The sequence below is a fragment of the Perognathus longimembris genome, chromosome 5 (assembly GCF_023159225.1).
Source record: "Perognathus longimembris pacificus isolate PPM17 chromosome 5, ASM2315922v1, whole genome shotgun sequence".
Taxonomy (NCBI): Eukaryota; Metazoa; Chordata; class Mammalia; order Rodentia; family Heteromyidae; genus Perognathus; species Perognathus longimembris.
Window position 1 is genome coordinate 2,536,581 of NC_063165.1, and position 68,996 is coordinate 2,605,576.

The 68,996-nt window shown below is 61.8% G+C and overlaps 1 protein-coding gene across 2 annotated transcripts; it reads right to left on the reverse strand.

The window, feature by feature from the left end:
- Positions 1–9,040: 9,040 nt before the first annotated feature.
- Abcg1 (ATP binding cassette subfamily G member 1) lies at positions 9,041–47,172 on the reverse strand. Of its 2 annotated transcripts, none has more exons than XM_048346197.1 (15): positions 47,059–47,172; positions 40,526–40,769; positions 22,561–22,678; positions 20,849–20,981; positions 19,483–19,533; positions 16,429–16,574; positions 15,528–15,651; positions 15,183–15,297; positions 14,425–14,573; positions 14,193–14,294; positions 13,631–13,799; positions 12,729–12,829; positions 12,456–12,614; positions 11,166–11,284; positions 9,041–9,508 (listed from the first exon to the last, which is right to left on the reverse strand). In XM_048346197.1, exons 1-15 carry the CDS (start codon positions 47,098–47,100, stop codon positions 9,280–9,282), a joined length of 2,001 nt encoding a protein of 666 aa, XP_048202154.1. In that variant the 5' UTR covers positions 47,101–47,172; the 3' UTR covers positions 9,041–9,279. The 2 variants fall into 2 exon arrangements, with proteins under 2 accessions (XP_048202154.1, XP_048202153.1); XM_048346196.1 differs by having other exon boundaries at positions 14,389–14,573.
- Positions 47,173–68,996: the final 21,824 nt, after the last annotated feature.

Genomic DNA, 68,996 nt, shown 5'->3' on the forward strand with positions numbered 1-68,996 from the left:
ACGTCAGCCGCTTTCCGGGGGCTCAGGGGCGCACACGGGCACAGGGGAGCGAGCGCACGCGGCCGCTCGGGCCGGGCTGACGCCGGCTGGGCTTCCTTTGAGCAGCTGCGAGCCAGTGTCAAGTCCCAGCCAAGGAGCGGGTGGACTGCGGCTACCCCCGGGTCACCAAGGAGCAGTGCAACAGCCGGGGCTGCTGCTTCGACTCCAGCATCCGGGACGTGCCGTGGTGCTTCAAGCCCCTGCAGGAGACAGGTGAGGGCGCAGAGCGGGCGGCACGGCCCCCGCCCCTGTGCAGGGACAGCGGGGGCCGGGCCGGGCCGGGGAAGCCCCTGGGGAGGGGGGGGCAGCGGGTGGCGGTGGGCGAGGTAGCAGCTTGCCAGCTGTCGGGGCTGTGGGGCCCGCCCGGCCTCCTCCCAGGCCGGGCAACGTGCCAGCGTGCCGTCCCAGAGGGAAACGCCCGTCCGAGGAATATTCTAGAAGCAGCAGCCGGGTGGGTCTTTTAATCCAGAGAACGAGGAGGAGGCTGGGCTCCAGCAGCTCTGGGGGGGGGGGGCGGGGCCAGGCCATGGAGGAAGGGGGCCACTGCCGGTCACCGTCCGTCCGCACAGCTCTGGGGGCCACCCCTCGGCTGCTGAGTGGGCTTCAGCCACCGCCCATCTCCCGGCCCCCCTGCCTCAGCCCCCAGCCCACCTGGGGTGGGGTGGGGTTTGGGGTGGCGGTCCCAGGCGGTGGGGGGGGACACTGCATTTCCCTGCAGAGCTGGAGAAGCAAGCGGCGTGGGGCGGGCTGGCCTGGAGGAGCCGGGCCGGCGGCTGACACCGGCGGGCGACCCCTGTGCTTCCTCCCCAGAATGCACGTTCTGAAGCGGCGCCGGCTGCAGCCCCGGGGGGCCGGGCCCCCTCGCCTCTGCACTCCCCCCTGCTGAAAGCTCGGGAATAAAGACCCCTCCAGCATGAGGACGCCTCCCTGCGGGGACCCGTGGCCTCTCGTGATTTCTGTCACCCGGCTCTCGGCGCGGGGAGAGTGGAGGGATGTGTGGGAGGGTCGAGGGTCACGGGGGCCCTGGAAAAGGGGTCCCCAGCTCCCACTGGCCAAAGTCCCTACACATGTGTGGGTTTGGTTGTCGGGCCAGGTGCCCACCCTCAGGACTAACAAGGACCCCCATCCCCCGAGCCCCCCTGGGCCGCTATGCCCTGCGCTCTCACAGGAAGGTTTGGGGTGCTGCTCCCCAGGCCTGTGCAGGCTGGCTAAGTTTTCCTGTCTTCTCATGGGCCACACCCACTACCTTAGGCCACACCTACCACCTTCAGGCCACACCCACCACCCTGAAGCCACACCCACTGCCCTAAGGCCACACCCTCCATCCCAAGGCCACACCCACCATCTTAAAGCCACACCTACCATCCCCAAGGCCACGCCCACCACTCCACCGTGACTGCTCCGCTCTTTGCAGGAAGTGGCTAGTGATGGTGAAGGTGGGTTGGTTTGTTTCTTCCCCCCCCCTTGAACAGACTTGTTTTTGTTTATTATTATTTCATGCCCATTCCGGGGCTTGAACTTAGAGCCTCGGCGTCGTCCATTAGCTCTTTCACTCACGGCTGGCGCGTCACCGCTTGAGCCACGCCACCACTTCCAGATGTGTGCGGGTGGATTAGAGGAAGGAGTTTCCCGGACTTTCCTTCCCGGTGACCTTCAACTGTGATCCTCAGCCCTCAGCCCGGCAGCTCGTCTTACCCGCGAGGGGGCGTCCCTGTCGGGATGCTCGCGTCTCAGGACCCGGGGCCTGGGGTGCTCTTTCCCTCTGCACCGCCTGCCCCGCCTCCGAGGGGCCCTGAGGCACAGCCCAGACACCAGCCTCCCCCCCCCCCACCAGCTCCATCTCCCCCTCCCCCCACAGCAGCTCCATCTCCCCCCCCCCCACAGAGAGGCCCCATCTCACTAGCCCACACCTGGCCCTTCCATAGATAGGACAGGGCCCCACGAAGGTTCTAGAAGCTTAACCGTGCCCTCTCGCGGACTGCTGACTTGACTCTGCAACCCTAAGGGGAAAGTAAGAGCTGGACAGACGTGCCGCATGAGGCTACGTTGGAGGGGGCCCCTCACAGGGGGCACTTTGGGGTGCTTCTGGCCTCTCTCTGGTGCCCAAGGGCGGTGGTGGGTCCAAGGTGTGTGTGATAGCAGTCACAGCCCGCAGGGAGGTGGGGGTGTCCCTGGCAGAGTCCCCCCAAACGCTGGCGTGGGGCAGGAGGGAGAGGGGTGGGGACGGGAGCCCCCTTCACCTCCCTGATGGACGGACAGAACACCGGCCATGTCCAGAGACACGGGCGCGCAGCGCCCTCTGCTGGCTGCCCCGAGTGACTGCCGCCCCGCACCCGCCACGGCCGCGGCTCCTCCCCCGCGTCCTTCCCTCCACCCTAACACCCGGCGGCGGCACTGCCCGCCGGCCGTCTGCATCCAACCGGGCCAATCTCCGTGAACGGCCCCGTCCCCCCCCCCACCGAGGGCCGGCCTGCTCCTGCCCACGCCTGCCGCCCGAGGGCACCGCGGGGCCACCTCATCCTTTCCTGCTGGGCCTCCCCCCCCCCCCCCAAGTGGCTGGGGCCGTCCCCGCACCAGGGGACCAGGCGGCGCGGGCCTGGCCGTGCCCTGCCCTCCCCGCCCTCCCCGCCCTCCCCCCGCCCTCCCCCGGCTCCCCCGGGTGTCACGATCCTGGTCAGCGTGGCCCAGCACCGAGTGCCGAGCCGCAGGGCGGGGGCTCTGGCCGCCCAAGGACCTCAGAGACGGCAGCACACAGTCCCACTCTGCGCGACATGTTGGGGGGGGGTCCTGTCACAGGGCCGGGTCCCCCGGGCCACGGCCCCACGAGTGAGCTGTCCCGTCGGCGGCCGCGGCTTCCGTGTCTTCTTCCTGGGGAGCCGACGTGGTGGAGCGACGGAGCCCCAGGAGCCGGGCAGTCGGGGTGTGGGGCGTGGGGCGTGGGGTGTGCGGTGTGGGGTGTGCGTCCACCCCACGGGCGCTGCGGCCTCGGCCTCGCTGCCTCGCAGCCTCCCCACAGGGCACGCGGGGCTGGTCCCGCCTGAGAGGGCCCCGGAAGGTGCCGGTCCTCCCCGGCCTCGTAGCTATGGCTCAAGGGGACCCCACATTCCGCTGGGTCACCCCAGGGCCCTGCCCACACCCGAAGAGGGAGCTGCTCCTCAAAGGAGAACACACACAGATACACACACACACACACACACATGCATGCAATACACATACATGCACAGATACACACATCTACACAAGGACTCAGCACACACAGACACACACACATGCATGCAATACACATACATACACACTTATACCACACAAGCCCACCACACACACACGCATGCAATACACATACATGCACAGATACACACATCTACACAATGACAGCACACACAGACACACACGTACATACATACAGACATATACACACATACACAGATATACCATACAGACTCACCATAAACACACACATGCATGCATCCACATACAGATACACACATCTGCACAATGACTCAACACACACACATACAGACAGACATACACATACACAGATATACCACACAGACCACACACACATACACACACACACACACACATACACCAGCCTCATCCTCCCAGCAGGTCTGATAGCTGAGTGGTTAGAAACAAATAAAGGAGAAATAGAAATCTGAAAATAATGATGCTTTATTCTATTTACGTCCTATTTGCATAAATGCCATCTAGTTTCAGAGAACAAGCTAAAAAATCCACTGAGATGGTTACAGAAACATACAGGCAGACCCGTGGTCTGTAAGGTTGTTTGAAAACTCCCTCGATCCCCCGATCGGGTCCAACAGAATGGAGCAGCTAAGGGAACAGGAGCTGGAAGAGTTCTGCTATTTTAGAACACACACATACACACACACACACACACACACACACACACACACACAACACACACCACGTGTATACAAGCTAGTTGTCTCTCCTAGGGCGAAACTCCCACCGCCTGCAGCAATAGTATTTTCTGGCTAGGGCAGTTCAGCTAGATCTGTATAGAGGGGTTGAGACGGCACGGTAAGCACAGACACGCAAGGACACGCTGGATAAGCACACGCATCCTTGCGCGGTTTACACAGTTGCTCTGGAAGGCGACAGGTGGCGACTCGCGGACGGATGGGAGTGTGAGAATTCTCCAGGTGCGGCAGCGGCTGGCCTGGCACTAGTCTGTGTCAGGGACACACTAGCACAGGTCGCTCAGAAACGCTCACGTTCCCTTGAATCGAGGCCCCACCCCTCTGCCCCAAGGAAGCCTGGGTAAGGACCCAACAGGCCGCTGGAGCGTTTTCAGCACAGCCGCACCAAGCACCATCTGAATCCTGGGGCACCCTGGGTCTCGGGGCAGAGCCGAGGCTCCGGACCCCCACACACCACGACTCCCTTCGGCTGTGCCCCAGGGTGGCTGCAGGTGAAGGGTGAAGGGTCATCTGAGCATCCGCTGCGAGGGCTTTCATGTGACCGCCATCCGGGGGGGGGTGGGCCTCATGGGGAACCCAAGGGGAACTAAGAACTGGCCCCCGGTTCCTGGCTCTGCTGGTGCTCCCGGCCTGAGCTCAGCGTCCTTACCCAGCTCTGCCTCCATGGTGGTCCGGGGCCGCGCGGGCTACACAGACCAGATGTTACGACTCCGAGAGGAGAACACGGACGCCGCCCCTCGCGGTGGCCTCGGTCAACTCCGGGGCGAGGTGCTTATCATTTCCTCTTGGCTTCATTCAGCGCGCGCGTGCGCACGCGCACACACACACACACACACACACACACACACACACGAGGCAGCCGTGGAGACAGACCTCGGCCGCAGGGATTAACCGCCCTGCGGGTTTGCTGTCCCCCAGTCGCCCTGGCCGCACAGACGAGCCGGGACTGCAGGTGGTTCCCGCCAAGGCGGGGCAGCCCGGAGCCTGGGGAGCACCCCGAGAGCAGCCACCTCCGTGCTCACAGGCACATCCCAGAGCCCGGTGGCGGCCAGCCGCGGCCCCGCACGAGCCGCCAACAAGACAGGCACCCCACGTCTGTGCTCCCCTTCCCGACAACGGTCCCGGGGAGTTGTGAATCCGGGGCTCTGCTCCGGTCACGGGCAGGCGGGGGCGGAGGCGGAGCGCCGGGTGATCCTGGGGACCACTCCTGCCCACCCCACCTCCTTCCGTCGTATCGCTGCGGCCGGCCCGCGTGATTGGTTGTCACTGCGGCTCTCTGCGGTGCCGCGTGGGTCCCATCGCTGTTCCTCCCCTGCGGGTTCAGCCGCCTCCTCGGGGGCCCAGACTCCAGGGCGGGTGGGGCCCGGCTGGTCCCGGCTTCTGGGCGCGTGGGATGGGGGCTGGCTCGGGGGACGGGTGATCCACAGCGGCGGGGCGGAGGGAGGCGACAGGCGCACGGGGAACGAGTCCCCGCCGGGGCACCTGCTCGCCGGGCCCGCCCGCCATCCTTCCTTCCAGGCCACGGGGACGGGGGGCGGGGGGGGGGGCTGCCGGGGTGAGCCTTCTGCGGCCGGGCCACGCAGGGAGGGACAGAGCCTGCGGGAAAGCCCGGCCCTCGGAAAGTGTCGCGTGGCGGCAGCATGGTGCGGGGCGGCCCCTGGCATCACCCTGCGCGGGTCCGGCGTGTGTCCGCCGGGTGGGGAGCTCCCACGGAGGCCGCCCGCCGCCCGGAGCCCGGGCCTCCCGCGGGGGGGGCGGGGGGGGACGGGACGGGGGATGGGAACCGCCGCGACTCAGAAAGGAGGACACCGGACACAGGCGACGAGGTTTATATAAAATACTTTATCAGCGGTCTTTATTTCTTAAAAGTATCTAACGTCTCACACACACACGCACGCGCACGCACACGCACACACGCGGGCCCCGCCGGGCAGGGTTCACGTTGCGTTTGACCAAAGGCCCCCGTCCCGATTTCTACCGTCTGCACCACAGGCACAAAATGAAAGAACATTCTCTGGCCTTCTTGGAGAGAAGGGCAAGGGAGGTGGACGCTGGTAGGCGTAACACCGTGAGGAGTAACACCGCGGACACGCACGCCCGGGGCAGGCTTGCACACGGGTGGACACGCGTACGTGTCTGGCGATTCGCACACCCACGCACGGACGGACGCGCACTGTGCCCGGAGCCGCACGCGTGTCTCCAGGAGGCTCACGGCCAGCAAGGGCTCCACCGCCCTTCCCCACCGACACGGGGGTGAGACCCTCCCCCACCCCGGCCCGCCAGCACCCCCACCACAGGCGCTGAGCAGCCGGCCAGTGGGGGCAGGAAAAAGGAACGGGACAGCTGCCAAAGTAGCACTGCACTCCACACCTGCCAAGGAATTTTCTAGAACGTGCGTGCGTGCGTGCGTGTGCGTGGGGGGGCATGTCAAAGCGCAAGGACTCGGAATGTGGACCGTGGTCCCCTGGTGCCCTGCTCCAGCCCCGCCCCTGGACGGTGGTCGAGCCCCGCCCACCCCAGAGCTGTCTGTAAGGTCGGGGGGCGGGGAGGGCAGCACCAGCAGTGTCTCCTGGGCTGCCCCTTCCCCGGAGGAACCACGGGCCAACTTCAATCCCCCACGGCTGCGAGGGGGCAGGAGAGGGGGGCAGGAGAAGCTTGGGGGGGGGGACAAAGGAGCTCTCTCCTGCCCCCTTCCTTTCAGAGGCTTTCAGAGGTCCCCTTCGCTAACGCTGGAGACTGCGCGGCCTTCATCCCCGCACAATCCTTCCTGCCTTCCTTCCTTCCTCCCTCTTTCCTTCCTTCCTTCCTCCTTCCTGCCTTCCCTCCCTCCCTCCTTCCTTCCTTCCTTCCCTCCTGCCTTCCTTTCTTCCCTCCTTTCCTTCCTCCCTCTCTCCCTCCCTCCCTCCCTCCCTCCCTCCCTTCCTTCCTCGGAGGGGACAGGAGCGTCTCACCACGGGAAGGTCCCTACGAGGAGCCGGGTTGGAAGGGCTGGATGGGGTTGAGCCCCGGGGAGGGGTGCGTCCTCGGGGGCACTGAGTAAGGCATTTTAACACATCCCAGAGTGGGAAAGCAGGGGGAGGACTTGGAGGTGCGGGTCAGGGGTCCCACGCCCACCCGGCCGGGGAGAGGCGGAGAGGCACCGGGCGGTGTGAGCTGGGGAGCCGGGCCCGGGACACAGCCTCCTCCAGCAGAACCACGGCTCTTCCCTAGCCCACCGGAACGGGCAAGCCACACCGCGGGGGGGGGGGGGGGGCGGGGACCCCAGCCTCCACCCCCATCTGCTTTGGGGTGGAGCCCTGGGTCACCTTGCCTGCCTCCCGGCCCCACTCTGCTCCCTCGCTCCTTTGTGGAAGGGTGGCTACCATCCACTCGGAAACGGGCCCGGGACAGAGCTCCAGGGGGCCGCGTGCTCTCAGGAACCAGACTTGACACCTGGAAGCATCGCTGGGTTGGTTTGCTTTTCTGAAGTTGCTGGGGAACAGCCCTGGCTCCCGGGGGTCAGGGGGAGTATCTCTGGAGTAGGGATGGCGGCCCCACACCGCCCGGGCCTGGTCCATCCCGGCTTGCGAGTCCACCCTGGTCAGGGCCGTGAACTACGACCCCAGCCCCTGCCTGGAAACGTGGGAGGTTCAGTGCTGAGCCCACACGCCCGCCCGGAGGCCGGATCACTGGATCACTGGATCACTGGATCACCGGATCACTGGATCACTGGATCACTGGATCACCGGATCACCGGGTCACCGGGTCACCGGATCACTGGCCGCTTATCTTCTCTTCGCAACCCCACAGCTGACAGCCGGCCCTGAGCAGCCTGCCCCGGTGCCTGACGCCTCACGCTGTGTCTTGAAGTTAAACAGAGACGGTTTTAGAAAGGCTACGTCCGTCCCTGGTTAAAAACTGAGTCTAGGGCTGGGAATGTGGCCGAGTGGTAGAGCGCTCGCCTAGCATGCACGAAGCCCTGGGTTCCATTCCTCAGCACCACATGCACGGAAAAAGCCAGACGTGGCGCTGTGGCTCAAGCGGTAGAGTGCTAGCCTTGAACAAAAAGAAGCCAGGGACAGTGCTCAGGCCCTGAGTACAAGCCCCAGGACTGGCAAAAAAAAAAAAAAATCTGAATCTAGAAGGCCAACCGCACGTTTGTATAGAGTGAGCAAACCTAACAGTACTTCTTAATGTGTATTTCAATTGTGGTTACTAAAAAAGCATCTGGAAATGAACAAAATAAGAAAGGACGCCCTAAGCATTTTCAAACCACGCCCCCGTAGGAGGAAGATTCAAGATTCTTCTCTTGCTCGGGACCACCACCGAGAACGCTCAGGACAGCACCCCGAGCGAGAGCCACCGCGCGCGCGACCTACTGCCGCTGTTACAGATGAGGAAACGGGGGCTCGGAGAGGCCAACTGACCTCCCACGAGCAATGCACACGGGCACCAGAGGCCTCGATTCGGGGACAACGGGGGTGCTCTGGCCGGGGGCGGCATCTCCCTAAAGGACATCCATGGGCTGCCCCCCTCCCGGCCCCGGGGGCCCCCCGCGCTCGCTCGGAGGGAGCCGAGGTGGGAGGCTGGAGGGAACGCGTCCCCAGGGCTGATCTACACATCCCGAGTGCGACGAAGGGGGTCGGGAAGCTGGGAAGGGGTGATCTTGCTTAAAGTAAAGAAGCACATGGGAAAGAAAGGCCTTGAGAGCGCCGGCCACTTTCCTCCCGGGACTCCTTCAACCCACGCTGAGCACGGGCGTCTCTCCGCCCAGAGCCGGCCCCAGCCTGCCCCCTGGTGGCTGGCTGGACCGCCCCCCTCCTCTCCGGACCCTGCAACCTCCTCAACCACCACTGAAAAGATGGAGCGTTGAAAAACCAGTGAGATTGATCGACTTTGGCTCGGGAAGTGACCGCGTCGGAAAAGAGGCGGGACTCAGAGGCAATCGCGAGGAGCAGGGTCACCGCGAGGCCTCCCCACGCCGGGGCCTCCACGCCGGGCCCGGGCCTTCCTCCCTAGCCCCCGTCCACGCGGGACGGCGGGGCCCGGCGCCGGGCAGCCCCCCTCCCCCGTCACCAGTGTGAGATTCTGCCCCAGTGGCAGTCTTTTGAGTTCTGCGTGTGAAAAACAAAACAAGAGGAAACAGAACGCGATCCCAGTGGTCCTACGTCTTCCTAGTTGAAGCTAGAAAAGGTAAAGGAAGAAGCCCCGGCCGGCCGGTCCCACGCCGCGCGGCCTCGGGCCTGGCGGTCTCCGAGTCCCCGGCGCTGTCCCGCGGCCGCCATGTCTGCCTTGCCTCCTGGCGGCTCCGGGGGTTTTACCTCTCGGCCCGGATCTTGTACCTCAGGACGAAGTAGGCGATGAGGCGCAGGGAGATGAAGAAGATGCCCAGCACGACGAAGTCCAGGTAGAGCTTGGCGTTCTCCACGTCCAGCTCGCGCAGGATGGCCTCCGACTTCTGGAAGTGACACGTCTCGTCGATGTCACAGTGCAGGTCTTCTCGGTCCAGGCCGTAGATGGAGAGGATGACGCCCTCGAAGCCGTACCTGGGCGACAAGCACGGGCGTGAGCGGACGGCCTGGCGCACCGCCGCAGCGGGACCGGCCATGCCACGGGCCATGCCGCTGCCCACCGGCCACCGGCCACGCCGCCGGCCACGCCACCGACCACCAGCCACGCCGCCGGCCACCGGCCACCGGCCACGCCACCGGCCACCGCCCACGCTGCCGACCACCGGCCCAGCCCGGAGGTGCTCATTCGGCGAGGGCACGGTCCCTCTCGCCCCGTCTCGCCCCAGCCCGGCCCGGGCAGCACGCAAGCCCTGATCCTCAGACGAAAGCCGCGGCTCTCCGGTTTCCCGTCGCCGGCGGGCACTGTGATTGTGGAAACTCGGCACAAAGCCTTCGTGCCCGTCTTATTTTCCTCCACAGTGCACCTGGGTCTGAAGGGACGTTCTAGAAAAGCAGCACTAGTTGGGGAGTGTGTGTCACGTGGAAGGGCTGAGGTTGGGACAAAGGTGGTGGGTAAAGCTCTGGAGATGGGCACAGCGTACAGGAACGCCACGGTGCGGGCCACTGGGCCGCCCGGCGGGGGAGCGTCGCCGGAGCCGGCCTCCCCGCTACTGGGTGTGGGGGGCCACTGGGGTGTTGACCTGCTACGCTTAAAACGCTATTTATCCAAACTAATTCCAGGGAGTGGAATTGGTTGATATTGTTGTTGTGGGTGGTGGTGGTTTGTTCTTGCTTTGGGATTTCGTTTTCCTCTAGGGGGACAAGAGGGGGGTAAAGAAGGGGAGGGAGGGACAAACGCCGTCGTGCTATTTAGTATACGCCAGGTGGAACACGACCTGTGTGACCTTGTGGTCAGGAGTGGGAACGGAGCTGGGGAAAGCAAAGGAGGAGGCGGCTGTCCAAGAGAGAAAGGGACTCATGACCTGGCTTATGAAATTGCCACCCTCCCCCTCCCCATACAACACCTTAGTGATAACAACGTAATTATAGTTTCAAAAGACCCGTTTTCCACTGCATTCTTGGGTTTTGCAATCAGGACCTGGTGCAAAGTGCTCTTTATATAAAATATAGACAGACAGACAGACCACCCCCCCACACACACACCCACACACACCCACACACACACACACACACACACACTACCACCACCACCACCACCAAGGCAGTTCTCAGAAACACCCAGAATGCGAGGGTGCGTGAGGGGGCAGGTCACACTAAACTAGGAAAATCATGAACGATTGGTACCATCGGGGCCAGGAGCCACACTTAGTAGACAGCCAAAACCCGGCTTCCGTGACTACCTGTTCCCTAGCCTGGGTCCCTGCTGTCAGCCCTAAGTTCCTGAGGCCCCCCCAACTCCCCCTGCCTGACTCAAGAGATGGTGTGGACCCCGCCTCCCCCTCACCTGACGTAGGAGATGCAGGAAGCCCCCTCCCCACACGCTACCCGATGTAGGACCCCCCCGCCTCCCCCCTACCTGACGTAGGAGATGCAGGAAGCCCCCTCCCCACACGCTACCTGATGTACGACCCCCCGCCTCCCCCCCACCTGACGTAGGAGATGCAGGAAGCCCCCTCCCCACACGCTACCTGATGTAGGACCCCCCACCGCCTCCCCCCCCCCGACGTAGGAGATGCAGGAAGCCCCCTCCCCACACGCTACCTGATGTAGGACCCCCCCGCCTCCCCCCTACCTGACGTAGGAGATGTAGGACATCCACTGCAAGTAGGCTGGGATGGTGTCAAAGCTGACGAAGAAGCCCGAGAAGAGCAGGACGGGGATGGCTGTCACGGGACCCACAAACGTCGCCACCTGGGGACGGGACAGACACACACCGAGCTCCCAAGGGAGTCCCCCACCGACTCCCAAGGGCCCCCAAGGAGGCGGCAGCTGGAAAGAGCGTGGGCGCCGGGCGCCTCCTAGGGGCACCGACAGCTCCTCTCAGCTCCCGGGGGGGCGGGGGGCGGGGGGGGGCTGAGCGAGCCGGGCCAGCGGGCAGGTGGGCCGCACCCCCGCCGGCCTGGGGGTGGGGCACTCGGCCCTCCCAGCCAGCCCCCAGCTCTGTCAGCACCCCCAGGGGGACCTGGGAACAGATCGCCACGCGTGACGCCCGGGCTGCGATGGGGGGGAGGGGGGGACCCCGTGTGTGGCGTGTGCACGGTGTTGTCCGTGTGTGTGGCACGGAGGTGACTGTTTGGTGGTGCGTGTGCTGTGTGTGTGTGCCACACGTACGTGGCGTGTGCGTGTCTTCCATGCCACGTATGATACGCGCACTCTGCGGATGCGTGCGTGGCTGCGTCTGGATTGTATTCCCGTGCGGTCTGTGTGCGTGGTGTGTGCAGTGTGTGGTGTGTGTGTGTGCGTGCGCGTGTCCGGAGTGTGTGCAATACACGTGGGTGGAGCGTGCCTGATGGGTGGCGTGTGCTGTGCGGGGAGGTAGTGTGTTTTCTGTGTGTGCGTGCGCGTGCGCGTGTGCCCAGGTGAAGCGTTGAACCCCTAAAGCCTCAGCCTTCTGGGAGAGAGAGGGGCGGGGGGGGGGAGAAGAGAGAGGGCGGGAAGGAGGGGAGGAGGGGAGAGGGAGGGAGGTCTGGGGGCGGAGGGGCTGGGACGCCCCCCCCCCGGGGAGGAACGGGCCTGACCCCTTCACAAGGCTGCCGGCACTGCGGGGCTGGGGCCAGGTGTGGGGGAACTGGGGGGCTGGCAGAAGGGTGGGGCCGGCGGGCCGGGCCGGCGAGTTCCGGCAACTTCTCCGGAGCACCCCGTTCCCCGCTGGGGCGGCCCCTAGGCCCCCCGACCGTCCCCCGGGGGGGCTCCGCGGGGGGTCCCAGGTGCTCGTGGCACCCCGCATGGGGCCGGGAGTCCTAAGGTTTGGGGTCCGCCGGGGAACCGGGCTCCCGGTGGAGGGCGGGCATGGACCTGGCAGAGGCGAGGTTTGGGGGCCGGGGCGGGGTGGCGCTGAGCCCCACGGCCGCCAGCCCCGTACCTGCAGCGACGTGGAGGCGGCCCCGATCAGCAGCCCCAGGGACTGGGCCACGAGCGACGTCATGGTGCCCAGCGCGGCGAACAGCGTGAAGCGCACGGCGTCGGAGGGCTGCGACGTCATCCAGTACACGATGCTGCAGTACGCCACCGGGAACATGATCTGCGCAGCGGAGCCCCGTCACCGGCCTGCCCGGGGCCCGGGGCGGGGGGGGGGGGGGGGCAGGGCGGCGCCCTCCCCCCGCCCCGCCCCCCACGACATCACCGGCACGCGCACCTGGAAGGGGACGTCGGCCATGGTCTTGGCGAGGTAGTAGGCCTTCAGGCTGTACCAGTAATTCAGGTGTTCTCGCAGGAAGACGCCCATCTCCAGGGGGACTGGGGCACAAATGGGGGGGCGGGGGATAATAAAGGAAAAGAAACGTCAGGTGGTCACCGCAAGAGGATCCAACGCTCCAACCTGCGACCAGGGCCGAGCCGCCGGCGGTCCGCCAGCCCGGGGCTCACAGGACACCGGGTTTCCTTTGTTTTAAGATGGTGTCGGGAAATCCCAGTGGCCTCTGCAACCCAAGGCGTGGCCGTGTGGAGAACCGGGGGGGGGGGGGCGGGGAGGAAGCACACACGCCGCCTCCTCCCTCATCCCCCCCCCCCCCGGGGCTGGCTCTGGTCCTGCTGGGTCCCCTGGCTGGGTCCCCGGTCGGGAGGAGGTGTTTACACAGAGTCCCCCAGGGCAACAGCCTCGTACCCAGCACCCAGCAGCATGGGGCGGGGGGGGGGGGCAGGGCGTGGTTACGCGCAGACTCGGGGCGAGCTCGCCCGCGCCACGGCCGTCCCCCACCACCGCCGTGCTGACGCGGGACGGGCTGAGGGACTCTGACAGGGACCCGTGCAGCTAGCTGTCCCCCCTCGCCCTCCACGAGAGAGTCCATCTTGCGGCTTAAACACGGCGTGTTCTTATCCCACGGTACACGTCAGCAAACCTGCTTCACTCGAAAAATCGACCTGCCTGTGAGCCCTGGCTACCCGGGAGGCGCACGGGGGAGGCTGGCACCTGGAGGCCGGTGGGCCGGAGAAGGGCGGGAAGGCTCCCGACACCCCTGGCCCGGCGGGCGGGCCCTCAGTCCCCGTGGTTGGGTGGGAATCCCGGCCCAGGGGGCGGCGCTGGGTCCCCCCACTCACAGGTCAGCACGGTGGGCATGAGGGCGGCAAACATGAGGAACAGCATGGAGAAGAAGAGGAAGCCGGAGTTGCTCAAGACCTTCTTGGCTTCGTTCCCGATGCCCAGGTAGAGCAGGCCGATGAGGAGCCCGATCCCGATGTGCGAGGTGATCCGCAGGTGCGTCAGGACCTGGGGGGGGGGCGGGGGCGGGGGCGGAGAGGCTCCTGACCCAGTGCTGGGGGCGGGAGAGCAGGAGGCCAAGGCCTCGGCGAGCGCCACACCCCGATTCCTGTCGTGGGGGCCCTCGGTCTATCGCCCCCTTCCCCGGAGGAACCAGCCCCGGCCTGCGCGTGCATCTGGGCCCGGAGATGACAGAACAGATGGGACTACGGCCCTCCCCACCCCCCCCACCCCCCCACCCCACCCCAGCGCAAGCGAGACCCCCGCCGGCCGCCACGGAGACTGGCGTGGACGCTGACGTCTCGGGACCGCTTGTTACGGCAGCTTAGCAGCGAGCGCGGACTCGTGCAGACACAGGCAGGAGGAAGAGCGCGAGCCCCCCCTCTCCCCCCCCCCACTCACCGAGTCCCTCATGATGCTGAGGAAGGTCCTTTTGAAGAGGATGCAGAACTGGGTGAGGCAGCTGGCCGAGAAGCTGTGGCAGCCCTCCATGGAGGCCGAGTCCTGCGCACACGGCGGGAGGGCGGGTGAGGCCCCCGCCGGGCCGCACGGAGCCTCCCGGGGGGGGGGGTGTGGCCGGGGGGGGGGTCCGCATTACCTTTCTCAACCCCTTCAATCGTTTTGTCTGCTTTACCTCTTCAGAGGGCCGGTGCCAGAGGAAAGGGTTCACCTCGGCGTCGCCCCCGAGGCCCCGCTTGCGGTCGGCGTCGCACAGGCCCTCCCGCACGGCCCTCACCAGCCGGCCGTTCTGGTCTCCGTACTCCCCGGACGCCACCTCCATCACTGCGGAGGGGGGCGCGCGGGCCGGGCTCAGCCGGGAGACGCCCTGCGCCGGGGGCCCCGGCCCGCACCCCTCGAGCCCACGGCCCTCCCGGGCCCGCAGACCCCTGCCCGCCTCCCGAGGGCTGCGCGGTCTTCGCCGCCCTTTCTCCTGGGTCCTCACCTCCTGTCCCCTACCCCGCAGCGCCTGCCGCGTGAGGAAGGGGGCACCTCTGAACCGGAACCTTCCGTGGCAGCGCAGTATGCCCTCCAGGGGGCGCCCTCCCCCACCGGTGACCTTCAGAGGGTTGGCGCCCCCCCATCTCTCTCTCTACCTCTCTCCCCCCCCCCCCCCGGCTGCACCCGAGACCTCCCGTGGGAGGCGGGGAGGAGGGTCTTCGTGAGGAACGAGTCGTCCGTCTTGGATGGAGGCCGAACCATCCCACATCAGTGGCCAGGCGAGACTCGGGCAGAACCTGACCACCAGACACGTCTACCTGGGCGTATCCTCCCCGGGTCTCCCCGAGTTCTAACACAGGACCGCGCCCGGGCTAGGTGGACTCTTCTAGCAACTCCCTCCTCAGGCGCTGGGCCGACCAGGCGGCCGCCCGAGCGAGCAAGGTGTCTACTCACCGAAGTCGGCCGGGTTGTGGTAGGTGGGGCAGTTAAGCCCTAAATCCCTCAAATAGGGCACGAGGTTCGAGGTCTTCCCGCGGTACACACACTGTCCTTGACTTAGGACGTAAAGCTGGCAACGGGAAGGGGGGAAAAAAATGACATCAACCCCAACCGTCCCCGGCAAAGCAACGGGAACCCCCAGACACCCCAGGATCTGGGAGAAGGCACGAGTGTCTAGGGTCTGGCGTTACCAGGCTAGCCCCAGCCTGCTGGGGGTCTGGGGTAGGTATGGAGCCTAGGTTGGGGAGTCTGGGGTGGAGGTCCTAGATGGGGGTTAGGAGGGGTCTAGAACCCACCCACCTGGTCAAAGAGCTCAAAGAGCTTGGCGCTGGGCTGGTGGATGGTGCACACGATGGACCGGCCCCCCTGGGCCAGGCCTTTCATCAGGGACACTACCTGGAAGCAGGAGGCGCTGTCCAGGCCGCTGGAAGTGAAGAACACCTTGAGACCGTGAAGGCGGCCGGGCTGAGCCACCGCCCCGGGGCCTGGTCCGTCCCGGGGCTCACGGCCGGCCGCGAGAGAGCTCGGTGCTCGAGCCGCTGTTCCCTCCTCCAGGACAGGCCCCGCCCGGAGGCTCCACAACCCCCCGGGCAGGCGGCCAGACCTTCCGAGGGACCAGCCAGGCCTGGCGGTCTGCGTGGGGGCAAGGAATGAGCCATCGGCCCCAGCGGGACCCCCGTCCCGAGGGTCCGTTCCCAAAGCTACGGGTGCGTTTCCCAGGACGCCGTGTCCTGGGGTCCTGCGGACCCTGCCAGCGTCCCGGCAGCCCTGGGACCTCTGCCTCCTCCCTCTCCTGAGCATCGCCGCCCTCCTCCCGACATGAAGAGCCGGCGGCTCTGCTGACTCGTTCCAGAACACCTCCACAGACACCAGGTAAGCGCCGCCCACCACGGACAGCACCCCTGGCCCTCGGGGAGCTGTGTCGCAGGGAGCCCACGGGTGGGGCATCCCGGGTGAGAGGGGGACTGAGAGGGAGGTGTTACCCCGAAACACATCCCCACGCACAAGGCGCACCCCACAGCCGAGGCACACCCGTCTCTGAGTCTGGGGAAGAGAGGCGTCAGCCCGTCTCTCAAGAGCACGGGGCACCCGCACAGCCCTCCGAGGCCGCACCGGGGCCACCGTGAGGACCCCCTCCCCGGCCCCTCCCCGGCCCCTCCCCAGCCCCTCCCCAGCCTCGGCCCACACCGTCCCGGTTTACCTGGTGGGCTCGTCAAAGAACATGACGGGGGGGTTGTTGACCAGCTCCAGGGCGATGGCCAGGCGCTTCCGCTGGCCACCAGACAGGCTGCCGGTGCGCGTGTTGGCGCAGGACAGCAAGCCCAGGGCCGTGAGGATCTCCTTGACCTGGGGGACAGCGGAACGAGTGCCCTGAGCCGCCGCCCTCCCGAGCCCACCGCCGTCGGGGCCCGTCTGCGGAGCCCACGCGCCTCTCGGGCCACGCGGACACGGGGGCTGTCTCCGAGGCCGCCGCGGCCCGGGAGCCACACCCCGCGGGCGGCCTCCCTCCCGGCTCCTCTCGCCTCGAAGCCCAGCCCAGCGCCTGCCCAGAGGCCTCCAGCGCCCGGCCCCGGCCCCCGGGAAGCCAGCCGAGCGCCGACGCCTAAGCAGCCCCCCGCCCAGCCCACGCTCCTCCACGCCGCCCGGGGTCCACTCGGGGCGCGGGCGGTCAGCAGGCTGGGGGCCCGTGTCTGCGGAGTGACCGGGTCTGGCCCAGTGTCTTCCCGGGAGCTGGAGGCTGGAGCAGCTGCTGCTCCCCTGGGAGGGGACCTGCCACCTTGGTACCCCCCACAGAATCCGTCCCCGCCCCCGGCTGGGGAGCCCTGTGGCGGGGAGCCCCCGGGGGCCACGGCCAGGGGGTGGGGCCTCGGGCCGGCAGCTTCCCTGGGGAGATGAGGTCATCCCAAAGGAGGCGGCCCCCCCGGGGAAGGGAATTTCCACTCTGGACTTCTGAATTACGTGTGCGTGGTCAGTACAAAGCGCACGGCCCGGGACAGAAAGAACCGGGACGGCGCGGCGCGGCGTGGGGCGGCAGGGCCTTGGGTTCCAGTCCGGCTCTGCCTCTCCTCGCTGATCTATTTACTCAGCCTCCACCATCTCCCTCCCTCTGGAGCACCCTGACGCTGGGGGCGGGGGGGGGGGCGTCCCCAGAGAGCTTCCGAGGAGGAGAGACCGCGGCGCCCGGAAGAGTTTCTGGCCATTTCTCCCCGCACACAGTATCGACTGCTTTCCCCCCCCCCCCCCCCCGCCCACGCGGAGGTTCCAGGGCCTTCCAGAACAGTCGGCTGGCACCGCAGGATGACTGGATTCGCTTTGGGGGAATCCCATACGCACGGCGCACCCCCTTCTCCCTACCCTTCCTGGAAACGGGGAGGCGGGGGATGGAGGTCACTGTGGACGCCCAGACGCCTCCGCCACGCCTGGCCCGCGGTCCCCGAGGGTGTCTGCCGTGCGGGGTGGTTTTGTTTTGAAAGCGGGCACCAAGAACAAACAATGGACACACACACACACACACAGACACACACACACACACACACACACACACTTTTTTCCTAAGCAAGCAAACAAACAAAAAAAATCCCCATGGCTGCTTCTCTCCAACGCACGTCCTCCCGGGGCCGCGTTGGCCACAGGCTGGCCCAGAGTGACCTCCCCCCCCCCCTTGGAAAACAAGGCAGGCTGTGAACAACACATTCCACTACCTGCTAGAACATTCCGTTCCCTGGTGCTTCCAGGAAGTATAAAATACTTCCACCGGGGCACGAGGGGCTGGCGGGAAGCGAGCCGGGGTGGAGAATCAGCTGTGGGTTGTCCTGCCGTCATCCTGTTCTGGGTTCTCGAGGGGCAGGAGGGGGAGGTGGCAGCCAGGCTCGGCCGGGACAAGAGGGTCTATGCGCGCAGGGCCTCCGCCAGGCGCACAGACGGGGCGGGCCACCGTCACCGCCTTAGCCCTCCAGAGCTGTCTCACCGCGATGCCCGGCTCAGCGGCCAGCGAGCGGGCGAAGGGCACAGGGGCCCTTCCCGCAGCGTCCTGGGGGTCGCGCCTCGCCTGGAGTCCCCCCCGTGGCCTGGCCGTGGCTTCTCCTAGAGTCCCTTCCGCCCTCCAGGACGCGCCATCCACCGCCCAGCAGGCGGGGCGGGTCTCCGGGCTGTCCCGGAGGCCGTGGCTACGCGTCCTCGTGAACCGCTGGACGGGCCCGCAGACGGAGCGGCGGGAGACCAGGGCTGCGTTGGCCACGGGCGTCGGTCTGCTCAGAGGGCTCTCGGCCGCCCCGGCCCCCGGGGAAGGCCGGCCGTGGGGCACCGGTGCCGGGAAATGGTTCCCGGGTCCCTTCCCGCACTCACGCCTGCCCGGAGCGACGGCTGGGAAGACGGGGTCGGCGGACCGCGGGGAGGCCACGGGGCCTCGTGTCCGGGGGGCGCAGAAGCTCAGGGCCCGGGGTGCGGAAGCCCGGTTTCCTGGTGGGCTCTGGGGCCGAGGCTGGAGGAGGCCCCTCTCCTCCGGCCTGCGAGCCCCTCAAGCCCCCTTGGGAGGGCGCGGCCAGCCGGGACCCTCCCATCTCACCCCAAACCACCCGGAGACCCACGGCGACTCCGGGCCGCCCCAGCCCGCCCCGCTCCCTCCGCTGCCGGACCGGGACTCGGAAGGGGCGGGAGGAGACGCGGATTGTGCTGCCTAAGCCAGGCTTCGCCCGGGGGACCCCCCCCCAGCACGGTGGGAGGGCCGGGGGACCCCCCCCCACGAGCACGGTGGGATTACTGCGGCCGCCCTCCTGTACCCCCAGGTTCTCTGGAGGCGTAAGGAGTGGCAGCTAGGAGGAGGACATCGCCCGCAGGCTGGAAACTTGTTTACTTTCTTCCTTTCCTTTCTTTTTGCAAAAAAAAAAGCTGGTTAATAACGAGAGCCAGGCTTCTTCTCATGAAGTACGTGGGCCGCCGGCCGTTATTTTTAAACCAATGACTAAATCGTCACTATCTGTGTTTTATGAAAAGCAGGCTGAAGCATTTTAGATACGGAAGGAGGCAGGGCCCTTGGGGTCCCCTTGAAGCCGCCCTGCGCCAACCACTGGGGCTCAGGTCCTCGACGGCCAGGTCTAAGAGTCCCCACGGTGGCCCCATGTCGACACCGCTGAGCCCTTCCCCCTGCACCGCACCCCGATGCGGAGGCGAGAGCCCCTCAACCTGCGCGCTCTGCAGAGCCCCCCCTCCCCCCGCCGCCCACGGGGCTGTGTCCCGCCCTGCACAACCCACTCACCATCTCCCTCCGGCCCTCGTCCTTCTCCTGCAGCTTCAGGTGGGCAGACACCTGCGGGGACAAGGACAACGGTGTGACGGCGGCGGCGGCGGCGGCGGGCCTCCGAGCAGGGCCCGGCCCCCCAGCAGCGCCGAGGACGCCCGAGGGCGGCTCTGAGAAGGAATCCCTGAGCCCGTCGTGGCTCCGCTCCGCCAGGGCCCGTGTCCTGGGCCCCCGTGAGCCTCCGTCTCCTCGCCGGCCGGATGGCCAGGTCCATCCTGCCACGGCCTCGGCCAGGGACGTGGAGGACGGGGTTAGAGGAGAGCGCGGGAACCGGGTCTGGGGCCAGCAGAGCCCCCCGTCTGCTGCGAGTCACATCGCACGCTGGCTGACATGTGACCAGAAACCGGCGGCTTGTGTATCATTGCTACGGGAGGGAAAGTCAGGCGTGGCGGGTTCAAGGCCAGCGCATCTCCGAGAAGCATCATGAAACGCCCCGAAGCAGAGTCTGACCCACTTGAGTCTGACATCGTGAAAGCAGGTGAACCCCGTAGCCGGATCTGGGGGGGACGCGGCGACGCCCACCAAGAGGAAGCAGCGAGCGGTGGAGCAGGAAGACCAGGGTGACTTCACGTCCTACTGCGACTTCCAGAGAGCCCGACAGGCAGGTGCAAGCGGGGACGTGCAGAGGCGGACCCGACGGAGCTAACCCTCACGGCGGGCTGGCCCCGAGTCCTCCCAGCTCCCAGCACGCCCCTCCCAGGCCGGCTCGGCAAGCAGCGTTCCCGGCACACAGCGTCCGGGGAGAAGCAAGCGGCACTGGGGCCGGGTGTTCAAGTCTCCCTTGTGCGTCTCTCTGGTGTGCTAGGGACTGAGCTCGGGGCCTCACACTCCTGCCCGGGTCGTGCTCTCAGCCCTTTTCCGGGAGCCCTGACCCTGCCGCCTCCCGTGGCACGCCTGGGACGGCAGGCGTGTCCCAGTGCGCCTCGCGTGGGTACCCCCGGGCCACTTTGGAGGCTCAAGAGGAAAGGCACGGTGTCTGAGTGCGCCCCGGGTTTGATCCACGCGAGGACTTGCCCCGAGAAGCCGTGGGGAGAGTGGAAGGGGCAGTGACAGGGTCCTGAGGCCCGTGGGCTCCGCCCCTGCCCCCCCCCGCCCGCCCTCTGGGGGCGGCTCTCCAGCTGGCCCTGCGTGGGCCGGGCGAACACCGCACCCGGGCCCCGTGAGCGCCCAGCCATCGCTGACCCCGCGCCCGCGGCCCAGAGGAGCCGCACGGGGCCCCTGAGCCCCAGGCAGGGTGCCGGCGGAGGACGGGGAGGGCGCCCCGCGGCGTGTGGAGACAGGAAGGGAGGGCGGGGCGGGGCGGGAGGGGGGAGGGGCGGCTCACCATCATGGCCTCCTGCACGGTGAGGTGCGGCAGGAGCATGTCGTCCTGCATGATGTAGCAGGACACCTTCCGGAAGCAGCGCAGGTCGCGGGGCAGGCCGTTGATGAGGACGGCCCCCTTCATGCCGGTCTCCCTGCAAGCCCAAGGACGGGGGGGGGGTCAGCAGGCCGCCTCCTCCCGCACCCCGCCTCCGGGGCGTGGCGGACCCCCCTCTCGGCTCTCCTCAGCAGATTCGCCCGCCGTGTGGAGCACCGAGGGGCGGGGGACAGCGCCGGGGGGCACAAAGCCACGGCGCTGAGAAAATGGCTGCCTTTCCTTTGCCACTCCACAGAGATGCGGGGTGCTTGCTGGCGGGAGTCGCACCCAGGCTTGGTAAGATGGCACCGATCTGTGCACCACAGATGCCAAAGACACCGGGCATCGCCGCGTGCTAAGGGGGGGCGGGGGGAAGCAAGGCCCACGTCGCCACCTTGGGAGGTGTCCGGCCGGGGCCACTGCTCCCTGCTGTCTGTCCGTGGCGCCTGCCCCCCGGGGGCCTGGCTCCCCACTCCCCTCGGGACCCATCCACACCGCCCCGCCTCCCACGGGTGCCGAGAAGCTGGCGCTGACTTTTCGATGCGGTCGTACCCAGCGGGAACTCGTCATGAGTGAGAATTTTTATATTTCTAATTTCCAGTATTAAGGAGTTATTCAGAAGCTCCGGGGAAGGGGAAGATGGGGGCTTTTCTGTTTTGCTTTGTTTTTTACACAAACGAAACTTACTGTCGTGGTCATTCTCATTATGCCTGTTACTACAGTGGTCACCCTTGTTCACAGGGGACAAGTCAATCCTGGGACTGGGTGTAGTACCCAGTACTCTGTATGAGCTAGGTCTTTTCCTCTATTGTAATGCACAGTGGCGGCACCGTTCCGTTCACAGATTAAGCAGGATAAGAGAGGAACAACAAGAATAGTGAAACAGAATGATCACAATATGCTGCGTACTGTGATCAAGTTGCCAGTGTCCGCAACCTCGCACCTGGGGGTCATCGCTAAGGAAGGTCAGGGTCGTTTGCACTCAGCAGTGTCTCACTGCTGTCCCGAGTCTGGCAGTGCAGATGGCCATAAAGTGACCACGGCAGACAGAGCACACGGCGTGGATCCGGTGGACAAGGGGTGATTCCCCTTCCGGGGGGCAACGCGGATGGTGCCGGAGTTCACCACACTCTCAGAAAACTGAGCTATTACAAACTTGCCATTTTTTTTTCCATTTCTGGTAATTCCCATTTAATTTTTTTGACCACGGTTGACTATGGGCAACACACTACAGTGTGTAAAATAAGGGAGTCATATTCGTGTTAATATCTGCTAACGTGGCTGGGTGGGTGCCGGGGGTGCGGGCCCGTAATCTTCACTAGTCAGTAGGCTGAGATCTGAGGATCACGGTTTGAAGCCAGCCTGGACAGCCAAGTTGGTGAGACTTTCCTCTCCAATTAACCACCAAAAAGCCAGAAATGGAGTTGTGGCTCAAGTGGCAGAGCGCTGAGGGACAGCACCCAGGCCCTGAGTTCAAGACCCAGAGTGTGTGTGTGTGTGTGTGTGTGTGTGTGTGTGTGTTAAAGTCATCAAATGGAACCTATGAAAACTCAAAGGAGCCAGGAAGCATTTTCCCACCTATAATAAATGGACGACACTCCAGACTTCTCAACAACTTACTGGTGGGGCTTGCTCACCTGTACCCGGCCAGGATGTTCATGAGCGTGGACTTCCCGGCCCCCGAGGGCCCCATGATGGCCACCAGCTCGCCGCTGTTGAATTTCCCCGAGATGCCTTTCAGAAGGGTCTTGTAGCCTGCGGGAAGCAGATCGCATCCGTGTCCGTCCCGCGGCCCACCCCGCGCGATCCTCTCCCCACCCCGCACGGAATGCGCCGGTACACACACACGCTTGACTCAGGGCCGGCACCAGACGCATCGCTTCTCTTTAAAGTGTACATCGCTGTACTTTAAAGTGCGGCGTCCCGAGCTACCAAGCAGACCCGGGCCCTGCGTCCCGTCCGGGCCCTTGTCTGGTTCCTTGGCAGCACCGGACAGGTTTATAATGGCGATAATTATAGTGCACGCTCGCTGCTTCGGAGTTCACAACGGTCTGCGAGGGTCCGCCATCCCGACTTCAGAATCGGGGCGCCCTGGGGTGGCGCGGAGCCCGGCTGAGCACAGCGCCCCCTGCTGGGCCGGTCCCCGCCCACGCCTGAATTCGGCGGCGCGGTTCACGTTTCATTTACAAGTTATTTACTTCTGCTTTATATATTTCCATGAATTATTGATGCGGGATTCATGTGTCCAGAGTCACTTCATAATTAATCGATACATTATTAATTCCTTAATTAATAATTGAAAGTCGGCCACCCATGCAATCACATCAAATGGCTTTAGAATTGCTGCCAAGTCTCTCCTCTGGAAGCGCCACAAAAGAGGGGGGAGAAAACCTACATCTCTCAACCAAAGCCACATGAGTGTATTTTGAAGTGGACTGTTTAAATGTGCTATGAAAGATAAGCCGGAGCAGCGGGACTCAGATAAGAGACTTCCAGCTGAGCAACAGGGGGAGGGGCGTGGGGAGGGGGTGCTGGGTGAGATTGGGCCCTTCCCGGCCCTCGCTGGCGGGACCGGGACCGGCACCGCTTCAGCCCTGGCACAAAATGCCTGAGGGCAACTTGTGAGAACGGGGCCCCTGGGGACCTGGCCTCCTTGGCCCCCGTCCCCGACTCCTCCTGGGGCTCTGCTGCCTGCCAGAATCCAGGCCCCAGGGAGCCTTCTCCCTGCTGTCCTCCCATCTTTCACAGACAGGACACCAGAACGTTCCAACCTGTCACCAGGTGCCACCTTAATTTGGACGGGGAGAGTCCCCGAGGCCTTGTTTAGGCGAGGCAGAGAGGAAGGGAAGGGAAGGCCAGGAAGCCCTGGTCCCTGCCACTCTGACTCATTAAGAAGAGAAGCTGTCACCCCCGGGGAAGACACAGAGTCATCCCAGTGGGGATGCAGAAACAAATGCAGGGTGCAGAAGAGCAGCTCAGAGCTGCACCGGACCCGGCTCCGCCCGCAGCGCTGCTCCGCACCCAAGAAGCATGGGTGGGCCAAGGGGGAACTGTCCGGGCCGGGCCCACGGCCCCGAGAACCGGCTGCACGCCGCGGAGGGACGCTTGGAAGAGCTGGGGAGGGCAGAGAGCCTGGAAAAGCCCCAGCCCTCGGTCCCGCAGCTTCCCCAGAGGGGGGCTCTGTGGCTGGGGGCTGAGCCGCTGGGGGAGAGGCCCCCAGAGACTCTCCGTGACATCACCCAGGGAGCCGGCGCGACATACCAGGCAGCCTCTCGTTACCGCGGGAGGCCTGCTCACACGCACGCGAGCCGAGGTTACTCGCAAGCAAATCTCCCTTTGGGCTGTTTCCTTCCAGAGTTCGGAACTAGTCCCAGCTGGACCCTGTGGGCCGGAGGACCAGATGGCAAGTGTCTGTGACGGCCACTGGCGAGTGGAGCCCCCGCGAGCTGCCCCATCGCTTCCCGCTCTCCTGCGTGGTTCCCCTGGCCCTCGGCCCCCACGGCTTCTCTGGCTGGGATGGCGTGGGCCCATGGCGGTACAAAGACCACCGAGGCAGGGCACTGATTGCCATCTGTCAGACCTGGGAGGGGCAGATTCAGTCTTTTTTTTTTTTTTTTTTGCCAGTCCTGGGCCTTGGACTCAGGGCCTGAGCACTGTCCCTGGCTTCTTCCCGCTCAAGGCTAGCACTCTGCCGCTTGAGCCACAGCACCGCTTCTGGCGGTTTTCTGTATATGTGGTGCTGGGGAATCGAACCTAGGGCCTCGTGTATCCGAGGCAGGCACTCTTGCCACTAGGCCATATCCCCAGCCCAGATTCAGTCTTTAAAATAGCCAGGCCAGAGCCCAGACAGAGACCAAGGCAGAACTTGGAACCCAGAGTCCAAAGAGTGCAGGCCAGAACTCAGAAGCCCCAAAACTCAGATCAGAAACCGTAACCATAGACCTAAAACCCAGAACCCAGAACCCAGAACCAGGACCAGAAATTGGAACCAGGAATCCAGATCCAGGCAGTCAAGTAATCATTCAGAACCTACGTTCCAGTCAGAGACCAGAATACCAAACTCACAATCAAAGGAGATTCGAAACCAGAACCCGGACCAAAACCACAGCCCCGAACCCCGATCACAAGACAGAGAGAACTGAGATGAAAAGCCTCAGAGCAGAGTCCCGGGGAGAAAGGGACAGATAAGGGTGGGATGGGGGGCGGAGGGCTGGCTGGGTAGGGCCGGGGGGGCACCCTCGAGGATCTGGACACTGCTTGCCCTCTCTGTCACGCCCCTTCCCCCCTTCCTTGGATAACCCCGACATCAGTGCCAATCACTGTGTTCTATGTGAGCACCACCTGCAAAGAAGAAACCAGGTAGCTTAACACCGTTATAAGCGACCCAGATTCTTCACCAATTAAGAGCAAAGCCAGTACGGAACCAGTAGGCTCCATTGCCCTCCCTCCCGGCTCTGACCATTCCACCCTGGCCCCGTGCAGATGCTCAGGCCTGGGTGGATGGGGGGTCTAACGGCCATTTAATCACACGCAGGAGCACACGGAGGCTGGGGGGGTTCTTAGCGATGCCTTGGGGGGGAGGGGAGTCCCTCCCAGGCCACTAGCAACTCAGAAAGCCATGCACCTCTGAGTGGCAGTGATGGCGAGGAAGAAGAGACAGGAGAACGAGCCTGTTTCCCCTCCACGCGGGCCGGGCCGTTCTGAGGACCCCATCTGAGCACAGGCCCCTGACACGGCTCACGCGCACGCTCGCGTTTACATCCTGGCTGAGTGTTGCTCCACGGAGCCGCGAGAAGGGCTAGCTCTGTGAGTCTGTGACCAGGACTGGCTGGCTTCATCACTACGCCCCGTGTGCCGGACACCAAGCCTGGCTATGTGGGTACTAAATAGGTCTAATGGAGCAGAACGGGTTTGCTACACGAGCAAACTCAGAGTGACAGCCACCATATTGGTTGTCACCTCTCATTTCTCCTAGCAAGACAGACCCCCACTAGGGAACCGGCCAGCATGTGCTAGAGGAACACGAAGGATCCAGAAGCCCCTTCAGATCCAGCTGCCTATGCTGTCACTGGGGTTCAAACTTAGCCCAGGTGAACGGCGAAAAGACCGCCAGTCAATCGTTAGGTGACAGTGGTTGGCGGATCTCGTACATTATTCCAGTGCCAGTGACTTTCTGATGCATGGCATAGATGCAGGAAAGATCTGGACTGCCACATCCGTGTCCCCAGCCCTGGGGCAGCAGTGGGAATATGCTGGCATCTGATCGCTGAAGAGGTGGATATTCTGGGGTCTTAAGTAGACCCCAGCACGGCTGATTTTTCACACAGACAGGTGCATTTTCCCCTAAAATGGGGGGGGGGGGAGGCAAAAAGATTGTTTCCTTCCTTGGAAAGCAACACAGCATCCTTTTGTCCGTGGGGGGAAAAAAATGAGAGGACTTCCTTTTTAGACAGGAAGTTGTTCCCTGAGATTCCCTTAAGCCCCTGCTTGCTGGCCCGGGACCCCTGGCAGGCCCGGCTACGCCACTCACTCCACAGCAGCTCCAGGGTGAGCTGTCATCCGCCAGAACACGTTTCCGGAAGCCACTGGAGGTGGAACGCGTCTCCGCACCCCGTTTCCAAGCCACCTCGCTGCACTTTCCATCTCTGCCAACACTACAAAGACCCGGGGGCAAGTGATGGTACAGCTTCTCGTTTTGTGCTGCGAGTCACAGAGCTCCGGGAGGGCACGATGACAACTCTGCTCGCAGCGCTCCCCCTTACCGTCCCGACAGAACACAAGGGCCCAAAGAAAGCTAATGGCCGCCCAAGGCCACACAGCAGGTCAGCAGAGGAGCCAAGATTCCGGCCATGTCAGCCCCCCACCAGCGGCTCTAACACCCAAAGAGGTCAGCGCCTCCGCCAGCCCAGACAGAGCCGTTCCTGGGCCCAGCAGCCAAATCCTCCCTGGCTCCCCCTGCCCATCAAATCCACACAAGCAGATCAAGCCAGCACCAGGTGACCAAGGGACGAGGGCAGGTGTGCTGCTGTTGGCATCGGTGGAGAACCCGCCGAGCCCCCGAGACCACCCCGGGTGCCCACGGAGGCAGCGTGAGCAACTCCCTCGCGCAGGCGTGCTCCCGGCGGCTGGTTGTGGAGAAGCGCGGGGCAGGTGGCCGCAGAGCTTTGTTTCTTCAGCTGCACAGCAGAAAGCCGGGCGGGGACCGGTGAGGGCGGGCTTCTGAGAAGCAGGCCTTTGTCTGGGATTGTGCAAACGTCAAATGCCTCCCCGACAGCTCAGGACGCCGGCCTGGGGGGCCAGGGGGTTAAATGGGCCATAAACATAATTGTGAGGGCACAAGAGGGCCCTGACCACGGGTGACCCCGCGACCGTGCCCGGAGGCTCCGGGTGGAGGTGACCCCCCTCGGCCTTCGTCCTCAGCGGCCTGCAGAGGCGGCCCGTCTGGAACGGCCTCTCCCGAGCCTGCCCGCGGGGGGCGTCGGCACCCGCGTTCCCCTGCGTGGGGAGGAGGCGGGGGTGGAGTCGCCGAGGCTCCCTCTGTGGACCCGCCACCGTCTCCCGTGGGAGGCGGCCACCGTTCCCGGCCCGCCACATCCGTGAGCTCCGCTCGCTCTCGACGGAAACCAAACCTGCCCGCCAGGCCCGTGCGCGTGGGGACCTGGGGGCACTTGGGGGGGCCTGAAACACGGCCACGACGCCCGCTGCCCAGGGGGGCTGTGGGTGGGGGAAGACGCGGGGGGAGGAAAGGGGGGGCGCATTGGCTTTCTGGGTCCATTTTCAGCTTGAGGGATCCCGTGTTTTCTTCCTGCTGACAGACACTTCCGGGCCTGGGCTCCCCGCAGTGTATGGGGTGCAGGTGTACACTGGAACTACACGGAGACACGGGGACCCTCCCTGCTTCTCTGGTCATCTCCCGTGGGACGGGGTGGTAGCGGAGAGGGCCCCAACCCCACCTCACCCCCCCCCCACCGGCAGCAAGGTTTCGGGGGTCGGCGAGCTCTGAGCATCTTCGGAGCCGCGAAGGAACCAAAGAGAAAATCACTTGGCAGGAATCGGGGATCCCGGGAGAGGAGAGCGCGTGACCCACGGAACTCTGGGAGGAGAGCGCGTGAGCCTCAGCCTCGTCCTAGTTTTCCACGGGCCGGGCCGGGGCTCGCAGGCGGCTGCCCCCGCGGACCGCCTCCCCTCCCAGAGCCGTCTCTGCGGGCAGCCTCCTCTCTGGCCTGTCCGGGGTGTCAGCCCCGGCCCTCCCTGCCCCTCCGGTCCCCACGGAGGCTCACCGGTGGGGACCCGGCACACCTTGCAGGGGGCTCCGGCCCGGCTGATCCTCACTGGACACACCCGTGCCCGGACAGACAAGGACCCGGCTCTAGTTGATGAAAGCCAGGACTGCCGCTCTAGGAAGGTCGACCACGGCATTCGCGACCCCAAACCTCAACTCGGGAAGAAAGAGGGGACACAGACAGAAATCCCACCTGTGCGCGCGAGGATGGGCCGCTTTGGTGAGCCCCGGAGCGCACGCCTTTACCGCTCTCCCTGCACATTTGCACGAAGACTCCTCGGGTGGAAAAGGGCGGTCGGCCGCTCTGCTCATCCACAAGAGGGCAGAGAGCCCCTCCCTGCGGTGTGGACCACGCCTTGGAAACACGGCCACGTCAGGTGGGGGACCGCCACTTGAAGGCTATCATCCCGTTTCCAACCACCCACGGTGTCCTCACGGTGGGAGGAGACGAAGGGTGCACAGGCCAGCCCACGTCCCGGGCCCCCTCGATGTTTGGAGACAGACATTGTAAGGACACCACGGTGGCTCTGCGTTTACCTTGAGCACAAGCACCACTCTGGGGCGTGGCTCGCGGTGGCGGGGGTTCTGCCTGGCCCGTCCGTCCCCGGGAATCCATGGTGATTATGAGCACACACACACACACACACACACACACACCCCGGGCTCTCTCTAGACAGGGCCCATTGCCCCCTTTCAGGACCAACCCCGCACGCCTCCGCCCGAGACTCCGCCCCATTACCCCTGCTCGACATTCTCTCAAGCAGAAAGTGAGACCCCATCTCAGGAATAGTGCGAAAGAGTGCGGGGGGCACGGCTCACGGATAGAAGGCCTACTTAGCAAGCTGAGGCCCTGAGTTCAAGGCCCAGTACCACCACAGAAATAAATACATATAAATGGGAAAGGGTAAGACACACACACTTCCAGAACTTTGCTTTAAATAAAATGCAGTAGGACTCGTGTCTCAGAACGAGGTGGCTCATTCGGGGCTCTCTGTAGCAGCCAGCACCCCCTGGGGGCTCTAGCAGAAACCCTGTAGGATGAAGAGCTCCTCTGGATTCTCAACTCCCCACAGAAACACACCTGGGGGTTTCCCTCTTCCGACCATGGCGCGTCTGCTGCGGTCTCGGGGAGAGAAGGGTTTCCACTTGCACGCGGTGGCCCTGATGCAGGGTGGGAGAGCCCGGGGCCAGCGAGTCCTGTCTGGGACCTCAGCCGGTGTCCCGAGAGGCAGCCACCCCCGCGCACGGGACACCCTCCCCACCCGCCCCCAAACGTCGTAACGATGGCCGTCCTCCGTGGGACGGAAGGCCACCGGGCTGAAGGAGCCATTCCAGCCGTCCACGACAGCCACGTTCCTTCTGAGAACCCGTCTGCACCCTGATGACCTCCCACCTGCTACTAAGGCCCTCGGGCCCACGGGTGGTGCTCGAGGCCACGTCTGCCCAGTGTGAGCAAGCGTGGCTCGGCCCAGGCACAGGTGTGCACAAGGGTGTCAACCCTTGGGCCCGGTTGGGCCTCCGCCCCAGGCAGCCTCCCCCACCCTCCAGATGGTTCCCAGTGACACTGATGTCTTCCTGCTAGAACTAGCGTGAGTCACCAGCTCACAGGTATCAAGCACGTTCCTGTTTCATGATCACGGAAGACGGCCCTAGACCCGGCTGGTCCCTGGGAGTCCGGTGTGACCTTAATGGCAAGTAGGAGGAACCCGTGGGTCATTTGGGCTGGGCTTGGTCCTCGGGCGTCTGGTTCTCTGAACTCCAGGTCAAGGTTCTTCCTTGATCACAAGGGAAAAGTAGCTGGTGTGGGCATCAGGGACCCGGCACGGAAGGTGTCCCGGCCGCCCCACCACCCTCCTCCTGCCACCTGCCCTTCTCTCCTACACGCAGAGTCCCCAGCGCTATCTACGTAGGGGCACGGCAGGCTGCCAGGCCCCAGGACAGAAGATGAAATGACACTCTCCCCAGGGACTCCGATCTGAAGAATGGGACTCCAGAGGCCAGGCATTCCCCCCAGGAACCATCCAGACCTTAGGCCACGCCCAGCCCCCAGGATCTGAAGGTGCCACTCGACAAAGGCTTACGCTTGAGGGCTGTAAGCCCCTAGCTGCGGTGGGCCGGGCCTGCGGGTCTGATCACCCACGCTGGAATCCACTCCCGGAGAGGCACAGGGGCGAGACGCCGCTCTGGGGGCTGCTAGGTGGGGGGCCCTGGAGCATCCGGGCCACTCGGTGACCCGGGGCAAGTCCCAAGCCCCTCTCCTCGCCCAGGGCGCTCACAAGGTGAGCGCGCGCACGCACGGGGCCCTGCCAAGTCCGGGAAGCACCGAGCCAACGCCCGCTATCAACTCTGTCCCGAAGCCTTCCTCTCTCCTCCAAGCCCGACGCCGTGCCCCACACTGGCTCCCACAGGTCGGTTGGGAGAAGAGAGAAAGGGGAGGTAGGGGGAGGGGAGGAAAAGGGAGAGGAAAAGGGGAGGGGAGGAAGTAACAAAAGAGAAGGAGAGGAAACCGTTAAACAAAGCTCAATGTCCACGTTAATTCATCTTGTCCTTTTTGGTTACACAGTGACTTAGAATTACTGCAGAGGATGAGAAATGCATTTTCTATAAAGCCGAGAGAAGGCAGGATGTACTGTATCGCCTGGCAAGTTCAAGAACAGCATGCGTGCGCGGCCTCTGCTCCATGCTGACAAGACCATCACCAAGCCTGGACCAACTGCCTCCCTCCTGCCACGGGCTACCGGGCGGGGTGTGGGTACAACCCCCTTCATGACCAGTCATGACAATCCAGCCACAGACTAAAATACCCAGGGCCTGATGAAATCTCACATCCTCCTGAAATGACCTACATTAACCTCTCTCAGGAGGCAGATTCTGAAGTGTAAAGTTGCTAACGGAGCTCAGTTTCAGTGGTGGAAATTTCCACCCAGACACTCACTCATGTCGACGCGGAAATATAAATAGTCTCAGAGATGCGAAACTCATCATCGAGTGACCTGAAAGGTCTCCAAAGGCTTCCAAGAAACCCCAAGGTGTTGCCCGTGCTGGACATGTCAGGGCACAGGTGTTTATGGACATCTCTGAGATGGGGCTTGACTGGTTATTTTGGGGGATGAGGCCTCACTGTATACCCTGCTTTCCCACAGAGCTGGGGTGCCAGGTGTGGGCCGCCACAGACAGCCATGGGGCACCCCCCCCCCCATCCATACCTAGGGTAGGAAGAGCATTGGGACTGAGCCTAGCCATTGAGATGCAGCCTAGAGACCTTTTTGCCTCCTCTGGCCTCAAACTGTGATCCTCTAATCTCCTCTAAGTAGCTAGGATGACAGGCTTGAGCCTAGAACATTACAGGCTTGTGCCCTAGTAGACTGATAAAATAAATGTAAAGGCTCCCCTTCCCGTCGGACTCTTGTACAGTGTTCTCACGTTAACCATGCGCATTGTGTCATCTTTAGTAATGGAATACCACAGTGGCCGCAAATGAATTCTTCCTCTTGCCATGAAGCATTTTACCCATCTTCCTGGCAAAAACCTCGGGAAAACACAAGATTTACTGCATCCTAGTCACTCTCCCCCCCCCTCCCCGCCCCCGTGGGGGTGGGGCTTCATGTGGTCCTGTCAGCTCAGGTGGTTTACACTTGAGAACTGTCAGAGTATCGTCTCTGCAGGCCGGCAGAAGTGCCAAGTCTAGGATCAGAAAACCAGGAACTCACCAGGCAACTGACACCCCAGCCAGATAGAGCAAATCAGGAGCCCCAAGTTTCTCCCTGAGTTGGGTCCAGAACTCAAAAAGGTTGTGCCCAGTGTGTGTGGGGGGGGGGGAGGGGGGCAGTGTTTAACAACATTCCCCATGGCACTGAAACCCCAAGGAACCCATCAGGCCGGTGTCCCAGAAGATCCTGGTGTGGGGGGGGGGGTGGCCAGAGCCCACTTACCCCCCCACCCCCACCCCTCCCACCACCACCACCACCCCGGGGGTTTCCACAGGGGCAGGGGCGCTGTCTGGGCGCCAGCCCGCTAGGCTGAACCATGCACCAGTCCAGAGCCCTTGCCCAGGGCCCGGGGGCTGCCGTCCCCGGCACCGCCCAGCCTCCCCTCCCCCCACCCCTCCCCCCCACCATGGCTTTCTGCGCGTGCGCGGGCGCGGCGGGCCCGGGGTGGGGGCCGCGAGCGCACCCCAGGCACGCACCTGAGCACCCCCAGTCCCGGGCCTGGAGGCCTGGGGGCCGAGCATCCGGACCCGGCGAGCCCCGCCCCCCCCCCCCCCCCCGGCCTCGCTCAGCATCCTCTTCCCCCTGAAACCCTTAGCAACGGAGCCGGGCGGCCTCGGCCAATCGCGCCGCGCTCCGCTCCGCTCGGCTCCGCGCTCGCCGGGGTTACTAGCGAGCATTGACCGGTAGTAACCCCGGCGAGCACGGCGGCGGTGACGCGCAGGCGAGCCGGGCGCGTGCGCAGCAGCAGCGCCGGTCCTGCCCGCCCCCGCGCATGCGCGGCCAGGGCCTCGCGGGGCTCGGCTGTGTCTTCCTCCAGTGCTGCGGGATGGAGCGTTCCCAGGGAAATGGGAAGTTTCCCGGGAAGCGGCCCCCTCCCCTGCCCTCCCCTCCCCAGGAAGAAGGTTTCCACTGGATAGTGAAAGCCCCCGGGAGGTGGAGGGAGCCTGCTGATGGCCCCGTGGGATGACCCAGGCCCGGCCCAGCCCCCCAGAACACACACACACACACAGGCCTTTGCTGGCCTTCTCCCGCGGAGGCCCCTTCCCCATTACCCACACACACACCAGCGCCTGGGGTTATCTCCTGGACAAGGGGAATGAAGCCTGGCTCATCTTATGGGGGTGTGAACTACTACAGAGATGAGTCCCCAATGGGGCTTCATGAGAGACACAGAGCTACGCCCCTCACCAGCCAGGGGCCCTGGGGGGGGGGGGCGGCCCGGGCCCCCCATGGAGAAGGTGCAGGTGGGGCTCCCCTGAGCACTGCGTGAGACAGTGTGTGTGGAAGGGACGATAGAGCAGGAACCTCACGGAACTCCTGCCAAAAGGAGTGCTGGGGGCAGGGGACCCTGAGCCAGGGCAAGAATGAGAAAAAGTGCTCTTCCCTCGAGATCCTACCCCTGCCAGTTTATAACCTTAGAGGAAGAATCTTCTGGAAGGGAGTCTCACCCACTGCCTCCCCCCACCCAGGGCCATTCAAAACACGACTCTGACCTCTCCGGCTCCTCCTCCTCCTCCTCCTCTGTGCTCCTTTCAAGCTCCCTTCAGCCCTGGCTTCTCCTGCCTTGGTTAGGGTGGTGTTCTTTGGCTTCACCCCAGCGCCTCTCGGTTTATGGGCTCATTTCTACACCAAGATAACTTGTTTGCACAGGTCCAGAAAGCAGAACTCAGGCCTTCTAAGGAGCAGCTCACAAGCATTTTCTAAGAAGTCCTGTGCAAGCCCCGTTCTCAGGAGTCTGGGTTCCCGGAGGCTGGTGCAACAGGCCTTGCTCTCTGTGTGGGAGTCACTGGGCAGCCAAGGCCCCTGCTGGCTCCAAGATTTGAACTCTAAATATAGGTCTCCGCGCGTCCTCATCACCGCCTGGAGTCAATCTGGCTTGTCTTATTTTGACACGGATGCCATTCTCTCCACCGCGCAAGGTGACTACGACAGGGCCGGTACTGCGGGAAGGGAAGCCGCCGCCGGGCGCGGGGCCGGCGAGGTGGGTGAGGAGGCTAGCAGGTGCACCAGCTGCCCTCCTGGAGCAAGAATGCCAGCATCAGCTGTGCTTGATTCGAGGGCAAGCTCTCCTCAGCGCGTCAGAGACCTCATCCGCATGCACCCCTCAGAGACTACGGCCTAGCGACAAAACTCAACGTCGGACAGCTTGGTCTTTCTAAATGCACCGCACCTGAGCCGCGCCGGTTACCTTTGTTCCCTAAATAAGCCCATCTGTTGATTCTAGCGCTGAACTCACAAGGAACAGGTGTGTGGCTATTAAACTATTTTTCCCCCCTGCCGGTTTATAAACAAAAGAAATGGTTTCGTGTTCAATGAAGTGTCGCCAGTGTTTTATTTCTTGAACGGTAAGGATCAGGCTCGGGTTTAGAGGGAGGATTTCAGTTGGAGAATGTGAAGTGTTCCAGATACAAGCCTGGGTTTGAGGGGCTGCAGGCAGGCAGGCAGCTACACACCAGCCGGGCCGGAGAACACAAGCATGGCAAGCCTGAATGTCTCTGGAAAGTGCGGCAGGGGCGGGGGCTCGCACTTAGCCCTCGGAGGCCGGATGGCCAGAGCAGAGCATTCCCAACAATGAAGAAAGAGCCTGCCACATCAGAGGGGGCAAAAGAGAAGGGGCTGTCCTACAGCCCATCTCGCCTGAGCAGAAGCTGCCAGCTCTGAGGACCCAGTGCCTTAGAAACGCGTGCCTCTGACCTGGGTGATGGCAGGATTCCTCTTCAGTTGGCTCCAGGGAGAGGAGCCCCCTGAGCCACAGACCTAGCTGCCAAGGCTCCCTGTAAACCAACGAGCACTGAGCTCCATGCCCCGGCCCCCTGAGCTTCTGAGAGTCGGTGATCCACAGGGATTCAAAGGCTTTTCCGGGGTCACTAAGGCCGAGGCTCGGGCCTTATCACCCAGGGTGCTACCCTCTGAACCTGAGAATTACCAGATACCAAGAAGCTAAGAACTGGCCCTAACGGGAAAGGAAGGAACATTCTAGTCCTCTGAATTCTCCTTGGGCTCCACTTAGAAGCACCCCAGCCCCAAACAAGGAATCTTGGCCCGTAGACAGGAGCCACCACAACTGCTCTAAAACACAAAAATATCTAAAGCGCTTTCATTTCGGATGCATAGGAAAGCCATCTTCGCATGACAGTCCCCAAGAAGCTCGATGTGAATTTTCATTCTAGGGAACCATATTCCCCCTTCGAAGCCGAGCGGCCTGCCCCTCGGAGGACCTAGCCCTGTGCGGCACAGCCCTGTGGCCGGCCCGCCCTGGGGTGGACCAAGCCCCGGCCCTGGGTTGGAATCCCATCTCCTGATGGAGTTCCCGAAAGGATTTGTGAATGGCATGTTCCGTTCACTTCAGCCAGCCTGAGGGCAAGCTTGGTGAACCAGTGATGGGACTTCCGAGAAAGCACTCTCACTGGAGAATCGCGGGGGTCAGAGGCGTTCTTTGGAGCTTAGAAACAAGCTGGTCAGATCACTGGGAGTTTGGGGCTACTCGAGTGCTTAACTCGGTCCTGGGAGCGTCGGGTGGCGGAGCGGGCGGCGCTGCTGCGTTCCGTCTGCGGCATGGGGAGGCAGTGGCTGGAGGAGATTCTCTCACGCTCCAGGTGCGATTACCCTTTGCACCCAACTCGAATGGCACCCCAAGGCCACTGCCCGGCCCGGAGGCTCCCTCCACGGCCAAGGAGGACCGGAGTGGCTCTCGGGAGGGGCGTGGAGCTCCGCGCTGCATCCTTACCAGCGGCGGAGGGGAAGCGACGGACGCGCCAGGGGCGGGGAGAAGCGCGAGCGAGTGGGCCGGTGGGAAGGAAAAGGAGAGTGGCCGCGGCCACCTCTAATTACGGCGTCCCCTGTGTGCAAGGGCGGCGCAAGTCCCCTCCGGGCTCTGCCCTCGCGGTAACTGACCGTGGCTGCCCTGGCTTCGAGTTCCGTCCTCCCTCCGTGTCTACGGGGCTCGGGGCCCCCTCTGCACGCCACCCCCTCTGCCGCGGGCCCCTGCATCACCATCCTCTCTCTAAGAATTCTGTCCTGTGGCTTCTCTTCTTGAGGAGGCCCTGTAGTGTCCGCAACACAATGTCTGCCTTATGCACACACAGGCTGCCTTCATGAGGGGTAAGGGAAGCCCGGCGCCGGTGACTCACGCCTGTATAATCCTAGCTACTCAGGAAGCTGAGGGCTGAAGATCACAGTTCAAAGCCAGGCCAAGCAGGAAAGTCCATGAGCCTCTAATCTCCAGTTAACTACTAAAAAGCTGGAAGTGAAAGTATGGCGCCAGCGGTAGAGCACCAGACTTTAGCAACAACAACAAAAATAGCTTAAGGATAGCAAGCTCAGGCCCTGAGTTCAAGCCCTAGTACTGGAACAAATAGAAGAGGGGTGACGGGAGCAATCAAGGAAGCTGCTGCTCCCAGAGGCCCACTGGCACAACGGGCTCTGTTGTGTCACGGGCGGCGATATTGTTCCAAATCCTGAGTCCATCGACCCGGGCTACGTGAGTGGATTCCTTGGGGGGCCGTAATGACTGTATCAGAAGCCGGTGAAGTTTTCCTCGGGGTGTTCCTTTTCCTCCGGAGAATGGCTCCTTTCACAATTATGCTCTCTACCAGGAATCTATTATATGACCTGGTTTTTCCTCCAAAGACATCATTAATCATATGGTGAAACTGTACCTACAATTGAAAATAGCTGTTTTGTAAAATGCCACGGCCGGTGCTCAGGAATCATCAAGGTGAAAGAATCAGTCTTGTGTCTATCTTCTCCTTAAAATTACTCCTCTGCCCACTTCATCCCCTTTCTTCTAGGGAGAGTGACGTTGTTTGCTGTCTGCTTTCTTAAGATAATCACCTAGTCCTCCATAATGGGACTGTATCACAAAGCCCAGCGGTCTTCAGCGTCGTGTCGAGAGTGTCCCCCGTGCCACTTTCTGGGAGAAACTGTGAGGAAAAGCACCTCCGGCGGACCAGTGCCTTTGTTTTGTTTTGTTTTGTTTTTTTGGCCAGTCCTGGGCCTTGGACTCAGGGCCTGAGCACTGTCCCTGGCTTCTTCCCGCTCAAGGCTAGCACTCTGCCACTTGAGCCACAGCGCCGCTTCTGGCCGTTTTCTGTGTATGTGGTGCTGGGGAATCGAACCTAGGGCCTCGTGTATCTGAGGCAGGCACTCTTGACACTAGGCTATATCCCCAGCCCTGGACCAGTGCCTTTGGGATGGCAAGTGGTGGCTGGGTCTTGGCTTTGACTTTGACCTTGAGGACATCTTCAGCTCTTAGACCCCTACTTCCTTCACCAAGATCTGAATCAGTTGGACCAAGTGCTCTGAAAGCCGAGTCCCTCACAGACTCCCGTGCTCCCTTCCAGAAGGGTGGCAGCACCCAGCCCCAGGGGGACTGCTACAGTTAGCGCCACACCTCAAGTTGAACTTTTTCTTCTTTTAGTCAGTTGTGGGGCTTGAACTTAGGGCCTGGGCGCTGTCCCTGAGCTCTTCTGCTCAAGGCTGACCTTCTACCACTTGGAGCCACAACTCCACCTCTGATTTTTGAGTGGTTAAATGGAGATAACAGTCTCATGGGGACTTTTCTGCCCGGGCTGGCTTTGAACTGCGATCCTCAGATCTCAGCCTCCTGAGTAGCTCTACGATGACAGGTGTCAGCCACCGGTGCCCAGCCTCAAGTTGAACTTTCAAAGCTGAAAACAATTTGATAGAGGCAGCCAGGCGCGCCGGGGGGAACGGCATCAGAGGAGACGCTCCTGTGCTGAAGGTCACCTTGGAGCCACACAGACACGAAGAAGCCAAACTAAAATCATCACCGTGAAGCAAAACAAACGCAGGCAGGAGCTGGGATGTGACCTCTGGTTCACCAACTCACTGCATGGCCTGGGGAGGCCGGGGGTGGGGTGGCAGGGGGGGCGGGGGGAGAGGGCCTGAAATGGTCACCCATCACAGAAAGAACAAACACAGGAAAAGGAAGAACCTATGCGGGGGGGGGGGGTGACAAAGGAAGTGGAGATTGTGGACGCGCATGAGTAGAGGCCGAGGGAAGGCAAGGGAGGCCTTCAGTCTGGGCACAGGACCAGCCCGGCCACCGGGCTCTGTGCTAAGCCAAGCGGCCACGCAGTGCCGACTCGCTGCCCTCGTCCCCAGCACGGGCAGGCCCCTGGCCTCGGTTTCCGTCCTCCTCATCGAGAGGAAGATGAGCCGTTATTTCCAACCTTGAATTCATGCTGGAGTGGCAAACCATGTCGATTCTGAACTCTTTAAGGCCCCGGGAACAAAGGGGGACATGGGAGGACCGGGAAAGAGAAAGAAGACGGGAAGTTTCTGTGGTGGAGGAAGAAGAGAACTGGGGAAGAAGTCAGGCAGCAAATCCCACCCCGCTGGTTGAACAACTATCCACTGAGCCACCCCGGGCTGACCGCCTCGGTCATCCTCACCACCTCTGAGTCACAGGCGAGTCCCGCAGGGCCGCTTTCAGTTCCTCTCCCGCCTGAGAGTTCACTGCCGGGCAGGTGCCTACGCCGTGGCCAGCCCACTGAGCTGCCGCGAAGGCTGAGGGCTGGGCGGCCACAGCTGGAGGGGGGATGGAGCTCAGGGGTTGGGGCGGGCCTGCCACGCTCAAGGCCCCGGCTTTCACCTTCAACGCCAGAAACAAACGCAACGTCCTCTCCTTCTGGCTGAGCTTGGTTGTGGACGTGACCCCTTTAGCACCTGGAGAAGCATGGCGGGCAGAGGGTGGCGCGTGACGCTTGCCTACACTGGCCCAGCAGCTCCCGTGCCAGGCTTTGGGCACCGGTTGCAAAGCGGGGTGCCCCCGGATTTTCAAACATGGCAAGCCATCTTCACGCTAGAGACCCTCAGGACATCTCTAAGGCCGCGCAGGGCAGAAGGACAGGAATCACCCTCTGCCTCCCACGGGCTCGTCGGTGTGCCTATACGAAACCCACCTCACACATGTCCTTTCCTGTACAATTCTTCCTTCCAGTTGAGAAGGAAAAGATTGTGTCCTTGGGTTGAAATTCCAACGGAGTTCAGAGGATGGGCCCAAACCTAAGCCCGGTGCAGGATTTCTTTCTTAACAAAACAGGTTGGCATGCTTGCACATACGAGTGTCAGATAACAAGGCTACACAGTCAGCCCTTGAGAGTGGCAGGTCGGTTCTCGGTTGGGCCAACGCAGGCTGAATCACCCAACAAGCCCCGGGCTCCCGGGTCACAGGAATCCGTCTATCAAGGTGCCAAGAGTACGTTTACAACCAGTGGCTGGCTGCTTGGGCCAACAATCCCAGAAGCTTTGCTTCAGGAAGGCAGAAAAACAAAACACAAAGAAGAGAAGAGATAAAAACGAAAAGCAAACAGTCTCCCATGGTTGTCTTTAACAGAAGAAACAAGAGTCAAGTCTGGATTTAAATTGAGACCTGAGAGAGAGAGAGAGAGAGAGAGAGAGAGAGAGAGAGAGAGAGAGAGAGAGAGAGAGAGAGAGATTCTGCCAGTGGCACTTGTCACTTGGGCTGTCAAGAACTCCTCCTGGATTTCCAAGAGGAAGCCGGAGCCTGGCTCCTTCTGGTGATGTCTGCCGTGTTCTCGAGCTCATCCACCGCAGGACGGGTCCACTCAGGACCCAGTGACCTGCTCTCCGAGCAGAGGGAGCTAGAGAACAACACCCACAGAAGCAGCAGATGAGTCTGGAAGATGAGTCCTGACCCAGGCAGGCGCGGGTGCTCCGTGCTTGGGAAGTTCTAGAGCTAGCGACAGTTGCGTGGAGACTCACACTGCCAGGCCTCCGTCCCCTTCAGCACACCCCAGGTCGGGTGCAAAGCCCCGCATCACGTGGCTTTCTAGAAGTGACTGCAGCCCCACCCTCCCTCCGTTTCCACCCTTCTTAAAGTCACACGGTTCTCTTGGTCACCAGCACCACCTGCCCAAGAGTCCTTCCAATCACATCAAATAAAAAGGACAAGGCTACCCCAGAGGCGGCACCTGCCTTCCGTGTGGCTCTGAATGGCTTGGAAATGGTTGCGTCTGGAAAGCCTGACACAAACTAACACAGGGCATCGACCAGTGACGATCCTGAGTGCAGGCCAGAAACGACACGTGTGCATGATGTGCGTAAAACTGTTCATGCTGCCTGAGCATCCATCCGCCCTTGTCTGGAAATGGGAAATCCAAAATGCTCCAAAATCTCAACACACGCGGAAGGACCAAGATTCAGATACACTAAAAACACTGCCTAAGTTTACCTGCTGACCATGTAGATAAGATAGGTAAATATGAAACACAGGTGCAAGCTATGTTTATACTTGGGTCCTATCCCCAAGATATTACATTATGGGCATCCAAATAGTCCAAAATCTAAAAAAAGTTAAAAACCCCAAGTCTGAACTCCTTGTGGTCCTGAATATTTCCCAAGAGGGATACTGGCGGTGTAAAATAATAGCACAGAATTCCAGAGCTCGTCCCGCGCACCCTGCCTCTTTCACGGGTGAGAAGTCAGATGCAAAGAACTAAACGCACTGGCTGAGGCAGCAACAGCACTGAAACCCAACTTCCAGACCCGGATTTCCCCCCGACAGCCCTCCGCCTCCCGCTCGGGCTTCTCCGGGCTCCGCCAGCAAGGCAGCCCCCCGCCTACCTTTCTTCCTCCACCACGGGCCTTCGGGAACCGAGTAGGAAAGGTCCTTGAACTCGATGTTGACGGCTGCCCTCCGAGGCAGCGAGGAGAAGCGCTGGGCCTCCGTGAGGTTGTTGTCCACTTTCTTCAAGTGTCCGTTCAGAAGGTCCGTCTCGGCCTCCTCCAGGCCGCCGGAGACAACCTCGTCCACCGAGACACACACCGACTTGGGCTCCGTCATGGCGGCAGAGTAACCGCTGGCGTTCTAGAAAGCAAGGGGAGCGCCACACGGTGAGCGATTGCCGCGTGGGGAGAAAAGAGCATCGGAGACTGGCCGCTCGCCTCGATCACCCATTATGAATGGGGACGCGTGCTACGGAGGACTCGAGCCGCGGAGGGGAGGAGAGGGACTGTCCCCGACGGGGCACTGTCATACCCGATGGCCACTTTTCCCGCTAGTAAAAGAGACACTGGAGACAAAAATGATAAACGGGCCAAGCAAGACTTACTTGGCAATCATAAAATCAAATCACGAGACCATAATACATGAGTCACTTGGCCACCATGGAAAGTTACCTTTCTTCATTGTCCACTCATAAAATCCTTCATAAAGACAGACCAGGCTCCTAAGACACGTATAACTGAACACATCCTGTGCAGGATGGACTGTCCATGTAGTCCCTGCGGACTGTATCCAGTGTCACAGACAGTAACACCCTTCTGGGGGCGGGGGAGGAGGGGGGTTGGTCTTCATCTTTGCCATTCCCCAAGTCCCTCACCCCAATTTCATTATAGCACTGAGAAGTTGAAATGGTTCATTTTTTTTTCCTACTATGCAGACAAGGAAAATGAGGTACAATTTCAAAAGCCTACCACCAAAGGAAGGAGAAGAACTTTCAAACAATACGCGACAAAAACACTGAGATTCCCAGCGCCTCACCAGAGTACCTAACGCTTATAGCTAGCACTGTTTTGCAGTTATGGGGCTAGAACCAGCTCAGCCAGCTTTCTGCCATTAAGCCACACCCTGAGCCCCAAGCTTTGGCTTTTTACAGCTTCCACTGGGACTCAAACTCTAGCAGATGGGCCAAGACCCAAACTCATTTATGCAAAGAAAGGAATATGTTTTTCTAATAGCTTGGCAGCCCTAACCCGATCAATAAATTCAGGGGCCTCTAAACATAGCAGAACCCTGAGGGACAAACCCTATGCGGAACTTTCCCAACCGTCTCCTGAAGCAAGAGAGTCTGCCCTACAGTGCCCAAAGTTCGGGTCTTCCGCAACACTCTGCCACAATGCGGAGATGGGCCGCGCTGGGCAAGCCTGCCCTCACCATGCCAGACCACTGGGCCCCTCTGACTGCCACAGGGCCAGGGACACTGATGCAGTCATTTGTTACCTATGTATTCAATTGAGAGTTATCACCACCACCCCCTCCATTTAAGTGTTCCCTCCTGGCATGGGAACTGAATTCAAGGAGAGGCGTTCCACTGTGGTATTTAAGGGCTCCAAAGTCGATCTCTACGCTTGGGGGCCTTAAATACAAATATTAGGCTGGAAGGGGAATCCTGGACCTCTTGGTAATAGAAAAGGTAGTTTGGCATTTAGGAAGTTACACAGTGGCCTTGGGGTTGTTCACCTGTCATCCCAGATATGTGAGAGGAAGACGCGGAATGATTCTGGTCTAGAGCCAGTCCTGGGCAAAATCTAAAAGGCCTCATCTGAAAAATAACTAAAGCAAAAGCGGGGCGGACATTGTGGCTCAAGTGGAAAAACTCCTGTCTAGCAAGTGCAAGGCCATGAGGTCAAACCTCAGTACTGCCCCCAAAAAGAGACACGCACACATATACCACACACACGCGCACACACGCACACACACACACGTATGCATGCACAACTCTCAGGCATCTCCTACTTCTGAAGCCTTAGTCGAATCAAAACCTCACCACTGACTCATCTGCGTGACTAAACATCAAGGTACGGCGTAAAGCTCTGCGGAGTGGCGCCGTGGGCTGCGTCCAATGTCCACACAGCGCAGGTAGGTTCACAGTCCCGCTGTGACGTGACCGGCCTGTGTATGGCCGGAGCTCTTAAGGCAGGCTCTGCGTGTGCTTGGTGGGTGGGCGTCTCCCACGCTGGGGCTCCTGACCCAGTGGCTCTGGACCCCACCCCCATACCAATGTCCCCCTGCGTCCCAGAACCCACCCCCCAGAGCAGCACCAGACCTTTCCCCCGACCACTTCCCTGCCCTTTGGGGCCTAGGTGCTCTGTGTTTATAATCAAAGCACCAGGTCCGGCCTAGCTTTGGGATTGAAGAGGCTGGGGGGGGGGCGGGGGGGAGGCACTCCTTAAGGACTAGAGTAGCAAGGCAGCCAAGACAGGCCCTGATATCCATCCCCTCATCTAAGCCAAATTGCCAAGGCGCTGGCTCCAAGCCTGAGCCTGCTGCAGGCTCAGCTCCACGCGGGAAGGGCTCGGGGAAACTGACTGGGCAGCCCGTCTCAGTTTGGGGCTCCTAGAGATCACCCAACACAGATGTCCAACCCAGAGGAAGCCCAGGACAAGGGAGGTTCCTTCCTTCCCTCCTTTCCTTCCTTCCTTCTGGAAATCCACAGAAGCGGAGCGGTGTCGAACCACTCCCCCTGTCCTGTCCATCCACCAGTCCCGGGAAGTGTCAGCCATCGGGTCGACGTCAGGACGCTCCTGTTCCCCGAGCCCTTCCCTCACCCATGCTCGTTCATCCGATAAGCAGACCAGGCCAGCCGGCCAGACGCGGCTTCGTCGGCCAGCTCAGTACTGAGCCTCTGCGAGGAAAACAGGCAGCCATGGAAGAGGAGGTGACCACCCTGGAGCCTCCGGGCAGGCCCTGGGTACCGAGCTCAGGACAAGGCCCATCCGCAGAAAGAGGGCTGGGGTTAACAAGATGAGACGGGGCGGGGTCTGGAGTGGGGGCACGAGCTGCAGGAAGCATGCTGGGGTGTGGGCTGGGACCGAGAGGGGGAGGCAGGAGGCCCGGATGGATGTACAACGAAACGAGAGATACCAAGAGGGCCCAAATGGAGAAGAGCCTCGAGACTCAGAAAAAGATCTGACCTTACTAGAGGCCCGTGGGGAACCTGGGAGCCCCCCCCCCCCACATGGGTGCCAGGCCCTGACCTTCAGAACCTGTAAGACTGGGTGGGGGGGGTAGAGAAGTTAATGAGGCACAGGCCTGCAGGACAAAGCCGGGTGACTCAGTTGATTTGGGAGTGGTCTAGGGATGGAGAGCAGCCAGAGTCAGGTGCTTGGGCTGGAAGCATTAAGCAGTGCTGCCCTGTGCATAGCAGGTAAGTGACTGGAGACCACAGACACAGCCAATCCCATGATAACGGCTGGCCTTGAACTCCTGACTGAAGAGATGGTGCTCTTACCATCCCCATGGCGCTAACACCGGGAGGAGGGGAGCAGAGGTTACTGCCTGGTCTGTGACACTTTTAGGGGTGGCTGGCCCAGTTGGTGTCCAAGTCTCAGCTGGCTTTCGGGCCCTGCTCCATCCCAGCAAAGCTGGAGCAAGGCTTAGTTCTGTCTGCTGCACGTGGGTCATGGGTGGTACAAAAACCCACAGCAGACTGAGGAACCTGCACAGACCCCCCTCACAAACACCCGCTCCACAGCAACACGCAACCCCCCCCCTTCCTGCACCAGTGCCCAGTGGCCTCCCCAAGTAACAGAAACACAGAAACCTGTATGACCAGGGCAGCAGCCGGTCACTCCAAAGTAGACCAGCTCTCTGGAAACATCTTTGGATGAGAGCTGCCAGCAATGTAGGTTACTGCAAGCTTTTGCATGGTCTCCTGAGCTCATTAAAAATAAAACAAACACCTATTCCACACTGTTTATCCCAGGTTCCTGAGGCTCTGACTTTAACACAAACTCCCCTCGCCCCCAGACACACACACACACACACACACACACACACACACACACACGACACTGTGGAATACATGCAAATAGCAGTGAATTCGTTCCTGGTGCATAGCAGATGAGGAGGTGCAGGTCACACAGGTAAGACCCAAGTGGGACCATGCCTGTGGCCCCATGAGGATGTTTTCCAGCGAGTTCCGTGTGAATGCCGGGCTTGTGGGGGTGGCAGCGTAGACCCCCCTCCACACAGCGGCAGACCCGGGAGGGAGGGGAGAAGCAATGGCCTGGCATGCGGCTCTCTTCTCTGCTTCACTGCTACCAGCCCTGGTGCCCACATCGACGGCACCGCAGCTCTCCTGGACACATCCCGGGACAAGGCGTTGGCCCCTAACTCTCAGGGTGACTGTTCACAGGAAAAGTGACCCAAGTGTCACGCCCCGAGCCTCGCTGACAGGGCGGGCTGCACTGGGATGGCTGCTCAGAATGCTTCAGGCTCCAAACACATCTCACTGAGAACACCTGACCCACACATGTCTCCCCATGCCTGGGGACTCCAACTGTCCACCTCGAACTCGAGCCCCCTTCCAGGGCGCTTTCCTAGCTCAGCCCATCAGCCAGCACCAGCCACTCCTCAGGGCAGGAAGACGAGGAAAGCAAAGCCCAAGATTCTATCATTTCTCAAGGGCTCTTTCTTATAACTTGAACAGAACTTTTTTGTTTTCAGTGATGGCACTGGAGTTTGAACTCAGCACCCTGAGCTGGCTAGGCAGGTACTCTACCACTTGAGCCACACCCCCAGCCCCAGAACAAAACTTATTTATCTTTGGAGCCAGGGGCACCTGGTATCCTGGTGGATGGGGAGTCCTGGTGCAATTGGGTACCAAGTGCTGTTTCAAGACAGCCTGTCCAGCTGCAAGATCAGACAAGATGGGGGTGGTTGGGGTGGTCTGGCTGTAGACAGACGGACATTTTTAAATGAAAAGTTCTCTGCTTTGGGGGAGGAAAAAAAATTAATCCCTCCTCCCCAAATGAGCATTAGCAATCTCCATGTGAGAACAGGCAAGCGCTCTGGAGCTATGTCGAACCATAACATAACGTTCAATCAGTATGAAAAACATCTCTACCTGAAACGCGTTCTGATTCATTCCCCACACATACAAGTCGCCTGTGCAGCTCCGAAAGGGCTTAGGTACCCGAGCGCCTAGACTCCAAGCACCCGGGCGCCTAGACTGTAAGTACCCGAGCACTAGATCCAAGCACCCGAGCGCCCAGAAGATCCCACAGTTCCTACAGCTGCCACAAACATCCATCATGTTAATTTCCCCGCTAGCCCCATCATTTGGGAGCATCAAGCATAGGAACAAACGCACAAGTAAAGATTCCCAAATGCTACCCAAATGTCCAACTAGATAAGGGGAAAGAATAACTCCCTCCCCAGCTTCCTGTGTATGGGAAGGCTGGGATGGGGGCTAGCTGGGGGGGTGGGGGTGGAGGGGGGTCTCCTAGCCGGGCCTATCCATCCCCTAGCCAAAGCACCTCCAGGCGTGCGCGCCCCGGTCTGTGGGTTTACGCGAGATCATTACATAATGAGCTGGCCGCCCGGTATGTGCTACAGTAACCTGTTTGGAATCAGAGGATGCGGTTGTCACCGCGGAGCATGCGCACAAGAGCCGCTTACTTTTTTTTTTTTTCTAAGCTCAAGGCAAGAGGTAACTGTCGGTCAAATGCTGCTGAGCCCTGCTGACTTCAAATACAGGATGCTAAAAATGAAATAAAGGGGAGGGGCGGGTGGGGGGCGGGTGGGGCCCCCCACCCCACCCCCGCCACGCGCGTGGGGGGTGGGCGAGATAGTAAGCCGCGGATCGGGTCGAGGGCAGCCGCGGGGATGGGCTGGGTGGGTACCGAGGACTTGGCATGGGTACTCTAGCTGGCCTGAAATCGGGCACGGATGGATGGGTGCCTGCCTGCCTGCCTGCCCTGCGGGGCGCGGGGCGCGGGGCGCGGGGCGCGGGGCGCGGGGCGCGGGGCGCGGGGCGCGGGGCGCGGGGCGCGGGGCGCGGGGCGCGGGGCGCGGGGCGCGGGGCGCGGGGCGCGGGGCGGGACGCCCCCCCCCCCGGGATGAGCCGGGGCGGTGGGCTGCGGGGCTTCTCCCCGGGGTGAGGGGACAGACCCGGGCGTTCTCGTCCGCCCTGGGACCAGGGGGCTCGGGGCCACCCCGTCTTGGCCTGGGGAGAGGTGGGGTGCGCGCGCGCGCCCGGTCCCCAGCGGGGGCTCCCGGGGTGCGCCCGGCGGGCGGCCGCGGTCCTCCCGGGGCTCCGCCGCCCCCCCCCTTCCCCCCCCCTTCCCCAGCACCCCTCCGGGGCGGCCGGGCTCCGGCTCCGGGGAGCAGCGCCTCCTTTTGTTCCCGAGGGTGGCGCCGTCCCCGAGGCCGGGCACGGGACCCCGAGCCCCCCGGGCGGCCCCTCCGGGTGCCCGCTCCTCCGCGGCCCCTGGCGGCGCCCGGGCATCCGAGCGCGGGGTGGCCGCCCCCCCCCGGCCCGGGGGGTGATCCCCCCTCTCCCCCCCCCCCCGGGGCTCGGCACCCCGAGGCCGGGTCCCGCTCCCCTCGAAGCCCCAGCCCGGCCCGGCGTGGGAAAGCCCGGCTCACTCACCATGGCGGTGCCGACCGAGAAAGCGGCCATCAGACAGGCCATGCCCCGGGGGCGGCGGGGACGCGGGGGGCGCGCGGCGGGGCCCGGGCGGCGGGCGGGCGGCGGGGGCGCGGGGGGCTGGGGGGGGGCGCGCGCGGCGGGGCCCGAGCGGCGACGGCGGCTCCCGGCTCGGCCGCGGTGCCTGCCCGGGGCGCGGGCTCCGCTCGGGCTTAGGCTCGGCCCGCGCCCCGCCCCGCCCCGCCCCGCCCCGCCCCTCCCGCCCCGCGATTGGCCGGCGCCCGGGGGGGCGGGGCGCGAGCAGGTGCGCGTGCTCTTGTTTTGCTCCGGACCCCGCGGTCGGCGGCCCGCACGGGGGCCTCGAACGCGGGAACCCTGTCCTCCCGCCCTCGCCCAGGCCCGGAGGCCTTTGCCTAGTTGGTTGCGTGCTGGGACCGAACCCCAGAAGGTTTCCTCTCACCTCAGCACCCCTCCATCACTGCTCAGCCACAGAGCCCCTCTCTCTTTTCCTCCTCCCGGGCAGGGGGCAGCTCCCTGGGTGTCCCCCTCAAATCCAAAGAGGGGAAGCGGGTGCTCTGAGTTTAGGAAGGAGAGGACCTGCTTTCCTTTGGACGGTTGGCTTCTCTTGAGGAATTGAATCTGCCCCCCCCCCCCTCTTTTCCACGAGCTCTGATGAAGGAAAGCTTCCGTATTCCGAATGCTGCTGTCTGCTGTCAGGCCCGGGAGGGCAAGGGGACCTTGAGCATGCCGGACGGGAAGGCTGCCTAGAGAGAGGATTTGAATCCACAAGCTTCTCGTGGAGAGGAGATGGTTCTGGGGACAAGGGCCGCTGTCTAGCCTCGGGGACCCCCTACTTGCTTCAGGGGCGAGCTTCGCATTCAGGAGAGGAGATAGGGAAAGAAGAACAAGTGTGACCAGTCAAGTGACCTGGTGGCGCTGGACACTGCTCGTCCCGTGAGCCCCTGTGTTCTGTCCCTTACCCGTCCTACCACTCCTGGCCGCGTGTTCAAAATTTCCTTTTGGAAATGACCCCTCCTCTTCACTTTCCCCGTGTCCCCGCCCTGTGATTGGCCCCGGACGGCACTGGTGTCCACAAGGCGGCAGGAGGGATAGCAGTGTGAAAGCTGCTTTCTCCAGAGCCTGGAGAGGAGTTCCCGTGGCGCTTGCCTTTCACAGCCCCAGACTCTGACTTCAGCAGTCAAGTTAGGAGCCGAACTTGATCGAGGTACAACTGCACCCCCCCCCCCATTCATTGCACCCAGCGGTGTGTCCCGTGGTCCCCAGCACAGCCCAGGGCTGTGAGATACAGAAAGGGGGAGGGCGGGTAGGGGCAGCGGGAAGCAGAGGGAAGAGCCCGGAAGGCCGGGATGAGAAGATGCAGGAAGACAAGGATGCCAGTGGCTATGTCACAAACTAAGTTGGGAAGAGACGAAGGAAGGGCCACCCACAGATGGTTTCTGCCTGGCTCCGCCAGCACGGACCCAGGAAGGCAGGGTGGCGTTCCTATGCGGGTCTTCAAAGGAAGAAAGAGGAAACGCCATCTGGAAATGAATGACCTTCAAGCTAGATGATTATCCACGGGCACTGGAAAATTCCTGGAGGCCTCCTTACCCCACATAGTTAAAATGTGCTGTCACCTCCACGAAAGGCTCACACGAGAAAATAGCAGTAGCCCTGGGCTGCCATGTCTGCTTTTCCTTAGAGGGACACTGGGAACGCCAGGACATAGACCCCCGGACCCCATCCTTCCAGGAGCCAGCCGGCCTCCCCCTCCACCGCTGCCCAGTTCTATACTCCCAGCCTGAGGCCCCTTGGAGCTGGCAGGCCCCACCCAGACGCCAGAGAGGGCTCCTCCCCCCCCCCCCCCCCGCTCAGAATCCAGCACAGTAGTCCTATTTCTTGGACCAATCTACATTGTGGGAAAGACGAAGGAATTAGGATAGTTAAAACAAGTTTGACAAACAAAAAGAAGGGAAAATTAGTCTATACAATTTTTTTTTTTTTTAGCCAGGCACCAGTGGCTCACACCTGTAATCCTAGCTGCTCAGGAGGCTGAGATTTGAGAATCGTGGTTCAAAGCCAGCCAGAGCAGGAAAGTCTGTGAGGCTCTTGTCTCCACCAAAAACACTGAAAGTGGAGCTGTGGCTCAAATGGTAGAGTGCCAGCCATGAGGAAAAATGAAGCTCAGGGAAAAGTGCACAGGCTCAGAGTTCAGGCCCCAAGACTGGCACCTAAAAAATGGGGGGAGGGGGCTCCAAACTCGTTACAGAAATAAGTTTTATCAGGATATTTTGGCATTGTCAGGAAGATGGACACAAAGATCAGTGGAAGAGAACAGAAAATTCAGCTTCATTTGCATGCAAATGCCCATGTGATTTTTGTGGGGGGGGGAGTGGGAAGACAATACTGGAGTTTGAACTGAGAGCCTTAATCTTGCTAGGCAGGCAAGTCCTCTACCACTTGAGTCATGCCCGGCTCTCCCTCAAGTGATATTTAACACTGGATGAGGAGCAGCGGCGCTAAAATAATTAGATATCCATGGGGACAAAGCAAAAAGACAGAAGAACCTGAGCCTGAGTCTCACGGCAGATACAGAAATGGACCGTGGACTCAAAAGCCAAGCAGTAAATCTTGAAAAATAAAAAGAGAAAAAAAAGATCTAGGGTTAGACAAGCAGTTCTGAGCAAAGAAAGCATAATCCATACAATTAAAATTGATCCACGGAAAATGGAAAATGTCAACTCTGAGAAGGATCTGTTCAGAAGATGACAAAGTCAGCTATTGTCCAGCCAGCATCATATTGGACATAGGACTAGAACTGAGTACAGTGAAAGATTCTCAAAGTATAACTGTCAACCTCCCCCCAAAAATAGGCCGGAAGCATGAAGAAACATCTCACTGAAGAAAACACGTAGCTAACTAATGCACACGTCAGAGGACGCCCACAAGGCTAGCCAGTCCAGGAATGCAAATTAAAACCATCATGAAGTAACACTATACACCTGTTCAATTGCTAAAACAATAACACCGTGGCCACACCAGGTTCATCAACAGCAGATGTGAGGACGTTGAAAAACCAGACCAGGCCGCTCACACATCGCTGGAAATATAGAAATATATAGAAATATTCTTAAAATACTGGCGATGCGACAACTGCACTGGCTCCGGAGCACGGATTCCAGAGGCGCAAAGGCCTCCGTCCGCGCCACAGCCCGTGCGCCCAGGCCCGACGCGAATCTGAGGGTAGTGATGGAAGACCGGAACCGTCCGCCTTGCCTTCCACTGCGATCTGCCCGTGGGGTGGGATGCCACGGAGCGACAAAGAGAACGGGAACGGTGGAAAAGAGGTGTGACAACCTCAACAAATCCCCAGCGTATTCCTGAAGAGCAATCTCGAGGGGTTGTGCGCAGTCGCGTGCTCGGGACGACCAAGTTCCGCGGAGGAGGCGCGTGTGAGTGAGGCCGGGGCGGGGGGTAGAAGGGGAGAGGTTGAGGCTGTCACGGGGCGAGGGGAGGGAGCCTCGTGGGCTGAGATGTGCTCTCTCTCCCTGGTTGCCAGTGTCAATATTGTGGTGGTGACACTGGGCTACGGTTGTGCAAGGAGTGACCGCTGGAGGCACTGGGGAAAAGATGTACCCCCGTGTCTTGCGCTCGTTCCGAAAACCGTGCCCGAGTCTCCGTGTACCTCAAAACCGAAAGGCGAGTGTCTAAGTGTCACGGGGTGGGGGGGGCAGGGGGGCCCTTGAGTGGGGCTGCGTCCAGCACCCCCCGGCCGTTCAGGACCAGCGCTGGGAAAGGGGATCCCTGGGACTCTTTGGTCAATTGTCAGCTTGGTCAAGTGAGGGCAGCCCCGCTCCTCCTCCACAGAAGGACACAGAGGAGGCAGCAGGTGTAAGGAAAGAGGCCCCGCAAACCCCAACAGAGATGGAAGGAAAGGCAGGATGAGTGCTCCCCACCTGGGGCTCTGAGGGGCCGCGGGGAGACATCGTCACTGACTGTGAGGTCCAGGCTTCACTCAAAACCTTGCTTTACCAGCCAGTGGGGGGTGGGGGGGGTCTAAACACATTGCCCTGCGCGCCTACTAATTAAGAAAGCCGAAATTCAGATTATTGGCAGCAGAGAGGAGAAGGGGAGGAGAGCTGTGTGCAGTCCTTGTCCGCAGTCCCACCCTCCCTGCCGTCCCAGGGTTTCACTGCTCGGCCCCCCTGTACCCCCGCCCCCCGTGGCTTTGCCATTCTTTGCTCTCTGATTGACAAGCTCGCCGTTAACCAGGAAGACGCCCTCGACTGATGGTCAGCCCACCGGAATTGCATATCCGTGGTGTCCTTCCCTCCCAAGTCCTCCAGGCGGCCCTGGGGGAGGCCCTGGGGGAGGCCCTGGGGGAGGCCCTGGGGGAGGCCCTGGGGGAGGCCCTGGCTCCCGCACTCGGGAGCAGGAGCGGCCCGGCTGGCTCTCCGCTGTGCTTCCTTCCGCAGTCCTGCTTCCTGGAGCCAGGCGGTGGCAGCCCCTTCCCAGGCCCAGGGACCCTCACGGGCCACGGCATCGCGACAAGGTGGTCGGAAGAGTCCCAGCCTGCGGCGTCCAGTCCCCAGAATGGCGCCTGAAAGGTGGATCGTGAAGGGGCAGAAAGACAAGAGACCCATGACCCCTAGCGTGCCTCTGGCCGGCTCATCCGGGAGCAAGTCCTCAGGGGTTACCTCTCCCCGCCCCCGCCCCCCCCCCCGCGTTTCCTGGTCTCTGAGGGGTTCTCCTTGCACCCCTCAAGTCTACCCGATGTCTTCTAGAGAAGCACCCGTGGTACGTTTTTGACTGATTGTAAGTCACAGATCTCACGCCCAGGCTGAAACCCCAAATGATTCTTCGCTGTCTACACTGTGGGAGGCCTGGCTTACAGCCCGTTACTTACATTTCTCCTGTGCCTGTGTATATATTTACGAGAGCAGCATTTTGTCCGTGATTCAGGCACAGACAGGAGTAAACACACCCTGGAGTCTGTCACCAAGCGGAGCCTCGGCTCTGAAGTCTAGCACTGCGCAATCCCCCTAGGGAAGGGGTTCCGGGGGAAGGGGTTCCGGGGGAAGGGGTTCCGGGGGAAGGGGGCGCGGGGCAGCAGAGCCCCGACCTTCCCCCGGCAGACATGCAAAACAACCCCACACCACAAGCCGCCCCGTTTCCGTTTTCCCATCTTGTGCGGCGAGGAGAATTGTTTCAGATGCGTGTGATTCAGCCACCTGGTGACATATTGCTTATTTAACGGTTTCCTCAGAAGCAGGAAGGCGTGCGGTTACTCCCGGACAGTGCCCTTTCCTCCCATAAAACAGCTGCCTAGTCTGACCCCAGTGGTCAAACGTTAAAAAAAAGTCGACTTATTTGTTGGGCCTGGGCGGCTCGTGCCTGTAATCCTGGCTACTCAGAAGGCTAAGACCTGAGGCCTGCGGTTCAAAGCCAGCCCAGGCAGGAGAGTCTGTGAGACTCTTCTCTCCAGTCAACCAGCGAGAATCTGGAGGTAACGCGGTGGCTCAAGTGGCAGAGCACTCGCAAGAGCTCAAGAGACAGTGCCCAGGCCCCAAGTTCAAGCCCCAGGACCAGCGCGCGCGCACGCGTGCGCACACACACACACACACACACACACACACACACCTGCCTATTTTCCACTTTTTCTCAGATTATGGGATCTGAACTGGTGAGCGTGGCAGAATGTTTTTTGACCCCAAACATTGAAAACAATTTCAGGGAGCACTAGCCAGAGAGACAGCAGGAGAGAAGTGGAGAGAAACGCCGGAGAGAAGCAGACAGAGGGACAGAGAACGGTTAAAGAGAGACGGGAAGAAAGAGCGAGGGTCCTGGGCGAGCTAGACCGCCGAGGACAAGCCTGCGGCCGGGCACTCCCTCCACTCCCTCCACCCTGGGAGGCTCTGGAACCTTCCAATCATTTTGCCAGATGACCCACCCAGCCCTGGCTGGCCCCATTCACCAACCCGGAGCCCTGGGGACCCACTCGCCCCGCGTGACTGGGTCACCCTACTGCTCTGCGCTGGGCCGTGTGCACAGCTTTTTGTCTGTGGTTCATTCTGGATCTTTCTGTTGCTCTATGACTTGGGCACTGCCGCTTCATTCAGTCTCGACTGCCCCTATCCAAATATCCCTTTGAGTTTCCAGAATGTCCTTTTGATGCCTTTTATAAACTCCTTTTCCTGCTGAAACTCTCTTTTGCAGTGTGTGTGTGTGTGTGTGTGTGTGTGTGTGTGTGTGTCTGTGTGTGTGTGTGCACACGCCACTACCAGGGCTTCCTTCGCTTTTTTGCTCAAGGCTAGTAGTGCTCTTCCACCTGAGCCACAGCTCTACTTCTTGCTTCTTGCTGGTTAGCCGGGGATTAGAGGCTCTTGGGTTGGTCTGCCTGGGCTGGCTTTGAACTGCGATCCTCAGATCTCAGCCTCTTGAGTGGGATTACAGGGGTGAACCGTCGGATTAACCACGCGGCTCTTCCTGGCCCGCCTTTGCCTGCTCATTCCGTTCTCCGAACCCTCCTCCAGCCGGTTTCACCGGGGGACCAGTGAGGCCTGCCCCACCCCCATCCGCGTGGCCTCTCCCCCGCCCCCCCCCCCCGTGCCCTGCCTGCTGCTCCTCTCTTCCCCAGTCCGTTACCACATCGCCAGGCACCAGCCACGTCCTGAATAAAACGCCAACGCAGTCGGCTTGAGGGCAGCGAGGACTCCGGCCTAGGAGGGCAGGGCTGGGGTGTCTGTGTCCCCCCACAACAAACGATGTGGAAACCAGGCTTGGGAAACACCAGGTCTGTGTTTTAAGAAATCATTTTCACCATTTTCCTCGAACCGGCCCGTGCCCACTGAAGACGTCCAATCCCCTCCGCCCCACCCCCACCGGCTGTGTGGGTGGTGGGGGCAGCCCAGAGGCTTGAACCCGAGCCCGAGTCGTTAGGATCCCGTAGTGTCCTCACTCAGGGCCAGCATTTGGCCAGGGGAGCCGCAGCTGCATCTCCCGCCTTTGGGGGGCCCCTTGGAGCGGGAGTTCCCCAGGCCTTCCCGCCTGGGCCTGCTTCAGATGGGGCCCTCGAGCCTCGGCCTCCTGATTAGCTGGGATGGCAGCCGCGGGCCACTGGCTCGTCCGCCGCGTTCGGATCCACAGGCTGAGCGCGTGACGCTCGCGGTCTACACCCACACAGATGGGCCCTCGTGCTCGTTTAACTCAAGCGGCGGCGCTGCGCGTGGTTCAAGCTCCGTTCTCTGAACACGAAGGTGGCAGTGGCCCCCACGTTGCATGAGCGTGGGGCGTGGCGTGGCGTGACGAGGAAATCAGTGCCACGCCAGCCGACACCCCGAGGCGGAGCCCCCCGGCCCAGCTGCGGAGGCTCGGTCTCTGGAAGCTTCCTGAAGGTCTGTGGAGATGGCCGACTGGCGTGTGCACAGGTGGGGTCCGTATCACTGCAGCCACGTGGGGGGGGGGGGGCCAGGCCGCCTCTCCACCGGCTTCCCCTGCCAGGCTGCCCAGCCTGAGCTCCGGGAGGGCGGGAGGGGTGGCGGGGCCGGGCGGGGCTGTGAGGGCCCTGGACCGAGGCCGTGAGGGCGGAGCCAGGGCCCCAGGGCCACCGCCCCCTCCGTGCCGGGGTCTGCGCCTGTCCCGCGGGGCTCGCAGGCTGGACTCCCAGCCTCTGCCGGGACAGGTGGACGCGGGGAGCGGCCGGGCGCGGGAGGCCACACAGCCTGGCTGGCCTTCCACCGAGGCCGAAGGACGCGGGCCGCACCGCAGGGCCTCCGCCTGGGCGGTCAGATCCCGCCCGCCTGGCTGGACGGGCAAGGCCGCCTCCCACCCCGATGCCCTCCTCCTCCTCCTCCACCACCACCCCCACCTCCTCCTCCTCCTCTTCCTCTTCCTGCATCTCCACCTCCTCCTGCTCCTCCTCCTCTTCCTGCATCTCCACCTCCTCCTGCTCCTCCTCCTCTTCCTCCACCTCCTCCACCTCTACCTCCTCCACCACCAGCACCTCCTCCTCCTCCTCCTCCTCTTCCTCCTCCTCCTCCTCCATCTCCTCCTCCTCTTCCTCCTTTACCTCCTCTTCCTCCTCCTCATCCTTCGCCACCTCCTCCTCCTCCACCTCCTCTTCCTCCTCCTCCATCTCCTCCTCCTCCTCCTCCTCCACCTCCTCCTCCTCCTCCTCCACCTCCATCACCAACTCCACCTCCACTTGTCATAACTCCGTGAGCTCAACCAGCCTTAGGTTAAAAGTATTGGGGGGAAACGTGCCTGTATTGGACATGCACTGATCTGTTTTTCTTTTTATTCTTCTCTAAGCCATAGAGTATAACGACGATTACATAGTACTTACACGTCATTTACAAACCATTCGCTTGCCGTTGGCATCGCACTGGTGTCCTGAGTAATGAGAGATGATTTAAAGTACACGGAGAGGAAGCTCAGCTCCGTGTGAACGCGGCGCCATTTGTGGAAGGGCCTGGACGGCTGGACTTTGGTGTCGCGGGAGGGCTGAGAACCCACCCTCAGAGAACGAGTGCGCATAGAAGACTCACTGTCGTGGCCGAAGAAGCAGTTTCGCTCCATCCCAGCGGAGCTGGAGGGCGTCTGGGGCACGGGCGGGGCGCTGCCCCGCCAGGCTCCCGGCTCCTGCCTGTGCTCCTCGAAAGCCAGGCCGCAGCCGGGCGCCAGCGGCTCTCGCCCGTCATCCCAGCCGCTCAGGAGGCTGAGTCCTCAGCACGCCGGTTCAAAGCCGGCCCTCGGCAGGCAGCTCCACGAGACTCACCTCTCTCCACCAGAAAGCCAACCGTGGGGCTGCGGCTCAAGGGGTCGAACACCAGCCTTGAGTGAGAAGGTGAAAGGGCAGAGCCCAGACCCTGAGTTCGAGCCCTCGCGCCAGCACAACACAAACGCAAAACAAGAAATCACCCAGGAGACCCGGAGCAGAAGGCGCTCCGTCGGCAGGACATGGGCGCCCGGAGGTCTCGTCTCGGGGCGTGGAGCGGGCTCTTCACCCAGTGCGCGGGCCGCCGGAGGAAGAGCTCCGGGCTCCCGTCAGCCCCCACCCGCCCTGGTCCAGAAAGGCAAAGCCTGCAGGCTGCCCCGTCAGCTGCTCGGCCCACAATGGCGATACACATCTGTGCCCAAAGCGCTGGCAGCCCCCACACAGCCACGCCAGCGCTTCCGTGGGCTTTTTGTTCAGCATGAAGCAGGGCACTTTCCCCATCGGCCCCGAGGTTAGGTTCCCAGGCCAGTCTGCAAAAGCCTGATTCTGTTTCGTTGGCGGATAGATTGTATCCCGGCCACAACTGGAGGTACCAAATCCTGAGACTCGGTGCCAAGGGCTGCATGGGGCCCGCCGGGTCGGAACGGATCCAAATCCACCCTGGAGAGCTGACCTCCAAGGCTCCATCTCTACCCAAACGAGAGGCGCCAGCAGCTTTGGGAATACAGGGCTCCCTCTGGTCCAGGTAGCGTTTCACACACAACCGGGGGTCTAAGCGAAGCCGGAGGGTGGTCTGTACCCGCGGGGCGGGGGTGGGGGGGCAGCTCCAGGGCCTCAGGGGTGAGCTGGGGAGGGAGGGTAGGAAGATTCCCGGTCCCAGACCGTGTACCCTTTGCAGGCAAAGGGCTGGGTTAGCACAATGACTTCTGAAGGCGCAGACGAGGGTGCTGAGCTGGTTCCAAACTCTTCCACGCTGGAAGACGGAGCTGCCGGTCAGCCCAAGGGACCAGCCCAGAGGAGGAGAAGGCCGCAGCGAGCGTCGAGTGCACATGCCCAGGCTGACCGCGCGGTGGGCCAGAGATTCCAGCCAAGGCCGATCTCAGCAAGGCCCATGCTCGATGCTCTGATTGATTAGTGATGTCTGCCATGGGCGGACATGGGAGTATGCACGGCATTGGCCGACCCCGGCCACGCTTTCACAGGGGAGACGGGGAGGTCCCGCCAGGCTTGTAGATCCCCCCACGGGAAGATGTGTTCTTAAGCACTCGTGATTGTTCCCCGATTTCTGTCAGAGAAGCGTTACATGCCGTGGGCTCTGTGAGGGAGAAGAGGGGTCATAGTCTTACTGAAAGGTTTTGCCTCCTGCGTGTGAAAGGCGGTGCTGTGTGGCTGGCCAGTCACCATGGCTGGGGAGGTGACGACTCCAGGCCTCGAGCCTGGTTTTCAGACATTAAAAAAAAAACAAAAACAAAAATCTTCACCGGCCTTGGGGTAGAATCCTCCCATTCATTCTTCCCATGTATCTGGGATTGCAAACTAAGCTAGGTCCTTTCACAAGCGTATTTTTTTAATTTTATGTTTTAGACCAGTGTCCAGAAAAGTTAACCCCATAGCACCCTGGGCAGTTCCTACGAATCACCCTTGAATTTTCGCTTTAATTTTATCTCCCCGTATTTAATGCCCCTTTAAAGTCGCGTGGATATTAATGTACAAAGGGAGTTAAATAATTTCTTAATGTTTTTGACTAGTTTACAACATAATTCAAAAACCTCAATGTCGAGCTGGGCATTGGTGGTTCAGGCTGAAATCTGAGGATGTCGGTCTGAAGCCAGACCGAGTATGAAAACCCATGAGACTCTAGTCTCCAATCAGCCATGGAAAAGCCAGAAATGGGAGATATGGCTCAAGCGGTAGAGTGCCAGTGTTGAACAAAAAGCCAAGTGGGAGCGCAAGCCCCTGACAACCCAGTAAACACGAAAATGAGGACAGCGTGCTAAGCCCAGGACAGGCACTGACAGACCGGGACCAGCTGCGCTCCATGCCTGCGTGTGTGCCCGTCATCTTGCTGCCCGTCTATTCCAGCTAGGGCTCCCTCAAACAAGTGCATTTAAACTCCGTTTCCTCCTGGCCACTGGCCCAGCCTTGTTCCTTGGACAGAGGAGTCTGAGAAAATCCTGTGCCTTCCCCCACGGGTGCCTGCAAATTCAGGCACAAAGTACCCAGAACAACGTCCTACAAATTTAGCGTCCAAGAAAATATGCGTGTTTTCAAGTGCATGCAGAGCTGGTTAAGTAACTATAAATGAAGTTCTTAAAAGGCTTCGGCACATTTTGTAAATCGCAACCATCCAGAACAGGTCCTTCGATGTGAAGGTAATTAAGTTAGAAACTGATGCAGACAACTTCAAAAGTGTGCTTAGGAAATGAAAATGTTGGGTGAGGAATGACGGCAGAAATGATAAGATATTCCAGGTTGGCCAGAACACATGGATTGTGTAGCAGATGTAGCAAAACATCCCAAGAAGTATGAAAGAGAGAGAGAGAGAGAGAGAGAGAGAGAGGAAAAAGATCAGCATACTCCAAAGTAGGTGTTCTGTACAGACTAGTAGATCTGCAGCAAGTGTGACATAGGAGAGGGGAAGGAGAGAGGAGAGGAGGAGGGAGGGAGCAGATCATGACCAATGAGAATGAAAAGGAGATTTAATCACAGCCAAGATGAAAACACACTAAGAGACACTGTGAACCATCTTAAACCAGCGAATCTGAAAATAGCAATGGATGTGTAATTTTAAGAAAGGTAAAAATCAGGGCTGGGAACGTGGCCTAGTGGTAGAGTGCCTGCCTCGTATACATGAAGCCCTGGGTTCGATTCCCCAGCACCACATATACAGAAAAAGGCCAGAAGTGGCGCTGTGGCTCAAGTGGCAGAGTGCTAGCCTAGAGCAAGAAGAAGCCAGGGACAGTGCTCAGGCCCTGAGTCCAAGGCCCAGGACTGGGGAAAAAAAAGAAAGAAAGGAGGAAGAAAGAAAGGTAAAACTCACTGAAGTTGAATAAAAAACAAATAAAATCAGAAGGCTAAAGAACTTTCTAGATTACATAGCATCAGTGGCCTCCCATGGCCCTAAGGGGTGGCGGACAGGTTTCCAGATGTGGGGGTGGGGTGGTATTCATCTTCATCGCATTCAAATCTGTTTCGAAGAACGACACTAAGATTCTGGTCTAAGGTGGCATGAGGTAGCATGCTCATTCGACCGGTCTGCGTCATATGCAATTCAAGGACGCACGAGGAAACCAACTAGGAAGACTCAGCGTCCGTCCATACAAAGAGGAATGGGAAGAAACGGCCTGGTAGTGCGCACTGCGCGCAATAAACACGCAGAACACCCTCGGGAGAAGCCCGAACCTCCCGAAAGCACCGGGAGCGCGGTGCGTGCTCGTGTGAAAGGCGGAGCGCGAGCCGGTGGACGTGACAACGGGAGAGGGAGGAGGAGGCGGCGCCCCGGCTCGCGTGTCGGAGGATTCGGCCGTGGGTGGCCCGGTGGCTCCGGGTCTGTGGTCCGGCGTGGCAGGGGAAAGCGCCGCGGAGGGGCGGGGCTTCTGCCGGGGGCTCGGCGTGGGCCCCTGGGCGCACGTGGCAAGTCTGGAAGCGGCCCCCCGCCCCCCCCCGCCCCCCCATCCCCCCCCCCGCAGTCCCGGCCCCTCCCCCAGGGAAGGCGATCTCCATCAGCCTCACCGCCGCTACGCACCGCGCTGTGTTAACAAGTCCGCACTTCCCACTCCCAACGATCTTCTCATAACTTAGAAAGAAAAGCTCCCCAAGTGTTCAACCCACGGGGAGCCCCTCGCCAGCAGCCCTTGGCTCCGAGTGTGTCAGTACGAGGGGTGTCAGGGCCGCACGGAGAGGAGGCGGTGGGGGGGGCGTATTTATAGCTGGAACGCGAGCGCGAAGCCTTCTGCGCATCGCGGGACGACGTGTCCAAGAATGTCGGCGCCGCGTTGAACTGGCCTACTTTCTAAAAAGGATCCAGGCGTCTGGCTGGAGGAAGCCCGCGCTTCTGAGGAGGCAAGCTGGCTTTTTCCACCGTGGTGGGGGGGCTGTCTGGGGAGTCCTCGCCGGGCCCGCGCGCCTGCCTCGGGTTCCAGACGGCAAGGATCGGGGGCTGGAAGGCACCGTGCTGTCCTCGGGCCGGGCCCGTTTGTTTTGCCAATGAAGAAAACGCCCCTGGTTGTCCCCTGCGCTGGGGGTTCCCCTTAGCCTGGGGTTCTCTGGGCTTCGATCTTAACTCTTGAAACCAGCACCGGCTTAGGCTCCGGAGAGAGATGGAAACCGGTTTCAAGGCTCCCACTGGGATAGTCCGGCGGTCAGCAGGACCCCAAAGGCTCGGGGGCCAGGGAGGCTTGAGGACAGACGCCACCGGTGGGTGGGGAGCTTGGGATGGGCGGGGACGATGTGCAGAGCCAGAACGCAGGAAAGGAAGGAGAGCGCGCACACCCGTGACTGCAGGAACAGGTCTGGGTCCATGGGAAAGTGTTCTGACGATGTAAGTTCTTGGGCAAGGCAGGCACCGGGAGGCGTCCAAAGAGAAGGCCACCGGCCCCCAGGGTTGAGGTTTGTAGGCTGTTGACAGCCGCACTGACACGCTTGCCGGTGCCCCTGGACCACGAGAGCACACCCGCCGCTCGTGTGCCCGAAGCCCCGCGGGCACTGGAGCAGCCTCCGGCCCAAGCCGTGCTCAGTTACAGAGTCGTTACAGAACCCATTCACGGGAGTCGGCGCTTCTAGAAGGAGGAGGACTGCGTGCCGGGGCTGCGTTGGGGTTCAATCGACGGCCCTGCGGGGTTGGGGGAGCGTGGCCAGTTCCCCAGGCTCGGCTCCCGGAGTTCAGATCTAAAACACTCGGTTACTCCCCCATGAAGCCCGCACCCAAACGGCGTCTTGAGATCGTTTCTTCCTTTAAATCGTCAGATTACGTCATCCCTAGGAGAGAAGGGGGCAGGAGGCAGGATGCTGAGCTGTTACCAAGGTGACCGGAAGGCGGAAGGCTTGGGGGGAGGGGTACAGAAAGCCCCTTGGGAACCGTGGGCCCAGAGATGGACATTTTGAGGACCCTCCCGCTGCTGCTCTCCGGGACACGGGGCTGGACGTGCTGGCCGTCGGCGGGAAGCCCCGTCTCTCTCCACGGACGTGGCTGACCCGGGGGGGGGGGGGGCTTCGAGGGGGGGGCCAGCTCCTCTCCGGCCTGCCCGGAACGCAGCCGTGTGGGGCAGGAAGACGGGAAGCAGGGAAGGGGGAGACTCGGCTGGAGCTCTGCGGGCCCCGGGAGGTCCCACGATCGCAGCCGGGGGAGCCGCAGTTCTGCCCCGCGCCGGCGGCAGAGCGGCCTGGAGTCGGGAGATGGCCCGGCCGGTGCTGCCTCTGGCTGTACCGGGCTCGGGGTGGCATCTTAAAGGAATGGCAGCTCCTAATCCCCCCAAGTCCACTTGCTGTGGACTCAGGCCGTGGAGAGGAGGGATGGAGAAGCTTCCCAAGCAGAGCCGTCATTTCTCCCTCCCTCCCCACCCCCTCCATCTTCCTCCCCATCCTGTCTCTCTTCCTCCCTTCCCCCCTCTCCACACACACACACACACACACACACACACACGAGCTCCCCAACTTTCCCCTGTGAGGAAGGCTCGGAGGTCTGAGCTGGGGCAGACTGTTCTGGAACAGCTCTCCTCCTCCAAGAGTCATGGGGGAGTTTCCTGAGGAGCTCTAGCGAGGCACCCCACTTGAGGCTCTCCTGACCTCCCTCCCCCTTGGAGCCCTCCTGCACCTGTCCCCCCCCCGCACCTGTCCCCCCCCAGACCCCCCCCCGCTCCCAGAGGAGCGGAATCCAGCGGCCCTCGGGCTCAGGAAGTGGGCTTGTCCTCGGCGCTGGACGGCTGTCTCCTCTCAGGACGGGGTTCCACGCCCCCCCTCCACGCGGGGTGGGGGCACCTCCCTGCTGCCCTGCCGAGGACACCCCCCCACCCCAAGGTGGCCGGGCTTGGTTTCACTGGGGCACGTGCAGTAAGGCGATTGCGCTTTCAAGCGCGGTTCAGTGCCGGCCGGGAAGACCCTTCTTTGAAAGGCGTTCTCTTTTGTAACAGGTGAAAACCAACCGGGAGGGGGAGGGAGATCATTTTTGTTTTTAAATTTGTCAGAAGGTTTCCCGAGAGCGCGTGGTGAACGTGTTCCTAACCGTTCCAGCGTCTTCGGCCTCAGGGATGATTTGAGAAGGTCAGCGAGCCGGGCGGGGGCGGCCAGGAGGCCCGCGGTGGCCCCACGTCGGCTGCCCTCCTACCAAGCGCCAAGCACTGTGCCGGGGTTGCATGAATAGATATTGTTCCTGCTCTCAAGGACCTAATTGTCCGGCGCAGAAGAAGGACAGATGAATTAGAGCAGCGTGGAAACAATGCCGCCATCGGAGTACAAATACCACACGCCGGAAGCAAGCGGCAGAGGTGACGCGCTCGGGCGGCAGCCCCGCGTTTGGTGCTTCTCACCCGGGCGATGGGAGACAGTGTGCCACCCCACTGTGACTCCAAGAGACTCGCTCTGGACACGGCGACCCGGTGCCGCGGGGTTCCAAACAGGCAAATGGCGCGCGCGTGGCGGGCGTGCACGCAGGGGCCGCAGCAGCACAATCACGCGCGTGGCGGGCGTGCACGGAGGGCCGCAGCAGGACAATCACGCGCGTGGCGGGCGTGCACGGAGGGGCGGCAGCAGCACAATCACGCGCGTGGCGGGCGTGCACAGAGGGCCGCAGCAGGGCCCTGCGCCGAAGTGGGCGCAGGTGGCAAGCAAGCTGTGAAAAATCAGTTCGGCGATCACCAAATAATAAAGACAAAGAGAGCCCGGCGCCGGCGGCCCCCGCCTGCAACCCTAACTTCCCAGGGGGCTGAGATGTGAGAAGCATCGTCCAACGCCAGCCTGGGCAGAAGAGGATTCTTATCTCTAAAGAACCAGCCAAACGCCAGAGGCACAGCAGCCTGGACAGCGCCGGGACTGGCACACGCGGGAGAAAAAGACAAAGGACGAACGAACGGGCCAACACTCGAGAGACGTGACGTATGTGCACGTTAGGCACACGTGACCGCAGAGACTGGGCACTCCACACACCCCAACAAGGGAGGACACGGCAACAAATCCCAAGACAGAGTGCAAGACAGCCCCCAAACGATATCAAATAGGCACAGGCCAAGAAAACGGGGGCTAGAAGGCAGAGAGTATCCAACTGATGCAGAAAGAGGCAGATCCATGGTTACCCCACCCCTAAGAAAGCCACTGGCAGCCATGACACAGAATGGCAGAACCACAGAGGGAGACGTCCATTCACCAGCACCGCTCAGTCCTGAACGTGCGTGTGTACGTGAGTAGCACCCCCAAACTACACGAGGGAAGGGCAGGGCATCCAAAAGGAAAGACAGCGGGGCCCTGGTGGCCCCCGCCAGGAATCCCCGCTACTCAGGAAGCTGACCTCGGAGGATCCCAGCACGGCCAGAACAGTCCCCGAGACCTTCAGTCTCCAGGTAGCCAGCACAAAGCCAGAATGGGGGCTGTGGCTCAAGTGGTAGAGTGCCAGCCTTAAATGAAAGGAAAAAAAAAAAAACAAAGCAAGAGCATGGGATTGTGAGTTGAAATCCTAGTACCTGCAAGGCTTAATTGATTTTAATTAATTAATGGAGACCTTCCTCCCCCTCTCAGCCCTGAGGTCTCATCGGGACCTCCGATTTCAGCCTCTCTCTCGGTGTTCGGGGAGACGTATCCGCTCTTACAGGACTATGCTCCCCGTGGCACGGGATGGAGCCCAGATCACAGACGAGCCCCCGCCTCCGGGGCCAGGACCGCCTCCTGGGGTAGACGGCTTCCGGCCCGGCGTGGGGCAGGGTGGATGGGCGGGCTCAGAGCGTGTGCACAAGGTGAGCAAAGCCCGCAACGTGGGCGTGGCTCCGAAAGCGGGGGCACTGAGCGCGAGACGCCGGGAGGACGGGCTGGGCGTGGGCGGAGGGGGCCGAGGTGCGCTGCTGAGTGATGCATGGGATACAGAGGCACATTGTTGTAGTCCAATCTTATTAATATACAGCCTGTGATTCATACACAATAAAACACACAATGCTCCGTGTGTGCGCGCGTGCGTGTGCGTGCACCTGCCCGCACCGGGGCTCGAACTGAGGGCCGGTGCGCGCCGTCCTTGAGCTTGAGTGCTCAGGGCTAAGTGCTCTCCCCTCCCGTGGGAGCCACGGCTCCTCTTCCAGCGTGTGCACGGTGGCGTTTCGCTTTAGGCTCCTCGCCGCCCGTTCCTACAGAGCGGTTGTGAGGCTCACCGGTGGACATTGCCCCGTCGCTTCCTCCAGTCTAGACGACGCTCCGTGAGAGGGTCGATCGGGCCGACTTCCGTGGCGCACACCGCCCGCCCCGCGGACCCGACGTGGGCAAGGCAGATCGGACGACCGCTAGCACGGCTTCCGGATTCCAGGGTGGGATCACCACAGGCGCGTAGGTCACGGCAACATCACCAGACGGGGCCGAGTTCTGAGCGAGGCGATTCCCCCCGGCACGCCTCGGGCGTGTCCTTGCAACCCGAGCTGGACCGGGGGACGTGGCCGAGAGGAGGCCGGGTCTCAATGGCCGCCCCAGCCGGAACCCTTCCCAGGGCTTCATTGTGGAACCTGGGGGGGGGGGGGCGGGGGGAATGAGGAATCGGGAATCAGCTGACCTGATAATGATAGAGGTTTCATACTGGATGACACCAAGCAGTCGCCCGCCGGGGCCCTTCATCGCAACCGGAGGAAGAAAGGAGCTGCAGAGAGGAAAAGAGATTCCACTTGTCCCCGCTGCCTTTGAAGATGCAAGCGTAGCTCCAGGGGTGTGGGTGGCCGGGAGCCCCGTGGAAAGGCCTAGAGAGGGGTCTCCCCACTCCTGAGTCTGCAAGAGAAGCACGGCTCTGAGACAGAATCGCCCGGGCCCAGGGGCGGCCGGCTTCCGGGAAGATGTAGCCCCTCCCCCGGGAGCCCCAGGGACGCGGCTACTGTGCATCGTCTCCCCAGATGCGCGGGGCCCCTGTGCTTCTCCACCTCCCGCCCCGCCGTGGCCCCAGGCCAGCAGGATCGGCTGCTTCTGCGCTGGCTTCTGTCCTGCGGGGCTGTGGAAAGGCCACGCTGGGACACGGTGGCCTCACCCGGGGCAGCCGGGCCTTCAAAGCCCTTCCCTTGCCGGAGCAGACCGGCCCGTCGGTCAGAGCGCCGCCCGTGGTACCGGGAGCCCTCAGGTGCCCCCAGGAGAGCTGATGGCGGGCACGGCTGCGACAGGAGGGGCCCCCCTGGGCGGGAGGCTCGCCTCCTATTCCTGGCATTTCTGAGGCGTGACCCCCTCCAGGCTAATGACATCTGGGCGGACCGGGCCCAGGTCCCCAGAGTTGAGATGGGCTGCCACAGGCCAGGGTGGCTCCCGGGGGCAGGTCTGGGCCCCGGGGCAGGGAAGGTTCCTGTGGAACCGTTGTGCAGGGGCGAAGTGGGTTCTGCGGCCCCAGGGCCGGGCTGGGGGACCTGGGCTGGGTGGCCGGGTTATGGCGTTTGAAGGCGGGGCTTGCCAGAACTTGCTGCCGCTCAGAACGTAGGGAGAGTCCGGTGCACACCTGCTCTCCTAGCTCCTCAGGAAATGAAACGCAGCCGTCGTGCTTTGCAGCCAGCGGGGCAGGGAAGTCTGCGGGGCTCCTGCCTCCAGGTAACCAGCCACAAGCAGGAGGCAGAGCCGTGGCTCGCGTGGCAGAGGGCTAGCCTTGAGCGGAGAAAGCTCAGGGGCAGCGCCCTGGCCCTGAGTTCAAACTCCAGTACCAGCACACGAAGCGTCGCGAGAGGCCCGAGGCCCGGCCTCCCACGGTCTCGCCGCTGCAGAGAGGGAAGCCGTGCCCGTCTGTGGAGTCTTCCGGAACCTTCCTTACCTCAGGCTGCATTTCCTTCTGTGAGGGCCGACACGGGTGCCTCCAAGGGCAGCCTGATCCCAGGCCTCCTTCCCACCACGCCCTCCTCGGCGCCCTCTAGAGGTGGGTGTCTGGCTTGCCAGCATGCGGGGCAGGGAGGGAGGGGCCAGTGCCCCCCAGCCCCTCCCCCTCCCACATTAGTAAGAACCTTGGATCCAGAGGAAATCCACCTCACGCTTATGGAATCCGTCATCTAGCCTTCCCACGGGTGAGAGGGGAATCGGTCCCCAGGCGGACACTGCCTGGCGTTCCGCCGTGGCCTCGGGGTCTCCAAGCACCGGGGATGTCCGCAAGAACCAGGAGTGGCCGTGTCTGCACGCAGCTCGGCCTGGCTTCTGGCCCTGCACGCGGATTCTAGTTCACAACGCGCTCCTTCCCGCATGGCCTCCGGCCTTCGGAACCCAAAGGGGTGACAACGGCAGCAAGCCCGGGAGCCAACCTGCACCCGAGGAGCTCCAGGGCCCTGATGGGGCTGGGGGCGGGCGTGGCCCGGCGGTGGGCGTGGTTCTGGGGGCGTGGCCCGGCGGTGGGCGTGGTTCTGGGGCGTGGCCCTGCGGTGGGCGTGGTTCTGGGGGTGGGCCCGGCGGTGGGCGTGGTTCTGGGGGCGTGGCCCGGCGGTGGGCGTGGTTCTGGGGCGTGGCCCGGCGGTGGGCGTGGTTCTGGGGGCGTGGCCCAGCGGTGGGCGTGGCTCCACCGTGTGCCTCTTGCCTAGCACGCACCAGGCCCTAAGTCCTTGCCCGGCCCCAAAATGAAAACAAGAGAGCTGACCAGCTTTGCAGCAAGTGCTCAGACGGACAGATGGACAGACTGCTGGGCGGGGCGCGGGGAAGGTGGCAGGGCCGTGTACCCGCGGAGCCCACAGGCAGCCCCGGCGAAGACAGAGTTAAAGGAGCTTCCCCCGGAGGGCGGAGGGCCCGGAGCTGCCCTGGGGACCTAGCATAAGCCCGACCCAGCCTGACGAAGATGTGGCTTCTATCACACATCAGACTGCGTCCCAGCAGACAGTGCGGGGGGGGGGGCGGCGCAAAGGCGGGCAAGGCCGGTGGGAGGAAGGGAGGTCGCTGTGACCCCAATGTACGAAGGAGGGGAGAAGCAGCAGGGGAAAGCCTGCCTTTGGGAGGAGCCGACTGCCTTGATCAGGCCGACTCGTCCGTGGGCATCTGGTGAATGAATGGCGGGTGGCCAGCTTCTTCCTAGCTGCAGAGCGCAGCAGGAGGACTTCGTGAGCCTGGGCCACCCCATCGTCCACCCAGGCCCCCCGCACTGGCCACCCCGGGCTTCCCACCTCCTCGGGGCTCCGGGCACCGCCAGGAGGCTGAGGTCCCAGCAGGGCGGGGCTCTGGTGACTCTCCTGGGGGCGGAGCTGTCTGTCGTTAGGGACTGGAAATCTTCGTCACCCGGCCCGGCTGCCCCAGGGGGAGATGCCATCTGCCCGGAGCTGCAGTTGTCCAGGTGGGTGCTGCCCCAGTTCTCATACCACCCCCCTCCGCTCCGAGGGTGACCGTGCACAGTGACTCCGCCCCACCGTTAAAGACCGACGACACGTCCTGGGCTGTTGAGGAAGGACGTGCTGATAACAGATGGTGGTGGTCTGACGGAGGAGGCCCTCCTGCAGGTGGAGGGTCTGACGGGGGAGGACCCGATACAGGTGGAGAAGTTCCTCATACGGATGCGGGTCTGGTGGAGAATCTCAGGGAGGTGAAGCTATGGTGAAAGGGTTTAGTGGAGGAGGGCCTCAGGGCACTGTGATAGGGACGCAACCCTAGGGGTCCCAGACGCCTCGGGGCAGTTCCAGATTTGTTGTCCTTTAAAAGCAAGAAGCTCAAGTCCAGTGGAAAAACGAGCAAACACAAGAAGACGGGCTTGCGGCACACTTGAAGAGGCCTGGGAACAACCGAGGCCGACCGTGGTTTGGGGTGCCATCTAGTGGCCCGTAGGGAGAGCTGCGACCCGGGCCAGCCTCGATCTACAGAGAGGACCCGAAGGCTCGTTTGTCTGGGAAGGGTGGACCGTTGAGGAATGGAAAACACGGGTAGGTCGGTAAATAGACAGCCAGATGGATGGATGCCTGCCTGGGCAGATGAGTGGATGGTTGGATGAGTGGGTAGGTGGGTGGATGAACCGATGAAAGGATGCTAACTGGATGGATAGGCGAGTAGATGTTTGGGGAGATCGGTGGCTAGCTGGATGGACAGACAGATCAATGGTGGGTAGATGGACATATGAAAGGATGATGGAGGGATGGGCAGATGGATAGGTGGGTAGACAGACGTGTGGAGGGTGGATGGGTAGAAGAACTGTCGGTGTGGATCACATCTATGGATTGGAGTGTCGACCCTCCCCCTACAAGACCATGCTCTCTGTGAGGGCAGGACTCTCTCAGCATCTGCTCGGGGGCATTGGCTTGGCATCTGGTCCCCTCTGACTGTGTGGGAAGCACTTGTCAAAGAGCAGGCTAGGGCGGGGCGGCGAGAAGAGGGAGACCAGGTTCCCTAGCGCAGGAAACACAGGTGAGTACGCCAGAGCGTATCACCAGGGCTGACGCGACACTGGAGACCGAGTATGAAAGACGGAGCACCTTCCTGGCACTCCGAAGAGCCGTCCGGTCGTGGGCTCGGCCCCGAGGTTTGCCTCCGCACGCTCTCTCAAGAGGGGAAACGAGAGGTTCTCAGCGGGAGGCAGAGCACAGGAGCGCGAGGCAGGAAGGACCAGAGGCAAGCTCACGTGCTTCCCGGGGCATCCGGTACGGCGCTGGGCTTCCGCGAGTGCCCGGCGAGCCCGTGATGCGGGTACAGACAAGAACCACAGCCTCGCGCTTCGTGCCGTGTGCTGTTTATTGCTCAGAGTCAGCCATCTACTCATTGCCATTCTTACTCGGGGAACATCGCATAAGCCAAAGTACTCCTTTTCCTCAAGGTTTTGTAGGAATGGCAGTCAATCGCTTTCAACAAGAATCAATCTCATGAACTAATCACCAAAACCCTGCTGCAATCCTAAACTCGTCAAGGGGAAACACACTTTCAGGAGTCAGCCCTCCAGTCAACTCTAATCTGCATCAGATGACGTGAAAACCCGGTCTCTGTTCGTGGGGCACAGCGGAGGGAATCGGAGGGCAAAACGCTCGCATTTCTCCGTCAGTGCACGTTAGGACCTTCCGCGCGTAGCTCCACCACCCGTGGCTGCTCGGGGTGCCGCCCGCAAACCACCCGTTCCTTGCGGCGAGGG

Excerpts from the sequence above, each read along its gene's own strand:
- Abcg1 (XM_048346196.1), bottom strand. The coding sequence starts at position 47,100 with ATGGCCTGTCTGATGGCCGCTTTCTCGGTCGGCACCGCCATG. Across the intron at positions 12,830-13,630 it reads CATGCCCACCGTGCTGACCT|TCCCCCTGGAGATGGGCGTC; the intron begins GTGAGTGGGGGG and ends TTTGTGCCCCAG. Across the intron at positions 12,615-12,728 it reads TGGCCGACGTCCCCTTCCAG|ATCATGTTCCCGGTGGCGTA; the intron begins GTGCGCGTGCCG and ends TCCGCTGCGCAG.